At 37.2% G+C, this 72,089-nt stretch overlaps 3 protein-coding genes across 13 annotated transcripts; 1 reads left to right on the forward strand and 2 right to left on the reverse strand.

The window, feature by feature from the left end:
• The first annotated feature begins 1,246 nt into the window (after positions 1 to 1,246).
• Positions 1,247 to 3,782, forward strand: LOC113708303 (uncharacterized). Its single transcript, XM_027230767.2, has 2 exons — positions 1,247 to 1,482; positions 1,700 to 3,782. Exons 1-2 carry the CDS (start codon positions 1,247 to 1,249, stop codon positions 3,780 to 3,782), a joined length of 2,319 nt encoding a protein of 772 aa, XP_027086568.2.
• Positions 3,783 to 19,488: 15,706 nt separating this feature from the next.
• LOC113707768 (SNF2 domain-containing protein CLASSY 3) lies at positions 19,489 to 32,069 on the reverse strand. 11 transcript variants are annotated; one of them, XM_072064249.1, is made up of 9 exons: positions 31,793 to 32,069; positions 31,549 to 31,687; positions 31,328 to 31,425; positions 28,928 to 30,327; positions 27,294 to 27,446; positions 24,302 to 26,235; positions 23,863 to 23,985; positions 23,179 to 23,271; positions 19,489 to 23,068 (listed from the first exon to the last, which is right to left on the reverse strand). In XM_072064249.1, the coding sequence occupies exons 4-6, from the start codon at positions 30,320 to 30,322 to the stop codon at positions 24,385 to 24,387; spliced, it is 3,399 nt and encodes a 1,132-aa protein (XP_071920350.1). In that variant the 5' UTR covers positions 30,323 to 30,327; positions 31,328 to 31,425; positions 31,549 to 31,687; positions 31,793 to 32,069; the 3' UTR covers positions 19,489 to 23,068; positions 23,179 to 23,271; positions 23,863 to 23,985; positions 24,302 to 24,384. The 11 variants fall into 11 exon arrangements, with proteins under 11 accessions (XP_071920350.1, XP_071920348.1, XP_071920349.1 ...); XM_072064247.1 differs by having other exon boundaries at positions 19,489 to 23,077; XM_072064248.1 differs by having other exon boundaries at positions 19,489 to 23,094.
• On the reverse strand, positions 19,804 to 21,127 carry LOC113708304 (pentatricopeptide repeat-containing protein At3g16610-like). The gene is made up of 4 exons (XM_027230769.1): positions 21,106 to 21,127; positions 20,720 to 20,862; positions 20,066 to 20,633; positions 19,804 to 19,937 (listed from the first exon to the last, which is right to left on the reverse strand). The coding sequence occupies exons 1-4, from the start codon at positions 21,125 to 21,127 to the stop codon at positions 19,804 to 19,806; spliced, it is 867 nt and encodes a 288-aa protein (XP_027086570.1).
• Positions 32,070 to 72,089: the final 40,020 nt, after the last annotated feature.

Consider the following 72,089-nt stretch of genomic DNA (forward strand, 5'->3'; position numbering starts at 1 on the left):
TGATCAACGGGTCTCATTCCGAAAGTGTTGCATCATGTTAGGCCTACCCTTGGCACAAAAGGGCTCCCCCATAGGACATGATCCGAATTATTTAAATATCTACTAACTCATTTTTTTTCCTTTTTCTTGAATAAATTACAGCAATTTGACAGAAAATCCACTCCTAAATCAGTTTCTTTTCTCCATTATCAGGTATTTTCACAATAGCTACCCGAAGAAGCCCCATCATCACCAGGTCCCGAAGTAAAGCCTTGAGACAGTCTGTAAACATGAGTTCAGTACCAGAAACTTCGGAAAGATCTGCTATAGTAATATCGCCGGACTTCACAGCATTGGAAGCTCAATTAAGTGAGGTACTTGGTAAGTTCAATGAGTTAAGTGCTGAAATGGCCACACAAAGGCGTGTAATTGATCAGTTGGTTGCCAGCAACAATGGTGGTGGTGTCCCAAATGACCAAGAACCTATTGATAATCACCTACCTGCACAAGACTATCAACCACCTCACACATCCACTACCCAAACACCTTTCCCTCCTCCTTTCGCTAACCCTCTTGAAAATACCTTTACCCGAATAAATTCAGACTTTTCCTATATGCATCCGAATTATGTATTGATGAACCCAACCAGTAGTCAAATCCCTCAAATCCATCCACAAACCAATCTGAATGTCCCCCCCAACCCTCAGGGACCCCACCACCATACTGCAGAGCCTTTTGTACTGGATACTGCATCTCAAGGGAAGGCGGCGATAGAAGAACAACCTATACCCATTGACAAACATCTGTTAAGAAGGTTGGATCGATTCGATGATTTTATGAGAAAGAATCAAGGATTGAGCAGGCATGGTGGGTTAGATTACAATGAATTGTGTCTTTTCCCCGATATTCAGCTACCGTTGGGATTCAAAACCCCTAAATTCAGCAAGTATGATGGAACTAGAAATCCTAAGACGCATCTCAAGATGTTCGCCAACAAGTTAGGTAAACCCATAGACTATGAGAATTTGCCTATGCGTCTATTTCCGGAAAGTTTGGAGGGAGATGCTCTAGATTGGTATTCAAACTTGAAGTCTGAAGAGGTCAAAACCTGGTTGGATTTGTTAACAGCCTTTGTGAAGCAATATGAGTTTAATTGTGAATTGGCACCAACACGCACAACACTGGAAGGTACAAAAAGAAAGCCATCGGAAGATCACAAGACCTATGCATGCGGTGGAGAAAGTTAGCTGCCAAAGTAGAACCTCCTATGACGGAGGAGGAGATTGTTCGTACTTTCATCAAGGCTCACGATCCACCCTATTTTGAAGAGATCTTCCGCATGACTGGAAGTTCATTTGCTGCTATCATTAACAAATTGGAGGAGTATGATGAATTTGTCAAAGCAGGGAAGATTGTTAATGTGTCTGCATTAAAGTTACAATTGGATACTCTACAAAATCAAAGCAACAATGGGAAAAAAACCCCCATTCAAGAAGAAAGAAGGTGATATTGCTTTTATATGGGATCAAGGCCCGTCTTTCTGACCCAGAAACCATCCCACCTATTCTTTCCCTTACCCGTATTACACCAATCCTCAACCAGTCTACCACACTACTACCCAATTCCATCATTCCTGACCAAATCATTTGAATACCTCGCCCTTACCTCCAACTCCACAACCTATCTTTCAAAATCACTCTCGTTCCATTTACCATTCCAGACCAACCCTGCAAAACAATAACCCTTCTCAAAATCTTTTGCAAACCAGTGGAATTCAAACTCAGAAACAATTTCGAACCTTCACCAACTTGGGCCGACCTATTAATCAGTTATACGAGCAATTAAAAGGAACTGGAAAAATTGGCACTGTTCCTCCCAAAATCTATCCCAGAGGTCCTCCTGCCGGTTATGATCCTCATGCAATCTGTGCTTATCATTCTGGAAGTCCAGGTCATACCACTGGCAATTGTTGGGCTTTAAAACATAAGATTCAGGGCATGATTGACTCTGGAGACATCCTTCTCAAAAGAAAGGGAGAGCAGGGACCGAATGTTAGTAAGAATCCTTTACCTGAGCATAGGAACACTGTGGGAGTTATCATCGCTGATGAAGATTTTGTCGATCCCACTCAGTACATTTTAGATGAAACTAAAGTGTTTGGCGTGATGGAGGCTGACCACGCGAGAATGAGAAAACTGTCGCCTGTTGAAAAGTCCATGACTAAGGATAATGTCGAGGAAAATTTGAAATCTTTTGTATTTGGAAAAAAGGAGCCGTTTATAGTAGAAAGAGGGCCTTCCGAGATTGACAATTCTAAAGCTCCTTTTATTCTGGATTTACCATCTTTTGAATGGGATGTACCAGAGCCTGCCATTCTCGAATTTCCAGAACAAATGCCTGTCAATAACTTGCAAGAGGTACCATGGAACTACGAGGAGCCCAGTCTGTTAATTGGGGGTAAAGATTGCTTGAAGGAAGATATATCTACTATTACTAGGTCTAGGAAAATTGTGAGAAATCCTGAAATCGATGTCCAATCTAGGGCCAAGTTTAAATCCCTGACACCCAAGTCTCTAGTGTCTGAAAAGGAAGCTGTGGATTTTCTAAAGATGCTGAAGAGAAGCGAGTACAAAACAGTGGAGCAGTTGGGTAGGATGCCTGCTCAGATCTCTTTTTTGAATCTTCTCTTGACCTCCGAATTACACAGAGAAGCATTGCTCAAAATCTTGAACGAAACCCAAGTCCCTAAAGATATTCCTGTGGATAAGTTTTCTAACATTGTGGGTAATGTACTTGCCGCTAATCATATCGCCTTCTCCGATGATGATCTGACTGCAGAAGGAATTGGACATAACATAGCCTTATATATATCAGTCCACTGCAATGGAAAGCTGCTGTCGAGGGTTTTGGTGGATAATGGGTCGGCGCTGAATATCTGTCCATGGAACACTCTCACTAAACTTGGATTTCTTGATGTTAAACTCCGTCCGTCTGCAACGGTGGTTAGGGGGTTCGATGGTTCAAGAAGGGAATCTATGGGTGAAACAGAGTTGATATTGGAGATAGGCCCTGCTCAATTTCAAGTTACTTGCCAAGTAATGGACTTCTCCAGTGTTTACAACATTTTACTTGGAATACCTTGGATACATGCTTCCAATTCAGTGCCATCTTCTCTGCATCAAATGTTGAGATTTATTGTGAATGATCAGCTCATTACTGTATTTGCTGAGGATGACTGTACTATGATCATTGATGCAAAATTCAAAGGTGAAGACAAAAAAGGGACTCCAATTTCATCTCATCATGTTGCTGACGTAGTCTCTGTGGAATGGGCATCTAGGGATAAGTCGTTGACTCAATCAGATTTGCCAGAGGCCAGTACTATGATGGCGAGAGAGATGATCCAAGGCGGATATGAAATAGGAAGAGGTCTTGGGCGAGAATTGCAAGGAATTTTGGAGCCAATAGAGATCCCGACTCAAAAGGATACATTTGGATTGGGATTTCATCCGAATGCTAAGGACAGAAGGGAAATGCAAGCTCGAAAACAAGCTGAAAAGAAGGGCAAGCAAACTGCCTTAAATATCCCACCGCTATATCACACTTTTCCTCGTCCCTCAGAGGTGATTATGCCAGAAATGAAGAATCCTGTGGAGGAGATTGAAGTGGACCTGTCTCAGCTATTTGTCGGGACCACCTGTGAGGACAAGCCATCAGAGAATGCAAAATTTTTGCCAATTACCGAAGGAGCTATTCAGAATTGGACTGCTGATTATCTTCCCTCTCGAAGGGAATTTCGATAAATTTAAGGGGATTGTCTTTTGTCTAGATCATATCCAGATATGACAGTAGTTTGGATCTTTTGTTAAAAAAAATTGCTTTCATCTTTTAAACCTTTATTCTTGTTTCAGTTAATATAGCTTGCTTTGTTCAAGAAAATTCCTGAAACGAAATAAAGATTTGGGTTAAATATGTCTTTAAATAGCAATCATGTGTGTATATTTATCTTTTGTGAAGTCTCGATGCATTTTGAATTTAATGAAATGAAAGACTTCTCCAGTATTTGCTATTTATTTATTACTTATGTTCTATTCTATTTTCAGATGGCCACAAATAAAATCCTTTGATCCTTTGGATGTCACCATTTTGGAATTCGATGGCTGCAATCTCGATATCTCTTATGAACTTGAAATCATGCAATCTGAAATTCAAAGCGAGAGCGATACTGAGGAAGAATTTGAATCTATTGCAAGGGATTTAAAACAGTATGATGAGAAACCCAAACCCAACTTAGAAGAAACAGAAATCATCAATATTGGCACTAAGACAGAGGTTAAAGAAGTTAAAGTCAGCATTCATTTGAATAAGAAACGAAAGGAGGAAATGATTGAATTCTTAATGCTTTTTCAAGATGTGTTTGCATGGTCATACGATAATATGCCAGGAATCTCTACAGACATAGTGGTTCACAGGTTGCCAACTGATCCAAATTTTTTACCTGTCAAGCAGAAGCCACGTAAATTCAAACCAGAAATGAGTCTCAAGATAAAGAAACAAATTGTGAAACAGCTCAATGCTAAGATAATCATGGTGTCTCATTATCCCATCTGGCTATCTAATCCTGTGCCAGTGCCTAAGAAATCTGGAGAGGTGCGAGTATGTGTTGATTCCAGAGATCTGAATAAGGCCAGTCCGAAAGACGATTTTCCTTTGCCAAACATTCATATTCTTTTGGACAATACTGCTGGACACGAAATTGAATCTTTTGGTGATTGTTTTGCTGGGTATCATCAAATTTTAATGGCAGAAGAAGACAAAGAGAAAACCTCTTTTATCACCCCATGGGGAACCTTTTGTTATCGAGTGATGCCTTTCGAGTTGAAGAATGCTGGAGCCACTTATCAGAGGACCATGACTACCCTGTTCCATGACATGATTCACAAAGAGATGGAGGTCTATGTGGATGATATCATAATTAAATCCAAGAAGGTTGAGGACCATTTGGTTGATTTAAAGAAGCTGTTTGAAAGATTGAGGAAGTATAATTGGAAGTTGAACCCTGCGAAATGTGCTTTTGGAGCTCCGGCTGGTAAGTTATTGGGTTTTATTGTCAACAAAAAGGGTATAGAGATAGATCTTGCGAAAATAAAAGCAATTCGAGATATGCCGATTCCAAAAAGTCAAAAAGATGTGAAGAGTTTTCTTGGAAAGATCAATTTCATTGGCCGATTCATTGCACAGTTAACCTCTACCTGTGAGCCTCTGTTCAAACTGTTGAAAAAAAATGCGCCGAAGGATTGGAATGAAAATTGTCAGCAAGATTTCGATAAGATCAAAAATTATTTGTTAAATCCTCCGGTCTTAGTGCCACCTCAGCCAGGGAGACCTCTGATTATATACTTGTCTGTTCTTGATGAGGCTGTCGGATGCGTTTTGGGACAGCATGACGAGTCTGGGAGAAAGGAACAGGCCATCTACTATTTGAGTAAGAAATTTACAGTATATGAGGCCAATTATTCTTTCCTTGAGAGAAGTTGTTATGCTTTAGCATGGGCAGCTCAGAAGTTGAGACATTATTTGCTCGGTTATACCACTTACTTGATTTTTCGTTCTGATCCTCTAAAATACTTGTTGGAAAAGTCGATGCCCACGGGACGTATGGCTAAGTGGCAAATGATCCTTTCTAAGTTCGACATTGTCTTTACCACACAAAAGGCAGTCAAGAGTCAAGTCATAGCAGATCATTTGGCTGAAAATCCAAGAGATGATTACCAGCCATTGCATACCTACTTTCCTGATGAAGAAATTCTGTTCGTTGGAGCAGTTGAGGACATGAGTGAGCAGTATCCTGGATGGAGGTTATTTTTCGACGGTGCGTCAAATTCTTTCGGAGCTGGAATTTGAGCAGTTTTAGTGTCACCTGAAGGGAAGCACTATCCCACTACTGCCAAATTACGATTTCCTTGTACCAACAACATGGCCGAGTATGAAGCTTGTATTTTTGGATTGAAAATGGCATTGGACATGCCGATCAAGGACCTGATAGCATTCAGTGATTCGGATTTACTTGTGCACCAGACGCTTAAACAGTGGGTAACTCGGGATTCAAAAATTATGTTGTATCATTGTAACTTGCTTAGTTTGGCCAGCAAATTCAGGAATTTGGAACTCAGGCATATTCCCCGCACTCGTAATGCCTTTGCTGATGCTTTAGCTACTCTGTCTTCGATGATCCAACATCCAGATGAGCTGGTGATTGAACCTATACAGATCCAACTTCAGAATAGGCCAGCGCACTGTCTGGTTACGGAAAGGGTCATTGATGGTCGCTCCTGGTACAATGATATTAAGAAATTCATGAAAACGGGATCCTACCCTCCTGATGCCGATGCTGTTGCAAAGAATTTTTTACGCAGAATGGCAGCAAGGTTTTTCTTGAATGGAGAAGTGCTATACAAGAAAACGTCTGATTTGGGCCTTCTGAGATGCATCAATGAAGAGGAAGCCGATTATATGATGAAAGAAGTGCATAGTGGGGTTTGTGGGCCACACATGAATGGGCATCTACTGGCTAAGAAAATCATGAGAACAAAATATTTTTGGCTTACCATGGAGCATGACTGTGTAGATTTTGTTAGAAAATGTGTTAAGTGTCAAATGCATGGTGATGTTATACGTACTCCTCCTACAGAATTACATAGTATGACTGCTCCATGGCCATGTTCGATCTGGGGAATGGATGTGATCGGAACTATTGATCCCCCTGCTTCAAATGGGCATCGATTCATTTTAGTGGCGATTGAATATTTCACCAAGTGGGTTGAGGCCGCGTCCTATAAGCATGTGACTAAGAAAGTGGTGTCGGATTTCTTGACAAATAATATTATCTGTCGTTTTGGGGTACCAAAGACGTTGATCACTGATAATGCCAAAAACCTCAACAATGATATGGTGGATGGATTATGTGAACAGGTCAAGATCAGACATCGAAATTCTGCCATTTATAGGTCTCAGATGAATGGAGCCGTCGAAACCGCAAATAAAAACTTGAAGAAAATCATTCGTAAGATGACTGAAGCCCACCAGGATTGGCATGAGAAGTTGCCTTACTCATTGATGGCCTACAGAACTACTATCAGAACTTCTACCGGTGCAACTCCTTACTCTCTTATGTATGGAATGGAAACAGTACTGCCTGCAGAAATTGAAATTCCTTCCTTACGCATTTTGATGGAAGCTCAGATAGAAGAAACTGAATGGGTCCGAGAACATCAGGAGCAGTTGTCTCTCATTGATGAAAAGAGGTTGAATGTTGTCTGCCATGGACAATGTTATCAGCAACGAATGGCTCGGGCTTACAACAAAAAAGTCAAGCCCCGTTTGTTTGACGTTGGAGATAAGGTTTTGAAACAGATTCTTCCAATGCAAGATGAGGCTAAAGGGAAGTTTGCTCCCAATTGGCAAGGACCATTCATTGTTAAGAAAGTGCTATCCGGAGGAACGCTTATTCTTATGGAAATGAAAGGTCAAGTTTTTCCCCAACCAATCAATGCAGACATGTGCAAAAAGTTTTTCATTTGATTATAAAAAAAAAATTTTAAATACTGCAAGAGACAGATTTCAGGCATACTTTCTCTTATTTTTCCATTTAGATATTCTATCCCTAAATTTTCTTCTTTCCTTTTGACTTTTCATAACCATTTTCCTTTTTGCTTAGCTGTCCCTTAAGATCATTAACCCCATACTGGGGCAATTTGTTTTAAAAAAAATAAAAGAAGAAAAGAAAATAGAGAAAAAAAAAGAAAATAGAGATTCTGTTAGAATTAAATTGGGGCAAATTTTATCTCTTTCTCACCCTAGATCGGGGTAAGTTTTGAAAGAATGCTATCTCAAATGATTGCAAACCCATCATATGATCCGCTGTCAAGCCTTTCAAGCCTTAACCTTTCCTTTGCCGAATTTCATCTTCTGCAGTATTTTGGAAAAATTTTTTCTTAATCAACTAGCAAATGATGTAAATACAAACTTGTCTGAAACATGTCAGAGAAGATTATCTCACTGATGCTACTCATTATCAGAGCATGACTGCAGTGATACAGTTGGGGTTAAAATTGTCTTGTCTATGTCTCTAGGTGAAAACCTAAAAGGGCACCTTCTAAAAAAAAAAGTCAAAAAAAAAGAAAAACGAAAAACGCAAAACGCAAAAAAAAAAGAAAAAGAAAAAGAAAAGAAAAGAAAAAAGGGAAAAACAATACAAAAACAAAACAAGAAGAAAAAGAAAAATAAAAAAGGGGTGGGGTAACCTTAGTGAAAACCCGAAAGGGCGCTGAGGTAAGGTTTTGGAGTACAAGAAAATCAGCAACAGAGAAGAAGATGTTGAGGTCTGAAAGCTGGTGACTATGTTGATTTGGGTCTCTTTCACACTGTTGTTCTTTTGCCGACAATGAATTCCAAAATGGATGACTACAAAAGGGTCAGATGGAGCATTTTTCCTCATCAAAGGCCATCCTCTAAATGCGAATCCAAATTTTGATCCTTGGGCCTATATTCAAAATTCAACAATTTTGTTTTACTATTCTATTTGCTATTTCATTTATTTATTGTGTATCATTGTTTATTTCATATTAGCATTATTGCATGATGAATACTACTTTTTTTTAATTGTTTATATTTTTCATTTTTTGGGTCTCATTCAAAAGACAATTCCCTATAATTTATCTCTAAAGAGTCATGAAATTTAAGGTCCTATGATACTAAAGTACGGACAATTGACATTTGACAGTTGCAAAGATTCTGAAGGGTTGTCGGCTGAACCTAAGGGAGTGATTGGTTGATATTGAAACTCATGTTTACATGGTTCTCAAGGCAAAGGGATCACGTGGTGGTGGCGGTCTTTTCATCATAGTTGCTTCTTTTCCTTTTATCCTTTTTACAGGAAAGATTATGTGACACACTACTGGCTTAGTTGAGCATGATTCACACTGGGGCAAATGGCAAGTTTCGTTGTACATTCCCAAAGAAAGAAACAAAAATCATTATTTCCTTTCTTTTAAAGTTAAAAAAAATCAATCAAGAAAGTTGTAAATCCACCAAGTAAGTTTGTCTTGATTTATTACTACTTGAGCAACATGCATTTTAATCTTTCAGTTTGATGGTATTGAACTTGCATTTTCATTTCTTTCAGTGTTTAATTGGGCTCGGGTCAATCCCACCAATCTGTTTAAAAAAAAAAGAGAGAAAAAAAATCAATCAAGAAGATCAAATTAAATTCCTGTTGGTGAGTCTCAGCGTCCACCGCGCACCCTTCTACCTCCCCTTCTTGACAATTTAAATTCCTGTTGGTGAGTTTCAGCGTCCACCGCGCACCCTTCTATCTCCCCTTCTTGACAGATCAGAAGATCAAATTTAAATTCCTGTTGGTGAGTCTCAGCGTCCACCGCACACCTTTCTATCTCCCCTTCTTGACAGATCAGAAGATCAAATTTAATTTTCTGTTGGTGAGTCTCAGCGTCCACCGCGCACCTTTCTATCTCCCCTTCTTGACAGATCAAAAGATCAAATTTAATTTTTTGTTGGTGAGTCACAGCGTCCACCGCGTACCCTTCTATCTCTCCTTCTTGACAATTTAAATTCCTGTTGGTGAATCTCAGAGTCCACCGCGCACCCTTCTACCTCCCCTTCTTGACAATTTAAATTCCTGTTTGTGAGTCTCAGCGTCCACCGCGCACCCTTCTATCTCCCTTTCTTGACAGATCAGAAGATCAAATTTAAATTCCTGTTGGTGAGTCTCAGCGTCCACCGCGCACCCTTCTATCTCCCCTTCTTAACAATTTAAATTTCTGTTGGTGAGTCTCAGCATCCACCGCGTACCCTTCTATCTCCCCTTCTTGACAATTTAATTTCCTGTTGGAGCGTAACCGCGTCCCTCCGCGCATCTTTTTCTAGTTATGACAAGTTATTTTTCTTGACTATTTTGATTAATAATTGTGCTTTCTCATTCATTTTGTGAAGTTCTAAGAGCTCAGACTTTTTCAACTTTGCAAAGATCACAGTTGGTCAATGCACTTGTTTCATTGTGGTTCACTTGCATTCGAACTACGTTTGACCTGATTCCCATACTGGGATACGTAGGCAACTCTACATGGGTTCGGTCACATTTTCTGCAATATTATTGCATCATTTTGTCCAATAATTTCAGCCAAGTGTTGGCTTGTTTATTTTGGCTCAAGTACAGCTAGGAGAGACAGGTAAACAATTTGGTGTCTACGTCTTTGTCTAGAGTTTCAAAAGTTCGACCTGATTCCCATACTGGGATACGTAGGCAACTCTACATGGGTTCGGTCACATTTTCTGCAATATTATTGCATCATTTTGTCCAATAATTTCAGCCAAGTGTTGGCTTGTTTATTTTGGCTCAAGTACAGCTAGGAGAGACAGGTAAACAATTTGGTGTCTACGTCTTTGTCTAGAGTTTCAACCAACTACGTCTTTGTCTAGAGTTTCTTTGAAACTCTAGACAAAGAGCGGCAAGCTGTAGACACCAAATTTTTGTCAATTTTTAATATTTTCCTGAATTTTTATCTATTTAATAAGTTATCTATTATTATTATTATTATTATTATTATTATTGTTAATGTGTAATTTTCTCATTTTTGCAGGTTTATTTTAGAAAAAAAAAAGAGAAAAAAAAAACAAACAACAAAACAAAAAAAAAAAGAGAAAAGTTAAAAAACAAAAAAAAAATCAAAAATCAAATCAAAATCAAATTATTACAAAACTTACACATATTCATCATTTTCCCTACCAAAAAACACTTAACCCATTCCTACACTCAACTTCCTTGATCTTTCTTGTCACCAGGTAAAAATAATCATTTTTGACCAAACAAACACACAAAGCTCTACGTTGGCTACAAATTCACTCTTCACTCGGCTCTCTCTCAGAGAGAAGACAAGCCACAAAAAGAAAAAAAGCACTCCAATCCCTCTGGGCTTACTTGGCAGAGGCAGAAAAAAAACAAGAGGAGGAAACGCACGAGAGAAGAGGAAGGGAAGCTCTCGGAATTTTGCAGCCTGGCCCCTCACTCTCCCTCTCTCGGACTTGGGCGGAGGAAAGAAACAGAGAAGAAAAAAAAATCTTCCCCAACTCCTCTCGGTTCCATCTCAACCTCACACACACCTACATTGAGGTAATTTTTAGTTTTTGTCTAGCACATTAAATCAATGCTTCATTGTTTAGTTTTCTTTCGTTTCTGCTGGCTGCCTTGCATTGTTGTTGTTGCATTGCTGAAAATTGGGAAATGGCATGAACTAGATGAAGGAAAAGGAAATGTTTCTCATGCATGCATATTAATCGTTTGAAAAAATGCCAAAATGACAGACGAATTAAAAAGCTTAACATTGTACATGTTTTCTTGTCAAATAGGTGACCGTTTGCTGGTGTAGGTCTGAAAAGGTGTGGCTATTCAAAAATTTTTGGAGTTTTGAGTGTTAAAAGTTTTGAAGGATTTTTATTATTTTTTGGACTATTTTGGTTTAATTTTTGTCATATCTGTTGTTACTTTCATTGATGTTAGTTGATAGTTAGGTTGTAAAAATCACAAGGAGTGTTGTAGTATAAATTTTATATTTTTTGGTGAAGATTTGGGTGTTTTAAAGAAATAAAAACTGGAATGTATTTTGATATTTTGGCCACTTTCGGATCGTCTTTTGTAAAAACTAAATCCGGAAATGGAATCTACGTGAAAAATGGAGTGGGGAAGTGTATTTTGAGAAATTTTGACGACCGGAGAAGTCGTCCGCGACCGTCGCCGGAGGCGGTGACGGCACCGGCGGCCACCATGGCCGCCAACTGGAGTGAGCTTCGGATGGCCAGAGGAGAAGAAGAAACGAATGGGGAAGAAAGAAAAGAAAGAAAAAAAAAGAAGAAAAAAATAGGGGAAAAGAATTGGGCTAATATTTTACTAGGCTTGTGGTTATTTTGGTTGGGTTTTGATTTATTTCTCTTGGGTTTAGGTTGGGCTACAAGGTCAGAGTCCGTTCATTTTTTGTTGGGTTTGAGCGGAAAAAAAAGGGGGCCGGCCTGTGTATTTTAGCCTGGACTGTTGGTTCGGCCGGGTGGCCTTTGGCCCGAAAAAATAAAGAATGGCCCAGTGACCTGATTTGTTAAGGAATAAGAAAAGTTCTTGCATATCAGTCCCTATACTTTTAAGTATTTTCACTATGGCCCATAACATTTTAATTTTCTTTCATATAGGTCCTTAAATTAATTGCAGTTTGGTCCTTGAACTTTATCTCTCAATTGATTTTGACCTCTGAACTTTGGAAAAATATAATTTTTGTCCCCAAAAATTTTTCAATTTTTGCAATTCAGTCCTTGGTAAATTTTGGCTCTCTTTATTATAATTGTTTCTTTTCTTTAATAACTAATTATATTACTTTTGAACATATTCAACTTGTAATTTTTAGATGTTTTAAATTTCTTTATGTTTGACATATTAGTGTGAATTTAGTACTTTTATTATTATTGTTTTTCAATTAAATTGGTGCCATGATTCTTTTGTTCATTGTGAGTATAAATAGGACAATTTGACTCCATTTAGTCACCACTTCAAACGGGAGGTACCCCTATTTTTATTATGTCAATGTCAATTACGTGCTCTTATGTGCTCCTATGTGTTCCTATATGTTTATATATTTTTATATGCTTTATTTATTGGATTTAAATGTTCATTTAAATTTTCTTATATTATATTTGTTTCGTTAATTTTTATAATCATTCGAGAGGCATTTAAATACCTCCAAAAAAAATGTAATAGATAGGATAACTAAGTTTATTTTCTTTTCTTTTTCCATTTTAGATTGTAGTTAGATTCCCCGATGTAATAGATAGGTTGTGTGTTTGTGTGGCTTATGTGTTACGTGTTTTACTCGCTTTCCTTAGGATTTTTTGCATCTAGATATTATTCTTATGTGTTACGTGCTACGTGCTCTTATGTGTTTATTTGTTTTAATTTATGCTTTATTTGTTTCACTATAAATTGTTAATGCACGACGTCACCACACTAGTCCAACGCTAGTTGTGGCTTCCCTCTCCGTTTACTTGCTAGTCCAACGCTAGTAAGGATTTTTAGAAATGGGTTAGTCCAACGCTAGACCCTTTAGGTCGTCTTGTGCTAGATTCATCTTTGTGTGCTATTCACTACATTCTCATGCATATTTTCACTTTTAAGATCTTTTTCATTTGTATGATATTCCCTATTATATTATCCCCTACCCGCTATAGGTGCTAATCATGTCATTTAGAATTGCATCTCATTTAAGCTAGTTCATTCGCTTGTTCATGTTAGGATAATTATTTTTCAAACATGGGAAATGGGTGATTATAACTTTTTAGTTTAAATACCCTATTAATCCATGTATAAGAAAATTATATCATGAGTTTTTGCCTCCCGTACCCTTTATGTTGCATTCCCTTTTTCTTTGATCACTTATATATATGTATATAATTTAATTTCTTTTCTTTATTTTAATTTCATCATTCGCATACTCGTGACACTTTCAAGGAATCATTTTAGCCTTCGCAAATTAATGCGATTGGTTCGATTAAATCCTTGAATGGATATTTTGACCCTTTCGATATTTTATAAATTTAGATTTGCATCCATGTAGGAAACTGTGACGGCCCCACCTCCCCCTAAGGCGAACCAGAGGGTTCGGCGGACCGCCTGCCCAGCTCTCGCCGGGACTCAGTCGTTCACTACAGTTCTCAAATAAATACAAGATAAATCTCAAATATAACTCAAATGTTCCAACATTTACATATCAAAAGCGAAGCGTCCACGCTTCCACTGCGCCACTCTGATCCATGATTCCAATTCTTATACAAGAGGAATTCCACAACAATAAAATCACAACAAGCCTTCCTTCGCCACGAGCCCTATGGAAGGGAATAAAATATTTTTGGGGTGAGCTAGAAGCTCAACGAGTAACCATTAAAATCAGTAATCAAATATATCTCACAATAATGCATTTCGATCATTTCGATGATGTCATGATTCAGAGATCAAATGTACGTTTATTGCTCTCATGAGCCGGTGAAATCATTGCACTTGAACACCCAACGCTCAAATAGATCATTTAACATTAACATTAACATTAAGAGGGAGCCCCTTTTTGAGCTCCGGAGCCATTTGCTCCAAGTAAACAGAGGTGGAGACGTTGGTGTCCAGCACAAGACTCCCCAAGAACTCATTGAAGCCAAAATCATATCATGAATTCACATGCAAGCACGCATGAGATGCAGTCGAGTAAATAATGCAAGAAACATTTCATAAGAAGCTTTAACAATAGTTTGGGGTCACTCACCTCCATGGCTCAGAAATCATCCATCATATAACATTGCCTTGCTCAAATCCAAGTCTTAGATCACAAACTCAATGCAAACAAGCCCTTTAAAACTTCGGACAGCACTTCCCCTAAATTTGCTAACTTTCCAGCCATCATGGCTTCATTATTTCCTCATTCAAATCCAAAGGTACACACACAACCACAAGTTCATCCAATAGCCATTCAGCAATCTCCAAGTTGTACTAGTACAAGTCAAGCTAGGGAAAAGTTCGAAAATGAAAGTTAAGCTCAAAACCAGAAAAACAAGTTTTGACGTCATTTTGCGGTGATGGTACCAAAGGCGCTACGATTGTCGGATGAAGGTTCAAGACCCACCGTTTCGAAGCTAAGAGACAGGGCTACAATATTGCAGAAGGTCATTCAACCCAGTTTTGAGTGTAACCAGGTCAAAAATGCAAGAAACTATACCAGAATGACAAAAACAGATTCACAGAACGCATTCTAGCGGAAACATCATAAATCAGGCTATCCAAGTCCAAATCCAGAAATTCCAAAACCAACTGAAAGCTAAGAAACAGGGTTACATTTCATCAGAAGACCTCAACAACCAATTCAGAAGCATTCCTGACCAAAACAACCAATTACAGAAGCAATTCTTACATTCGGGTAAAACCAGAACAGCAATAGTAATTTCGACTTATCTCATTCTACACTACTCCGATTGACCTGAAATTTTGTAGGCACCTCTAAAATGTCATTCCCTATAACTTTTATGTTTTAAGCCAAGGCCAATTCGGCCTCTAATTAGGAGCTAAAAATTCGGGCAGAATGTTCCTTCACAAAACCTAGTTTTCTGAAATTTCTTCCAAAACAGAAATTGATTGCAATTGACCACTTTTTCCACCTCATAGAGTCCTTAAACATCATTTCCAATCATCATAGATGACCACATACTCATATTCATATGAAAACAGAAAAATCCCCAATAATTATAAAATTTCACCAATTCAACCAAAATCAAGATATCTTTCACCCAATCACACATTTAATCAACACAACTCATTATTTTGACATTATCAAGACCAAAGGAAGCATTCCCTAGTTACTCACCTTGGAACCAAAGAAAAGAGACCACTTAGCACCATAAGTTTCCAAATAACTTCACCAATCACCTCAAGACCACTTAGCAAAGAGATTTTATGGAATGATTTGGAGTTTTATTGGTTGGATTTAAAGATTGAGCAAGAAATAGAAGGAAGAAATTGATAGCTTTTCTTTCTTTTCCTTTGAGAGAGAGCCGGCTATGAAGCTTTAGAAATAAGGATGATTTTTGGCAATTTTTTGATTTATTTGGTAAAGTAGGGAATAGTGTAGTCAAAGTCCAAGACTTAATCTTATGGTGACACTTGTCATCTTTTGGTTCAAAACTTATCTTTTTGTCTCTCCAATACAAATATCTTAACACTTTGCAAAATAATATCACTTAATACAAAATTTCAACAAGTTGTCAAAAATATAATGCATTTACCGCACTTGCGGGTCCCACGTTCAAAATACGCTCTTAATTTCTCAAAAACTAACCGATACTAGAAAAATCATTTTAAAACTATCTTTGCTCATAAACTTTATCTGGGAAATTTTTCTAATCAAGAAAATGTAGAAAAGGCGGGCGATAAAAAAAATACACCCTAGAAAATTTGAAAATTTTCGGATTCTCACTCTCATTCTTTTCGGGGCGTCACAGAAACATCCAAACGTGATAAAATTAAGGGTTAGATTAGGCAAATTTTGACTAAACCTCGCAACTAGCTTAGATTAGGTTGAAATGGTGCCTTAGATTTGAGTTAATCGAACCTTTACCTTCCCTTTCTTCAATCGTGACTCCCGAATCCATTTTCTCTTGTTTTCAAAGACTTGGAGTTGTCAAAAAGGGTTTTATTTTATTTTACTTTATTTTTTGGGTAACTTGGTAGACCAAAACTCTATACCAAGTGGCGACTCCTATTTTTTTTTTAAAACCCTTTTAGACTAAATTTTGGACCCCAATTGTCGCATTCTTTTTAAGTCCCATTCTAGATCATTTTTCATTTATTATTAATAAATCACATCTTTTATAAACCCCTTTCTTTTTTATTGCGAAAAATGGGGCGCGACACCATTTAGGTAACCTCTAATTATCTCCTAACACCTAGTATTTAAATCCCTTTATGCAAAACTTAATCTAATTGGATGAATTTCTCTCACTTAACGCACTAGCTGATCCCACGTCCAACATACACACCTAATTTCTCATGAACTAACTTATACTAGAAAAATGATTTTAAAACTATATTTACTGATAAAAATATCTATAAAGTTAATATAATGAAGAAAATATAAATGTGCACAGGAATAAAATAATGCCTAAAATAATAAAAAAATATTTTTTCCCCATTCTCACACTGCAACCTTTGTTTCTTTCAATTGCGTTTGATTTTTGAATCTGATTTGCTTCATAACTGAAAGTATATCTTGAAGAGATATTAGTATCATCCATTTGTTTTGTAAATATCAAAAGATAGGGACTAATATCAATAGGATAATACCCTAAATCTCCAAGACAAACTTGCAATCTTTGATCATACAATAGAAGTTGAAGACACTGAAGGAAATATTCAAGCCCAATCAGATGCAGCAAAATTTTAAATAGTAAAGTAATCAATTAATGTAATAAGAATAATTAATTAATTAATTAATGATCATTAAATTAATTAATTAATTCAATGATCAAGTAATCACTAAAATAAATAGAAATCATTGATTAATTGATTTAATAAATAATTAATTAAATATTATAACTTGAAAATAATAATTAACTAATTAAACTAAGAAGTTAATTATTAAAGTAGTACTAATGATTAGAACTAATTAATTAATCATCATGATAAAAATAAAAATAATTAATTGATTAATTTAAAAATTAATTAAATTAAATTTAAATTAATCAATTAATTATGGAAATAAAATAGAATAATGACTAATTAATTAAGCATCAAAATAGTGACAATTGACAAAAACAAAATAACAATAATTAGTAGTAAGTAAAGACGAGATCATGAATAATTACTTTAGGGAAACTCACATACACTAAAAATTCTCTAAATTAGGAAACCTACTCAAAGGAAAAAGGAACTTTTCAAATAAGGAAACTTTACCAATCTAGAAACTTTTAATTTAGGAAAGTTTTCAAAATTTTACATAAAAGATCCAGACATGAATCCCAAGGTTACATGGGATATCAACTGATTAGAATGCCCATGCACTAGATATAGGTATAGAACAAGTCTAAACAGGCTAAATCTATTTCACCGAGCAGTTAATCAATGGTAGGTAGCAATTTCCCTTCTGTGATTTCAAAAGTTCGAAGTAAAATTTTTATTGCCAATTCTATTCTGATGTATCAATTTGGAATTTACTTGATTAAATGATTTACTTAGGGAGTTATGCAAGTTCTATTTTTGCTATATAAAGATGGACCATATGAATTATTTGAAATATTTTGATATGTTATTATATACGAAATGAGTGGTATCTTTTGTGAAATAAAAAAACTATATATGTGATGTGTGAAATAAATTTATGTCAAGTAAAACTCAAAACAGTCATGGAATAAACAGTAGGGGTTATAGTCCTATCTAATAGTCATGATAGCCTGGTATAGAGTCCGACCGATTGACAAGGTCAAGGTAGTTTGATATAAAGTCCAACCAATTAACAGTCATGGTAGTTCGGTATAGAGCCCGATCAATTGACTATCATGGTAGTTCGGTATAGAGTTCGGTCAATTGACCTATGCATATAATGAAACTAATGGATAGTCATGAAACCTATTCATCGCTCATCCAGAAGAGGTTAAATCTCTAGGTTGAGTACTCAAAAACCGATCATTACATGTACTTGTTATGAATTGATATGAAATGATTTATGACTATATGGCTTTCATGTACGGTTATGTACAGGATGTTTATAAGTTACTGTGTCACTCATTATTATTGATTGTCGTATGAACAACGTATTTTCAATAATTATGCATGTGAATTGTGTGCAAATAATTTGATATATATATATATATATGTGTGTGTGTGTGTGTGTGTGTGTGTGTGTGTGTGTGTGCATATATATGTAAGCTATGGTTGCATGATCTAACAAAAGGGTAGACACTACTTATTGAGTAATTTATCGCTCAACCCATTTTTACCACTTTTGCAAATTATGAAGAGTATGAATTGATTTGCATTGAAGACCCTAAAGATGATTTTTATTAGCTCTAAGTGGATAGAAATTAGTAGTCTAACTGCTTTTGGCAATTAGTTTTATTTAATGCTTTTCACATTGTTTTGTCTAGAAAATAAATGTACGAACTAATTGGATACTCGTGGACTACCTTTCATTTGAGATTTGTAATGCATTATATTTAATTATTTTATTCAGTACTTTCTAAATTTTATTCTAGTTGAATGTTGCTTTGTATTCTAGTTGAGTCTTGAGCTCACTCGAGCTCATTAAGCTCTGCTCAATTTTCAAACTCGAGTTCGAACTTGAAACTAAGTTTGACGAGTTGATCTCGAATAGATTTTGAAGCTCGAACTACTAATTGAGAGAGTTTGAGCTAGCTCGATAAATGTTCAAGTTGAGTTCGATTATCAGGTGCTCGACCTCGACTCACCTCAATTGATAGCACTAGACTAGAGTCCAGCCTTGTAACTTTTGATACTTGTCCTCAAGAACTTACTTTTTGTCTATGATGTGGACTTGAAAGGGATTTGTCTCCCTTGCAATATTTCTTTTGCTCTATAATAGATAGTGCAGAACTCTGGTTAATTAATACATTATTCCCTATTTCTACCCAAAAAAAAAAGAAGAAGAAAATATCCCATAGTTGTCGCAGATAAGGTGTTCAATAAAATAAACTTCTCTGTTTTAGAGGTTTTTGTGTCCGATAAAATGAAACTCACTACTTTTCATTCAGCCTTGTTGGTGGTTTTTAATCAGACTTTGCGTCCTCTTGAAAGTATACATTGTTGACAAATGAGCTCCTTGTTTTACATATTTTGTGAACAAATGAAATCATCCTTTTGATAGATCAATATTTGTTGACTTTGTATCCAATGATAAGAATGGATTGCAAAAATGCAAGAGTCAAATATCCACATTTATAGAGCAATTGTCACAATACAAAGTGTAACCTTGTTCCAGCCCGATAACGGACTACAAGTCTAGACGGCTGACTTAGATTCTTCAATAGTCAAGGTAATCCCCAAAAAAAAAATTCCAACCAAAAGTTCACAAAGTTTTGTAAACGGCTGCATCAATATTATAAAAAATGATAGTCCAACAGCTGGCCAAGCAAATCACTTTCTTCTCGGTCCGCTTCCTCTTTCACTGCTTTTTCCTCTGCCACTCCAACCATATAGTGGTGTATTCTCTCCTAACCAAGCTAATGAAAATCTCCTAACCAACCATATAGTGCTTTTTCCTCTGCACTTCCATTTTGAATACATCCAGAGATAAGAGCACTGTAAGAAACAGAGTCCTTGAAACTCATTTCCTCAAAGAACTTTGTCGCATCATCTGGAATACCACATTTTGCATACATTGAAAGAAGCATATTAGCAACCATCAAAACCAAATTGGACCCTAACTTAACAGTGTAACCATGTATCTGTTTTCCTCCCTTCAGATCAATCAAGTTAGCCGACCTTGGAAAACAGTTGCAAGTGTAACAGGTGGAAGGCTTCCAACATCCTCCACCCTCATTTGCTCAAACAATTCCAAGCTTTCTTGAGTGCAATCACAAGCAATACAATCTCCAATCATCGCACTCCAAGTCACCTCATTTCTGAAAGTCATTGCATGAAATATCCTCCTTGCATAAACTAACCACCCACATTTTCCATTCATATCCAAACGCCCTGTTCCCATCATGACATCACTATCAATTCCCCTCCTCACAGACAACCTCTGAACAGCCTTTCCAGCAATCACCTCATTCACCTCCCCGATCACCAGCAAAATGGTCACAAGAGTTGAAGAATTAGGACTTACTCCCATTTCTTGCATTTCCAAAGCAAAATGAATCAGATCCCCATGCATTCCATGAATCAAGAACCCTGAAATCATTGCATTCCATGCAACATCTCTCTCAGGCATTTCATTAAACACCTGCCTCGCCTCAAGCAAACACCCACATTTAACATAAAAATCAACCAAAGCAGTAGAAATATAAACATCTGAGGCAAGCCAATCTCTTTTTACATCATCATGAATCTTCACACCATTATCTATATGCTCCAATGCAGCACAAGCTTTAAGGACGGGTACGTAAATTTTGTGGGTTTGGCTCCAATAACCACCATCGCATAGTACAAATCAATGGCATTCTCAAAGGGTCCTTCCCAAGCATAGGACCTAATCAGTTGATTCCATAAAATTCCTTTCTTTTGCCTTTCTGGGCTTGGGATTGAGTTGAAGATTTTATAAGCTAACTCTGAGTTTGCTGCATGTAATAAAGAGTTTAGAGAGCTTATCCAGTAACGTAATGCAAGATTTGTTTTTCATGTTAAAAGTTTGGGTTTTTGAGGAGATTTTGATGGATTAGTTTGCCTGGTGTTAATGATTTTGAAGCTATGCAATCTTCTAGGAGATGAGATAATCATTGAAATGATACAAGGGGACTTGTTTATAACTCTGGACAGCATTAACTGATTTCTTTGGGATTAGGCATGACATCTCCGCCTACCTTCCACTGATCTGGTGCGCATGATCACATACTCAAATTTTCAATTCTAGTGACTCAGAGAGAAAGAGTGGTGTGTGTTTCATGGTTGAGATTGTCAAGAATGGAGATATAATCATAAACTAGTTCCTACATGCATAGGAGTGTAACAAGTGTGTGGAGGACCAAACAAGGTTCAACAAAAGGTAAACAAGATAATCCAACTGTTTTATATCCACAATAGATTGACTGGGGAAAAGAATTACTAAATTATTAGGAAGGAGAAACTGCACTATTGTCCTTGCAAATTGCAACAATGAATGCAATCTAGCAATCTACAAGGAGAAAACTTCGCCAACAGGGCTTTATAGTATAATTAAAGTGGAGTTAGTCAAATTGATAATTACCTCTTCCATTGATAAGAGAGAGGAAAATACTCCTAAAACCACCTCTAGGGAATCATATAATAAGAGAGAAAACAGAACTCACTTGAACTTTATACTGTGTAACATAGGCAGATAAGCTGACAAACAATGCTAGCAATACCTGAAAATCCTGATGTAGAACCATTTTTTTTTTTTTATTTTGGCACAATGGCAGAATGAGAACTGATAGCTGCTCCAGTCCCCCAAAATTTCCCACCTTGTTCAGTAGTCTTTTTATAACTAACAAAGCTAATGCAAGTTACTGATATTATATAATTGCTCAAACATCCAATAAAGTACATGAATCATTCATGATGATGCATAGACAGCTCAAAAACATACTCCATCCTAACCCATGTACCCCTCTTCTAGCAGTCAATGTAAATCAAGTCAAAGAAAAATAACTCAACCATAAATAGCTATAAAGGAAAAAGAGAAGAAAAGCGTGCTAATACATCATGTTGCATACCATACTAATAAGCCATTCTTCCCCTGTATGATTCTTTACGGATCAGGATTTGGAATTAAAATCTGGCAGGGATCAAATCTTACCCATTCCCTCGTGAAAAAAGTTTCAAAACTTCACCAATAGAAAAATACAGAAACATCCATGGCTGACTATCTGAAGTGATTATAACTTACAAACATACTTATCCAGCATCAAGATTTATGAAAAGCAAACTTTAAATAGAACATGAAACTAACTAGGATTACTATGGAATAATTTTGTTCCTATATATACAAGTATGTATGCAATTTTGTCCATAGAACTGTAATAAGATCATAGTATGGTGTAGTAAACAATTCCGAAATATCAAATATAGTATAGTGTAGAGTGAAAGATGAACCAACTTAATCTTCCACTATCAAGCTCATCCTAGATTGGTTCATCAACTAATCAAAGTAAACCCTGCATAAGATCTAGATCTTGTTAGGCTTTTAAGTCGAAGAGAAAACTGGGTTTATAAGCAAAAAATTAAAATTTCTGTATACATTAATCGAGCTACTTGAGCTCTGTCTCAACTGAAAAAAATAATCAAAAGACAAATTCGAATACACATTGGAACCCTATAGCTGATACATAGCTCGCTTAGCCTCACGTAGCTGTATAAAACAGATGCATGGCATAATTAAACTCATCTACACCCCAGAATTCATGCATTTACAATTATATACATAAAGCATTGAATTTTTCATACTACAACTTCCCATTCAACTATTAAAATAGAGCAGAACTAAACCCTCTAAGCAAGGCTTGCCCCTATAACTAGAGAAAGCAGGATTGTTTTCAAAATTTTACAATAAAAAAAACAAGGAAAGCATGTATGCATGCATGTAGAACATGGCATAAGTAATTAAAATATTACGACGTTGTTGGAGCAATTGGTGAGGATGGGCAAGGAGGAGGTGGGAGGCCCACACTGTCACTACCACCACGGCCCGCAACCCTGAACCAAAGAGATCCACTGGTGAATGTGACTCGGCAGCCAAGCTGGGATGACCACGTCCACTGGATCTTCTAGGGGGTTGTTATATATTTGCAATTGATTCTCTTCAACTTCCTATATTGCCTTTGGGACATAAGTCCCTGTTATTTCATTTATCCCTTCCTCAAATATTCCAAAATTTAGGGAAAAATAGTTGAATGAAAAATGTAAATTGCAGAACATACCATGGAATTATGGGATCACTGGCGGTTAGAATGTGCTCCAAGAGTGAGAGGGAAAAAAAAGCATGAGTAGAGGGCAGGAAGATGCAGGTGAAACTTGAAAGTAGGTGAAAGAAAAAAGATCAATTACAATTTGCACCCATCAACCATCATAAATTTGCACTTAGCACTCTTAAGCTATCAATTTTAACAATTGCTATGATATGCAGTTAATACTGAAAAGAAAAAGAGAATAGATACTAAATATATGGATGAGCTCCTATTGTTTGCAATTTTAAAATGCTTAATATTATGGTACTGTGATAAATTCTACAAAATTTCTTGAGAATTGCTTGAAAAAAGCAGCTAGAACATTGGGTCAAAAAAGCATCACCAATCTCCTCCATCCATACCATGAAACCAAATGCTTAAGGTTGCAATTTTAAAATGCTCAAGGATTGGGTAAAAACAGCATCAGTAATCTCCTCCATCCATACCATGAAACTAAATGCTTAAGGTTGCAATTTTAAAATGCAATTGTTTGCAAATATACGGATGAGCTCCTATTGTTTGCAATTTTAAAATGCTCAAGGTTATGGTACTGTGACAAATTCTACAAAATTCCTTGAGAACATGAGGTATTTTGCTTGAAAAAAAGCAGATAGAACATTGGGTAAAAACAGCATCAGCAATCTCCTCCATCCATACCATGAAACCAATCTGAAGTTAAACAGTTAAACCAACATATAAAAACAGCTGTAAGCAAAACCAAGCTGTCTTTTCAGTTTTCACTAGATGAACCATTGGCCTGTAGCACAGCGTAGTTATTCCCTGCAAACACAGTGATAACATTGAATTAAAAACAAAACAATTACTTGATCAATCATAGAACAAGTACTTTCTCAGGCAGCAAAACATGTGGCTGGAAGAACTACCAAATCATGCTGGCGGTTTTGAAAACTTGAAAAAAGAACCACGACAACAAAAATCTATTCTGTAAAACAGTGCTGATTAAAAATAGAACAGAAAAACCTTTGAAGAAGGTTTTAAAACTTATCACTGTTCAGCAAGTCTAAAACACAGAACAAGTTTCATATCACTACCAGAGTATACTCAATGACAAAGTGCAGCAAGTTTCAAAAGCTACCAGAAGAAAGGTCACTGGAGCTCCCAAACAATAGGATACAGTATCAACAACCAATGAGAGATACAGCAGCAAAGGTCTTTTGGCTAATGCTTGTGCTCAACATAATTGAAGTTTGCAAATACATTAGATCCCTTTGGCTGGTGAATAACATTCTCAAAGATATCATTCAGCATTTTGTTGTCAAGCATTCCTTCCAAGATTTTATCTTCGAAAACAGATGAGATTCTAGACTTGTTACTTTGCCCAACTCGAGAAGAAAATACCAACTCAGACAAGCGATCTTTGTTAGCTTGTTGAGCATACTTTTCAACCTCCAAGGTCCCAGAAGTTATCAAATGATAAACATACACAAACTTCTTTTGGCCAAGCCTATATGCTCTGCTTATTGCTTGCCTTTCAACTGAAGGATTCCAAACGACATCTAACAAAACAACTCTTGAAGCCCCAATTAGATTTATTCCTTCAGAACAAGCTTTTGTGGATGCAAAAAGAACTTTCACCTTACTAGAGGCATCATTCAGAGAACTAATTGATGACTGACGATTCTTCTCGTCACATTTTCCATCCATATACAGCACTTCTATGCCTTCCCTCCACTTTAACTGATCCATCAGCTGCTGCATTATGAATCTCAAAGGGTGAATAAATTCACTGAATACTAAAACCTTCTCATGTGATGCATCACATAAACGGATGAGCTCAATGGCAAATTTCGTCTTTACTCCAGCATAAGGACTGCATCCAAGTACCCCTAGTCTGTCTTTGTGGGCAGAGAAGCGTTTACTGAAAGCAGCTAATGAGGGGTGGACAGAAATGAGTGACACCAAATGTACTTGGTCAAACCTGCTCCAATCATCCAATATAAGCTGAAGAATTTCCTTCTGCTCATCAGTTGGCCGCAAAATAACAAGTGTGTCCTTCAGACCAGGGAGACTCTCTTCTAGTATAGAACCTTTGTGTACATGTACAAAGGGATCTATCAGAGCTTTGAGCTCCTCTACAGCATTGTCAGAGTTCTTGTCAATGGCATTGGTCAAGGAAACCCATCTCTCTTTCTCCACATTGCTCTTCCGCTGCCATCTTCTGCTGCAACTCTCAAAGGTCACTGATCCAGAAAGCTTTGGGTTTACCAGGCAAAGGGTATTATACAACTCGTCAAAGTTATTCTGAAAAGGAGTTCCAGAGAGAATTATCTTTCTTTTTGTCTTAACTCCTGTCAAAACCTTCCAGACAAGACTCTGTTGATTGCGAGGTGTGTGCCCTTCGTCAAGAACCACAAATCCAGGCAGTTGAAGAAAGATTTCCCCAAGCCTTTCACCACTTCCTTTTCCCTTCCGTCCACTAGCAATCTGCTCAAACAACTTGTAGCTGATTCCTAGAACACTTTTCTCCTTTGTCCACGAGTAGAGCTTTGTCATTCGACTTCCTACTCTCCGAAGAAATTCTGCATCAGTTTTGAGTTCATTTCCCGACAAATCCTTGCTATTAAAGTTATGAAAAGGAATTCTATGTCCCCATTTTCGGAACTCATTTTCCCAGGTAAGCAGCATGCTTGTAGGGGCTATAATCACGGGTCGGCACATTGGATACATTTTCAACAATGACAGAATAAAAACAATTGTCAGGCAGGTCTTCCCGGTGCCAGGGGCATGTGATATTATGGCTCCTCTTCCATCATCAGACAGTTCAGTTTTCAGCTTCTCAATACAGGTTTCTCCTACTATGTTTTTCCACAAGAAGACAAATCCATCCAGCTGATGACTATACATTGACATCCTAATATGTTCTGGAATAAGATCCAGGACAGAGCCTTCAGCGTCAATGGAGGTATAATAGTTTCCAAAGCTTGAGTCATCAAAATGAAGCTCATGCATACCAAAGCAATCACCTCTGCGAAGGTCAACCCAATCCCGTCTTCGTGGAGTTTCCATTTTCTGCAGGCAATAGCAATTTAGATAAAATTTAGAAAAATATCTGGGAATGCAAATAACAACATGAAGTTCCGATAACATCGTAAAGGTATCATTTTGCGACACAACTCAGCCCAGATTATTCAGCTCTTTGCTAGTAAAAATAATGCTAAGGTGGCCACTACCATTAAGAATGGTGCTTTTTTTTGGTTCTCTGACAGGAAATTAAGAGGTGCTGCTGCTTTAAAACATGATACTCCATATTTTTTACCTATTGTAGATTTTGACAATTAGGTAGATTGGAAACCTAATTCTTCAGGGATCTACACTACCAGATCAGCCATGAAAAAATTTCAATCTCAGTCTAATAGTTATCCAGTTATATAGTTGTCTGTGGAAAGAAATATATGCCTAAACATTCCTATAGCTTAAGGTTCGCATGTGAGTGGAGATTAAGTACTAAAGACAGGCTACTCTCTCGGGGTATGCCTGTTGAACATGGTTGTGCTCCTAATGAATCTCTGAGCATATATTCTCATCTGCACTCCCTAAGAACTGGCTAGATATACAGTTGCTAAGACTTGGTATATTGAATTGTTATGGGCTGAACAACACTGTGCTGGAAAGTCATTTGGTAGAAATGTGTGCAGGGTGAGATTTGTTATTGCAGTTTATCAGCTCAGGGGAAGTGGAAACCGTAAAGTTATCTAAAAGTCTGCTGTACCCAGTTTACTATGTTTGCAAGCAAATTTTGCAGGACCTTTGTGGTAAAGTTAGTGGTTGGCTAGGTTCTTCGGTCTAATGAAATTTGAGCCTGTGCCTATTTCTCCTAAAGTTTCAGAGTGAATTCTAGAATAGCAGTTTCTGTCATGTGCTTAGAACAGAAATTCTTGTTTCTTTGTCTTTTGTCAGTGTGTTCCCCCGTCTTACATGCTTTCGCTTATGTTTCGAGCCAATAAAGCAAGGAACTTAGTGAAAAAAAGAATTAGGAATATGAAGTTCAGTCAAGTTCATCTATAAGGAGCACAAAAGAAGGGTATTCAAGTAAGAATATAAATACAAATGACAAGTTGAATACATACCAGAGTAGGAAAAATCTCCTTCATCTCCTTATGGACAATTTGACAACATTTGCATATGATTCCAATTGGTTCTTCAAGAATCAGCTGATGTTTCCCTGACCGACATAATTCTGCTTGGCACTTGGCCGTTGCAGTGACATGATGAGTGCCATCCTGATGATCAACAACACAAGAACACAAAAACTTCTCACATGAGTTTCAATTTGGACAATCGGATAATTAAAAATAGTAAAACAGGCATGATAAGCAGAAAACTCAATCAATGTTCTTGTGCTCGGAATGAAACCCAGATATTAAAATTCCAAAAGGTGTGGAAACTAGAAACATCATTGGAAATTAATGGCAAAGCCAGCAAAAAATCAATGACATTATTTGGACAATGCAAATCAAAGCCAAATGGCAAATTTCACCAGAAGGGTGCAAAACTTGGGAGGTTTCTTATGACACGAATAGCACACTGAAAATACTTATATATGTTTCTGTCTAATGACTGAGATCTCGCAAAAAACTAGACAGGAGTATCTATATGTGACTGAATATTTTCTAGAACAAATTTATGTAATACAACGATGACAAAAAACAAATCAAACAATCCAAAATATTGTAAAGTTTGGAAATTGAAAACATGTCTTACAATCCAAATATTGTAAAATTATCATACAAGAGCAGAGAAAATTGCATACTACCACATTATCAAAATTTTCATGCACAGACAAGTTAAAATATCAACTAAAACCAATATCTTAAATTTTATTAATTCCTTTTCTAACAGCAGGACAGGGATGAGAAAACTTTTTCTGTCATTAAAATTGATATCTAGCTTAAATATTTTCTAAAAGTGGTTCAAAAGGAGAACAGCAAGCTTTTCCCATGTGTTGCATAAGTAACTTAAAATGAATAATAGAATCTTCCCAACACCATCAATAGCAAAAACAAACATACAAAGTAAGGACCAACTAAATAGCATGCACAGTGGATCATTAAACAGCAACTTGTATTGTATTCTTAAAACTACATAAGAAAACATACAATCAGAAAAACTATAACAATTTGAAAAACTACATGATCTTGTTAACCATAGATTATTAGATAATAACTGAGGAAGAAACAAATATTACATGACCAACATGAGATGATACCTACTGCATGTTTCTACATCTTTTCAAAGTTCTAAGGCATCAACTTCAGTATTCCAGGGGAGAAGTCAAAACATTAGCAGATTGACTAAAATCTCCAAACTCAGCTGACAGCAAAGAATGGATATAACCAAAAGAATACGGCAGTAGTATAATAATGAGCTATCTTTCAAATCATTGAGTGTGTTTGGATTGCATAGTTTTGAAATAAAATAATTTACTTCACAAATTCCAATCACCTTTTTATCTCACATACATCACATCACAAAAAGTGCTACAGTAATTATCTCAAATAAATCATCCAAATAAACTCCTATCCAAACAAACCCAAATCAGCAATAATTTATTGAAGAAACAATCTTTTGTTTCTCTAGGATTAGTTAAACTATTCAACCTGTCATGGAAACTATGTACATACTTACGTAACTCCAAATCCAGAAATCACACTGTAGTGATCAGAGAATGTCAAATCTCTCAAAATTAACAAAGTACAATTACCTTGGATGATTCAGTAAAGTCAGAAGCAGGTAATGTGAGGCACATTTCCATCTCAGTAAAAAGATCATCAATTTCTTTCTGCCAGTCTTCTTTCTCGGGTGGGGCAGGATCCTCATCATCAAATCTGAATTTTAACGGCAGTGTATGAGTAGGACCATTGTCTTCAAAACCAAATGGATTTTCCTTTGTCTGCTCATCATCCTTCACCATGGACCCCAGAAGAATATTCATGTAATCCACATCTCTTTCTCTTCTCTTCGAGGGCTTAGTTATCCTACTACCTTCCTTTTTCTTCTTTGGCACCTGATCTGATGAATCAGAATCCTCACTTGAAGAATCAAAACTTTCGCTGTCAAAAACATGAAGGTGGCACTTTCTTAATGTTCCAAGTCCCGGTTCCTGTTTTCTGGACTTTGGACTTGGGAGTTGAATGAAGCCATCATCTTTGCCTATCCCTCCTTCAAGTTTATCCTCACTACAATAACCCCAATGGTGTGATTGCGTACTAGAGCTCCTTGATTCTTCCTCGCTATAGTCTCTATCAGAATCATCAGCATCCTCTTCAGAGCTAGAGGATTTAGAGTCGAGTGTATTAAGATTGTCAATCAGAAGACCCTTTCCCTTGTCCTGAGCTCCATTCCCTAAAGGTTCACTCTCCATGTTCACCCTTTCACTTCTTGTATTTCCATCACTACTACCCCTCTTTCCTCTAGATGAAAACTGCTTCCTACCCTTTACATAATTACATCTCAAGTTTGGAGGGACATCTTCTTCAGTCACAAACACGACATCGCTTCCACTTCCCCCATCACCATCATCACAGTCATTCTTACCCTTAGCAACAGTTTTCCTCCTTTTGTTCATTTTATTTGCAATCACTTCTTCACCCTTTCCCTGTTCCTGCGAAATCTTAACACTACTTCCAGTTTCCCCATCATAATTCTTACCCTTGTAAACAGTGTCTCTCCTCCTCCTCCTCCTCCTCCTCCTCCTCATCCTATTAAATTCCTTCCAGTTCACTTCTTCCACCACTTCCTCTTCCCCCAAAATCTTAACATCACTTCCACTACTCTCATCATCATAGAAGATCTTTTTAACAGTTCGCTTCCTCTTTCTATTGAACATCTTCCGGTTCACATTTTCCCCCTCTTGCTCTTCATCATTGCTACTGCTGCTAATTCTAACCATTTCTTCGAAATTTCTTGTGACTATACCTGACTCCAATTCTTCCCTCTTTTTCCCCTCAGTAGCGTTCATTTCATGAGAGTCATGGGCTCTCTCACTTTTCCCTTTCTTCTCCTGCTTCTTCTCATAGTATTCATCAATCATTTCCTTCAATTGATGCTTTGTTTGAGCCCTTGTCCTCTTCGCTACAGTGCTTCTCTTTTCTTCCATATTACCTGAAAATAAGAAAGCAAAGATTATAAATCCAAATAGCAGCACATAGAAAACCAGAAACTACCATTGCTTGGTAAAAGCGACAATGATCAGTTAAACCAATGAGAGACCTGCAGACCCTCCAAGAAAAAGAAACAAATAATGCAGAAACTTAGCTCTAGCTGTACTATAACCTTCAACTCTAGCTAAATAGCCCTTACCATCAAGGTCTAGGAACACTATTCTAAAAGGTGCAAGGGACGAGTCATCCGCACAAACTACAAAAATAAGAGAAATTCTTTGCCCTAGTTCTAGCTCAGCAAACCTCATCCTGACTCCAGCTTATACCAGAAAACTTTGATTGTCAACCATGAAACCAAATTTTCACTCCACAAAGCATTGAATTCCACACGAACACACAGTCATACACAAAATACTTTAAAGGTCAAAGATACTATTTTGGAGAAAAGAAAAACAAAGCTTAAATGCCTCCCTAAATTAAAGGAGGTTGTCCACTTTTAACGATCCTCTTCATAAACTTACTGTTACACCCATAAATAACTGGTTGGTCCAATCATCTACTAGCTCATAAATCTTAGACCAAATTTGCCAACAGATAAAGATAAAAATATCTTAATCCCAAAGGAGAAACATGCTGTCAAAATTCAGTACAGCTTCACAGTGACTTGTGTGTTATGGAAGTAACTATTGTGGAAATCAATCATTCTGGGGAACCAAATGTCTGTTTTAGAACCTTAGTATTTCACAAGCATTTGATCTGAAAGCAAAACCCCAGAGACTAAAATGTTAACCAAGATCTACATTCCTCTTTTCTATGATAGCCCACTAGATCTTGACAAGATCAATGACTTTCCAATGCAGATGAAGCCAATAACACACTAGCATTTGGAAGCAATACATGGCCCTTTTGCATCTATTAGCTCAACAATCTTAGACCAGATATCTCAATAAACAGAGATGAAAAATGACAAACATATCCTACACTTCTGAGTATTGACGTACCTTATTTCTGATAAGACGGGAAAGAAGCCTGAACGCAAGCTTTCTGAGCACTGGGAAATTAAGCACCGTCCTGCAAGTTAACCAAGTAGCTATGGTACCTGCCCCAAGAGCCAAGAAAACATTCAGCAATTTTTAATGCATGTGTTTTAATGGTTTTAGTAAAAAAAAAAAAAAAACATCGAAGTATATACTGATTCACCAACTCAGTCATTAAAACTCACCTTCGCCCCTCTTAGCTAAACATGAATCCGCAACAGCACTCGTACCCGCTCAAACTCCTTGGGTTGTACAAGAAAGAGTTTTAAGTAATTACACCCACAACTTAAACACCTGCAGAAGGAGACATGATTGCATCCATAACTGAAACAAAATCCAAAAAATTGGGCTGAAAATTTTGACAACAAATATAGGGCAAGAAGAAATTGGGGAAAATTAGAGAGAAAAAAGGTTCATAAGATAACCCACCCTTTGTTGCTGCAGAGCGTTGGTGAAGAACTTTTCCCTCAGCATTGGAGAAGGATGATCGATCGTTAGAGAGTTGGGGGAGAAGTGTGTTTGATTTTCTTTCAGTGGGAGATGGAGAGTGCAATTTCTTGGGGATGGACAGTGGAGTAAGAGAAGAGCTTCTCAATTTTCAACAAAAATGGGTTTTTCTACTTTGACCAACGTCTAGTTTCTTTAAGACTTCTAAACGTTTTGTTCCTTTAACTTGAACGAATTGGTTCGACAATTCCCCTTTTCGTCTTCGTGTACCAAAATTGCAATCAAATTTTAGTTGCAATTCTATTTGAAGCATAATTTTGCTAATAAATTATTAATTACTATTTTTTAAACATTTTTCAAAAAAAAAAATCACTACGGGTGACCCAAATTTGTTAAATTCATATAAGTGGTAAATGTACTTTTGTTCACCTACTAAGGACGTCCACAATAGATTACACTCAAATGCTACAGGCCTACAACAACATTCCACTATCTCCACACAGTATAATAGTATGGATCAACAATCAAATTAAATATTTATTTTAATAATACACAACTCATATCCCGTAAATAAATAAAGTAATTTTTTTAAAAATAATTTTGTTATTTTTAAAAAATAAATTATTAACTTTCATTAAATTTTTTACCTTTTGGATTTTTTATTTTCTAAAAAATAATATTATTAATTTCTGAGTTTGAACAATATATCTTTTTCTATCTCTCAAAAAATAATATATTTTTATTTTTTGAAAAATAATTATGTAATTATTAAGCAAATATATGATAACTCAAATGTGAAAATATCATAATAATCCATACTTAATTAATAATTATTTGTGTAATTAATTGAACTACATAACATAATATTACATAATTTAATTCAAATAAAATACAAATAATAACATAATAAATACTAGCTTTCATTAAGTGTGTTTGGATTGCAAATTATTTGAAATAATTTTGTAAAAAAGTACTGTAGTAGTACTTTTTTGATATAATGTATATGACATAAAAAGGTGATTGGAAAATATGTTGATGATGCAAGTAAATCAGTATGTGTAAATAAAGTGAAATAATTGACAATCAAAATACACTCATTGTTATTGCCTCCAAACTGTTCCCAAATGTGCTCGATCAAGTCTGATCGAAATTGAGGATGTACTTCTCGATCACGTAATTCCGCGTTCCTCTGAAGGTAATATTTTTTTTTAAAAAAAGGTATCTTATTTGTTTATATAGAGAGAACAAAAAAATAACCATTGAAAAAAAAAAATTTGAATGTTAACTCACACAATGAAATTTTGGCCATTGTCTGTGTTTAACCAGATTTATCCATTCCAAAAAACAGGACCCACTATCTTTTCTTTTTCAATAGCATTTATACGCATCTTTCTGATGCGTTCCCGGCTGTCCTGCCGCATGGTGACAAGTGCACTATGGGGACCAAAAAAGTTCGTGAATTCAAATGTATGGGCCCCCCACATGGTTGAACATGTCGGAAAGCCAATCGGCAATGCAATGGCTACTGTTGGATGGGCGTATAATGAGTCCATGACACGGCATTGGAGTTGATCTAACATTTTTTCACAAGGGTTAAGACTTTACATCAGTTTTTGAAATTACAATACTAAACTACTACATCCTATGTGTCTTTGATACCTGATTAATTTGGATAAGGGAAAATTCTATTATTTTGACCTAATAGACCATTGATTTTTGTTATTTTATATTGACAACCCATTTATGTTAATTGTTAAGTTTGAAGTTATAGTAGTAGTACTAATTTTCAAGAGAATTTTGGGTTTCCATGGATTTGTAAGGCCCGAAAACAACTTAAGAGGGGGGTGAATTAGGTTGATTAGAAAATTAATCAAGTTATGGGCATTTTTTCCTTAATATGAAATTTACCATCTTTTCTAAGTGATCACACAATAAATCAATTAATGAACGAACAATATCACTTGAGAGAAGTAGGAGAGATAAACAATTTAAAAATCACAACATAACAATAAGTAAATAAGAAGGGAAGAATTGCAAACCAATTGACTACCAAGCTCCTCTTGAACTTGTAAACCAATTCAAACAAACTTCTTCAAATTGATGAAATAAAACCAATCTTGTGTACAAAGGAAGGTTTACTTCCTCCTTGCCCCAGTCTCCACTTGGTCAAGTTAGGAAGTTTTATTATCTCTCAGAATAACCCTCATAGAGTTATACTATTGAAGTATATTCACTCACAAATAAAAAGTTTACAGCGAACTTCACACTATCAAGACTACAAATCTTTCTTAAAGAGTATTTTCTCATTAGAAACACTCTAGATCTTTTGTATCTTCAGTGTGCAAAAGTTATTTGAAATTTCTGATCATGCACTATTTATACAAGACCAAGAAAGTACTTCATTAATGCTTCCAACGGATAGAAAGCAGTTGAACAGTCAACTAGCCGTTGGGGTATCGGACGTCCGGTAGTCTGCTTTTTTGCGTTCGATAACAGGCACTGAGTTTAAGAGATTTTCTTCAATTCTATCAGACGTCCGGTGATTGCGTCCAAAAGTAGACAATGAGTTAGAAAGAATATCTCAATTCTATCGGACGTCCGGTACTGTCTTTGTGAGTGTCCGACGTCTTTCGTCGAGTTTGAAGGATCCTATCGGACGTCCGATACTTGTGTCCGATCGAGGTCAGTGAGTTAGAGAGAATATCTTATTTCCTTCGGACGTCCGGTGATGGAATTCTTCATGCGTCCGAAGTTACGTAATGATTATCGGACGTCCGATCTTGTCTTCACAAGCGTCCGATAGCTTTTAGCAACCTTTGTTTCTTTCAATTGCATTTGATTTTTGAATATGATTTGCTTCATAAATGAAAGTATATCTTGAAGAGATATTAGTATCATCGATTTGTTTTATAAACATCAAAAAATAGGGACTAAGATCAACAATCTCCCCCTTTTTTATGATGACAAAATAATGGATGGAAGAAAAAAAAGTTGAGCATAAGCTCCCCCTTACTCATTGCATCCAAAATTTCAAATTTATAATAACTTCCCCTTACACATAGCATCCATTTCTCCCCTTTTTTGTCATCATAAGATGCGAGTAAAAATTAGCAACCATAATCCAACAGCAATAACAGAGAATCCAATATTTCAAACAAAAATAGAAAAATGATACTAGAATTAAGTAATTATCAACATACCAACATTCAGCAATCATCAGCCAAAAAATAGAAAATTGATACCAAATGGAGAAATAACAGTGAAAGTAATTATCAAAACAAACCATCATTAGATCAGCATTATTCTTTTTTTCCTTTTTTTTGTTATCGTAAAAATTCAGGATGTAACGTCCCCACTTCTCCCTAAGGCGAACAAAAGGGTATCCACGGGACGCCTGCCCAACTCTTGCTAGGATTGGGTACAATTTCCGTTCAATTTTAATACAATACTAGCTATCACGACAAGATAAAGTAAGAAAGAGAAGTCACTTCCACAATTAACATTCAAACTTACAGCACAAGTTCCAAAATACATCAAGTACCCAATTCTTACATCAGGATCCCAAAAGATACATCGAATTCCAAAATATACAATAGCCAAAAGGTCTAGTCACTTACATTTGAAACCCTAATACAAACGTAAATCCAACGGGTTCCACCAAGTTTCACTCCCCCATTCCTGTTAAGGAAAACAAATCTACGGGGTAAACAATTGCTCGTGAGGCCAAGAACACACATGCAAGCACATTGTCCAAGTAACAATCCCAATTAACGAGTAAACCATAATATTCAAATAATTAACAATTCGAGCCAGAAATTAAACAGAAACAATTCAAGAATATGGTAGTTTTCAGGAACTAATTTTCACTTGCTTTGCTAGTATTATTCGTATACCTTCTTGTGATGAGACTCCGTCAACCGGGTTGATATTTCAAATCCGTAGAACTCCACTTATTTCTCATGTCCGTCCACCTTACAACTCCCCACCGGACCTGAACGACGATAAAGGCGCTACTGCACGAGTAGGCCAAGTAAGATTTCTTCAATAGATCAAGCTTATCATGTTATTTTTATGGTTCACTGAGATCCCCGACCAAGCCCATGCCGGTTCGAATCCCAAGATCGGCCTATGAGTTTAGGCGTCCCCCATATAATATTTGTGAGTCGAGGAGATTCATTCCAATGACGTATGCAGCCATAGTATACCATTTCATTTCATTTAATCATCAATATCATTCAATCCTTCATTTCATTCAATATATTTAATTCCATTCATTTCAAATGAGAACGAGTGCGGTAAAGTACACATTCGACCCCATTTTTAAAATCTCCAATCATTTATAACAGTTACACATGTATCAAGTACTCATATGTTTGACACCCACCAAGTAAACAAAGAATTAATACCCTCTTGAGGGTTTAAGCGTCCACCGTAGTGATGTGAAACCCCGATCTAGACAACCAAAACACCATGGCTTAGGCAGCGGAAATTTGACCCAACTAATCCCTAGAAGTCACGAACAATATTGATACTATCTCAACCCGCAACCAATCGAATTAATGAACCAAATTGTAAGGTAGAGGAACGCCACAATCAAGGAGACTACTTGATTGATAAGTTCATTTGAATAACTTGAGAAAGATTCTCAAATATTCAAAGAGGCTCTCTTGGAAAGAGAAAAGTGAAAACTCACAATTTTATTGATCTTCAAAAACTGCCCATGAAGGTCTCTTGTCTTGGCTATATATAGCCATACAACTTGAAAACCTAAAGTAACTTGGGAAAACCCTAACTCAGTTAGGCTAGGCCTTTGGGCCAATTCTACTACTCAAATCCACTATCTAATGGTCAGCTTATAATCGATCCAATGAAGGCTTTTAAGCTGGCCCAACATAACCCAATAAAAGCTAACTAACCAACTTAAGTAATGGTGAGCCTAGACTCTATAATTCGGATCCAACTCAACATGAGGTCTTGGACCGAATTTATTCCTCGCAAATAAAATAGAAATCTGGAAAATAAACTACTAACTATTACTAAAAGATTCAATCTCTTGCAGCCCAAAACATGGCCCATAAGCGGCCCATATTTCGTATCATTCCCCTCCTCTTGAAAAAGATTTGTCCTCAAATCGTGTTTGGAAATGAATAGTACTACAAGAATTGGCAGTATGAAACTTCAAATCTCCACATATTGGCTCTCTTAGAATGAATGATACTTGCATACGTCATGATTATTGTAATTCGGTGCACATGTCTCTTGGTCAGCTTGAAAATGCTCACAATCTGCCATGGGAAACTCAAGGCTTGACTCCAACCATTCCAAAGCTCTCTAATCAGTCCTGTGTCATGAATGGTCGAATTTGGCCCTACACAATAAATCACACGATTAGCATTTGTAGATATAAAATCACTTGACAGCTTACCAGTCACATTCACAAGATAAGGATCTTCATAGTAATGCTCAATCAGGTTAGAAAAGTCTCGGACATGATTGTGCAAAGTTATAAAATTCATTAAAAGTTGTTGTGGGTATGGCCTATCTTGCACAAATGGAACAAGATCGAGATAGGTAGCTTTTGAACCCTCAAATTGAAGAATAAAACCAGGTTGTAAGGAATCAGAATTTGGACCAATGAGGAAAGGATTGTCACCAACAAAATAAGAAGGAAATTTATAACAAGTTTCAAGTGTAGAAACTCCCTTTGAAACTTCATTATTCCTCCCAACAAGCAAATCAGGCTCATGGTTGACGTTGAACATCAGTGGATGACAAAGAGAGACAACACTTAAGGTGCAAACTCCATGAAAAGTTTGATATTCACCAATGGATTTAGGCATAGAACATGCCAAGATCAACTCAATTTTTCCTTGCTTAACCTGCATAAAAGTAGAAACACTAAACAAAGTAGAGTCAAGATCGTCAGAAAAAACATATGATCTCACATCCTTTCTCACAATCAGCTTACTCTTAGAATTTTTAATCTCTTTTTCATGCTCAGTAGCTGACTTTTTCCCCTCATTATTCTCAACCTCGTTCTCCTTTTCAACCCCCTCGAATGTTACCTCTTCAGTCATAATTCTCTCCTCCAACTCTTTCTTCATACTATAACGCTCATGCTCACTCTTCATGTATGCTAGATCAATACAAAGTTGCTTAGAGTTAAGCGACACAAGCCTGGTACGATGGCCATTAAATGTGAAGGAATACTTATTAGTATATCCATCATATTTGACTTCTCGATTAAACATCCACCATTGTCCCAACAGTACATGCGTCACTTGAATGGGAACCACATCACACAACACCTCATCCACGTATTGACCAATACGAAAAGGAACAAGTGTGTGCTTAGTAATCCAAATATCACCACTATCACTTTGCAACTTGTAAGGTCGAAGATGATCAATGGTTGGAAGATTCAATTTCTCAACAAAGACAGTACTTGCGAGATTAACTTCACAACCCTTATCAATGGCTAAGCTGCAAACTTTATCCTTGATATGGCAACGTGTATAAAACCAATCATTTTTTTGAGCTTTGATGATTTCCAATTGCTTAGTTATCTCACGCAAGGCCACAGTATTTACTCCTTTAGGCACAAGATGGTGAAGCTCCAGTTGAACATTCGTTTGTCTCATACTTTTATTACCTGCAAAACTCAACAAAAATTAGTAGAACAGTCCTCACTCGCTCCCTTACGTGTTTCCACTCGCACTCGTGTATATGGATGTCACTCTAATGGACTTACCAAATACCTTTACCTATTGGGTTAGGTAGTTGAGAAATGCTGCTCAAGTCCAACAACCGTTACCAACCTTTCCACAAGTGTAATCACAAGAATGTAGGAGAAAATGTAGGAAAGTGTTCCTAGAATCTAGGAAGAATATAGGAGAGTTTCCTAAAGTGAATGAGAGAATATAGGAAAGGTCCTAAAAATGGATGAGAGAATTTTAGGAGAGTTTCCTAAAAAATGGATGAGAGAATTTTAGGAAAGTTTCCAAAAAAAAAAAAATGGATGAGAGAGTTTAGGAAAGTTTCCTAAAAAGGTAGGAGAGAGAGTGTCCAAGTGAGTACAAAGAGTTATCCAAGTGCTTTACTTAGTTTCCTAATTGATTTTGGAAACAAGTTAGTTTTTGGAAACCCTTTGAAAACCTTTTCCTCTTGAACAACTTTTGGTAACCTTCTTGAAACAACTTTTGGTAATCTTCTTGAAACAACTTTTGGTAACCTTCTTGAAACAACCTTTGGTAATCTTCTTGAAACAACTTTTGGTAACTTCCAAATTTTACTCCAAGAAAGATTGCACAAATCAGATTTGGTTTCCTATTCAAAACAATTCGGTTGCCACTTTCTTTCCTTTCCTTTTTTTTTTCTTGCCAACCGATTCCTCTTTTCTTTCTTTTTCTTTTCGTTTTACTACAACTATCGACCACGACACAAAACAAGGAAGTCCACAAATAATAACTACCAAGAACTCCAAGATCTTTCAAGAACTTTCAAGGAAGTTGTCAGGAACTTCAGAAATTTCAAGATTGTGATCAAGAATGCAAGAAGCTCAAGATTATTGTAAGTTCTCTTTAAGATTCACAAAATTCCAACAAGTTTTGCCAAAATCCAGATTTGAAAACCAAATAAACAAGTTGGATAACACAAACAACAAGGCTGGACAGATTTGTATTCGGTGAACAGTAACGATGAACAGTGTCGGTGAACAGTACGATGAACAATGTACGGGTGAACAGTACCGCTACAGTAGCGGTGAACAGTACGATGCTACAGTATTTTTTTTTTTTGAATTGACACAGAAACTGATTTGAAACAAGAGTATGTGACTCGAAACACAAAAGAAAAGAAGGATATAACCTGGTGGTTGTCGACTAGCTCTGATTACCAACTGATGTGAAACCCCGATCTAGACAACCAAAACACCATGGCTTAGGCAGCGGAAATTTGACCCAACTAATCCCTAGAAGTCACGAACAATATTGATACTATCTCAACCCGCAACCAATCGAATTAATGAACCAAATTGTAAGGTAGAGGAACGCCACAATCAAGGAGACTACTTGATTGATAAGTTCATTTGAATAACTTGAGAAAAATTCTCAAATATTCAAAGAGGCTCTCTTGGAAAGAGAAAAGTGAAAACTCACAATTTTATTGATCTTCAAAAACTGCCCATGAAGGTCTCTTGCCTTGGCTATATATAGCCATACAACTTGAAAACCTAAAGTAACTTGGGAAAACCCTAACTCAGTTAGGCTAGGCCTTTGGGCCAATTCTACTACTCAAATCCACTATCTAATGGTCAGCTTATAATCGATCCAATGAAGGCTTTTAAGCTGGCTCAACATAACCCAATAAAAGCTAACTAACCAACTTAAGTAATGGTGAGCCTAGACTCTATAATTCGGATCCAACTCAACATGAGGTCTTGGACCGAATTTATTCCTCGCAAATAAAATAGAAATCTGGAAAATAAACTACTAACTATTACTAAAAGATTCAATCTCTTGCAGCCCAAAACATGGCCCATAAGCGGCCCATATTTCGTATCACGTAGGATCCTCTTGGAGGTCCTCTTGTGTGCCTGAACAATAAATAATGAACTATCACTTATAAATCTCAATTATCACAAAAGATCATATGCTTGTACAATCTAGAAGATATCGCGAAAATGAATCTAGATTTTTCTTGTAAATCGACACTCAAAAGTGGGGTTCAAAACTCAAGTAAAAATCTGATTTTTAACCTTAAAATCATTGAACGGAAACAAGTAGGTATGAAATCATGGAAATAAATTTTCAGACAAACGATTGAAGTCGGACATGAAGGTGCCACATCACAATCCGACCAAGAACTGGCCGGATTCGAGGCAGTGAAGAATTAAATATTTTTTTCAAATCTTACTATCAATCCAGCCAACTATCCGGCCAAGAACTATTTAGATATACGGCCGGATTCTTTGAAATTGGTTCCCGCACGAAAATTTTTCAAAAGGTTAGGAATTATCGAATTTAGGGGCATTCTTAGAAAAATCATAACTCGCTCTCTGAAAGTCAAAATTGGAAAATTTAGTACCGCTGGAAACTACTTCCAAAGTATTAAAAGTTCCTAGAAGACACATTTCCATGATTCCAAATAGAAGATATTCAAAATTTGGTTCAAAGTGGTTGTTTTGGAATAGCAAGACAGATTTGGGTTGATTTTTGGCAAAGTTTGAAAATTCGGCAAAATTCACAAAATACGAACTAGCCTCTGAAATTTGGAACTTAATTAGAGTTACAATCAAAGTTTTCAACACAACAGCAGAACAAGAATTGGAATTTCGAGCACCAAGATATAACGGCTCAAAGTGGCTGAATTTCCTCACTGAACAAAGATTTTCCAGCTTTAAACTTAAGCTTTGGTACTTTAGTTGAGCATCTAAATGAACTTGGAATGGCACCAAAATTAGTAGTATTACACTACCATATAAGAGCTATTCCTCTATAAAGTTTCATGCAAAAACTCGCACGGGAAGTCAATTAACAAAACCATTGAAGTTCCAAGAATTTCCAAGGCAAATCTGCCTTGTACTTTAGTTTTCTTTTTCTCAAACATTTGGCCAATGAACATTCCTCAAACACAATTTATTTATGAGGACAATGTCTAAGAAACATCCAAGACATATTTGGTAGGTAATCAATACCAAGAATTTCAAAACAATAAGTCCTAATCAAGATTTAAGCATTTACTTGTCAAAAAGAGGGTTTTCAACCACTGAATCAGTTTCGAACATCAGTCACAACTCACTCAATTCAACTTGGAATTGAGCACGGTTAGTGGCGTTGGAAACTACATTCATAAGAATAAAAGTTCACAGAAGGAATTGTTTTAAAAAGCTGTCCACAACTAGTCCATATTTGAGCATCAATTTGCAGCTCAAGACCTGCACTCCAGTGAATCAGTGAAACAGGGCAGTCATGTTTAAACGATTGGTATGGTTCACTCAAGTAGAATCAGAGCATACATTTTATACCATTGGAAAACTGGAAGTGTCTAATTTCTAATGCCACTGATGACACTTGATTTCGATATCGGAGTAAAAAGTTATGACCGAAACAAAAACACTGCCAGAGTAATATGGAACAAAATTTCAGTTTTGGTAGAATTTCGAAATCTCAACATTTAATCATCCAAATCACATAATTTTTTGTGAAAATCTTCCACACAATCCACACAACTTGTATACATCATGAACAAGTTAATTGAACCACAAAAAAATGCACTAAGGGTCACGGCAAAAACAAGGGCAGATTTGTCACTTTTGCTCAACTCTCTTCTTTTGAGTTTTTCTTCACAACCCAACGTATTTCCACTAGATTAAGCACTAATCCAACATAAATAGCATAATATATCATCAAATCAATCCACCAAGCATTGTGGGATTTCATAGAGCTCACACACCAAATTTTCAACATAAATAAAGTTACCCACATGAATATATGAGCTTATAAATGCAATATAACTTTCATAAGTCAAGATTTGAGAGGTTGATCATCACTCACTTTCTTATATGATCAAGGCAGAAATTTTGGTCCTTTTAGCTCAAGAAAAATCATGAGAGCAAGTCCCTTTTACCTAGCTTGAGGTGATCTCCAAGTGGTTAGCAAAGCGTATGTGAATTTTGAGGTGATTTGATGAAGATTTGAAGCAAGGATTGATGAAGAAAAATGAAGAACTTTGGTTGTTTTTCTCCTTGGATGGGCGGCTGCTTAGAGCAAGAGAGAGAGAGAGAGGTTTTGGCTGCAAATGAAACTTTCAAGAGAAGCTAAATGTGTGGCTCTAAATTGGTTCAAAAGTCAACTCTCTCTCCCGCGCGTACACGCACGATTCGTGCTCGATTCCTCTCGAGTTTGTTTCACTTATGCACTTGCATTCCTACTATGGTCTAAAAATAAGGGTCTAAAGTCCTCAATTAAATCGTGCGTATAAAAACGCGTACTTCCGATTTATGCGCGATAAAGTGGAATTTTCAAGAAATTCTTATAACGATAGTATCACTAACTAATATTGAACATTTAAATATAAGAACACCTATTTCAAGACTAATGTGCAAGTTTCCAAATTTTCAAACTTATTGTATCCTTAAATCGAATATTACTTCCAAACACGAATTCACTATTCTCACTAAAAGAACTTTCTAAAAATAAATTTTTGTAACAAGTCATTTTAAAAATACATGTAAGCCATAGTTTCATGTAATTGGGTCTAAAAAGGTTGGAATAAAATATTCAGAGCAAACAGCCAATTAAATATTTAAATAAACCAGTAATAGGAGTTTAAAATAAGTAAATTCGCGGGTCTTCACATGAGTCTAGTATTACTTCCTCAAATCTCCAATAAATTTGTATCAGCGCGTCTTTCGGAAAACTAACAACGTGCAAGCGGTATACACTTAATTAGAACTCATTCACCTTTAATTCCTCAATTAGTTTTTCTTAATCTACTATTGATCATTCTTAATTTTTTCAAGATAATTACACTCTCGAATAGAACATCACCTCAAAACCCATGTATTCATTATTTCTCACTTAAACAAATCTCCGAAAATTAAATTTGCTAATGGGACGTTTAAAAAACACAAGGAAGACATTGTTCCATATGAATGGGTTTAGAATGGTTGAAATAAATTATTTGGAGAAAACAAGTGAATAAATATTTAAATAAACCAATAATATTTGATAAAAATAAGAAATTTTTCAGGTCCTCACATCCTCCCTTCCTTAAAAAGAATTTCGCCCTCGAAATTCACTTACAGATCAATCCTTTCATGGTTAAGCCTATTAGATCAATCACTAACTTACGTTTTCCAACTTATACTTCACAATTTTCTATTCATACAACTAGTAATCAAAACTTGATTTTCCCCAATAGGCATTTTAACTTTCGAGTCATAGGGCAACTTAATCAGTCTCATGTCTACCTCATATAGGTAATGTTTTCACTTCTTTAATGCAAATATTGTAGCCACTAATTCCCAATCATGAGTTGGCCACTTTCTCTCGTGGTAATTTAACTTTCTAGAGGCATATACAATCACCTCATCATACATTATTAATATACATTCTAAACCATCATTTGAAACATCTGTATAAATTATAAAGTTACCTCATCCGCTCGGTAAGGCTAACACATGTGCATCGGTTAAACATTTTTCATTTTCAAAATTCTTCCTCACATTTAGAATCCCAAATAACTTGCCAAGTCTTGCATTTTTAGAAAAATCCTTGATCAAGCCAACGGTAATATTCGGTTACCTCTAAGAACTCCAAAAATTCGGTAGGACTTCCTGGTCATTTTCCTCTAAAACAGCTTCCACTTTAGCTGAGTTAGTAACAATTCCTTCCTTAGATATTGTATAACCTAGAAAAGCTATTTCTCCCAATCGAACTCACAGTTATTGAACTTGACGAAAGCTGGCGCCCTCTCGAAATTTGTAAAACTATCATTAAGTGCTTTTCATGCTCTTCTCAAATATTAGAGTATACCAATATATCATCAATAAATGCCGCCATAGATTAATTCAAATACGGTTTAAACTCCAATGCATTAGGTCCATAAATGCTACTAGTGCATTAGTCAACCCGAAGGCGTACTAAAAATTTAAAGTGTCCATGTCTTAAATTGAAAGCAGTCTTAACCATATCAGTTTCTAGAATCCTTATCTGGTAATAGCTCTACTTTAAATCCAACTTGGATAGTATCATGGTTCTTAATGGTCACATTATTCTAGTCTCGATAGTCTATGTATAGTCTTAAACTCCCATCCCAATTATTAGATCCAGTCCCTTAATCGTTAGATTCATTAAATCTATTAAATGTTTTCTTTCACTAACCCAAATATTAAAATTTTAATATATCAAATTGGCAATCAAACATTGGATCCCAACTTCAACCCTAAGTTCTTGATTTTTGGTTCCGATCCCTGGTCACCTCCAAGGCCTCAGGGTTGCTTATATTCTCAAGTATGATCTCGATTACGTCTACTATCGTTCATGTTTCATTATAAATCTAAAAGTGTGGGGCAAGGTTTAAATATACATGTAAGTCATAAAATCAATTTTCATATGTCATAAAAATCATAATAATTACATCCAGTTGGAAGAGATTTATCACATCATTTCAAAAAGAAAAGGGGAGACAATAAGATTATAGCAAAACGTGCCAAGTTGCCAAGATGTAAAATAACAAAAGATTTTTCCTTACGCAAAAGATCCAGTCTCCAGAAGTGCCAGTCTAGTCTAGGGTAAAACTATAATCTCTTTCCCTCGTGTGAAGTCAAACCATCTCAACTTGTGAAACCTCCACTACTTGGGTCCTCTTCACAGCCATTAGTATTAATTACTCTCATCTGACATTCGATTGTTTTGAAGCGAACCTAATTGGCTGCTGAGTATTTCTTCCTTTTGTTAGGGGCACTGGGGCAACTTGAAATCTGATGTTTGGTGCTACCACAATACAAGCACTTTCCCGATTTCTTCCTATGAGGATTCACAAAAAGTTATTATTTTAAATTCCATTTCGATTTTATTTAAATATTTAATTGTCTATTTATTTCGAATATTATTTTCTAACCTCTTTAGACCTAATTACATTGATTTATAGCTTCATTATACTTTTAAAGTGATTTGTTTCAAAATTTAATTTTTGAAAGCTTGTTAAATGAAAATAGTGAATACGCGATTGGATATTTTAGCTGATTTGGAAATACCATAAGTTGGGAATGTCGCGCCCCATTTTTTAATAAAGAAAAATAAATGGTTTAAAAAAAAGTGAATTTTAATTCAATTTTTTGATTGAAAAAATGATTTTTGATTTAAAAGGAAATGAAGAACATGGGTCTAAATGGGACTGGAAAATGCGACGATTTTGGACCCAAAAATAATAGTTTAAAAAGGGTTTTTAATAAAAAATCGGAGTCGCCACTTGGTATTGAGTTGAGGTGTACCAAGTCACCTAAAAATGAATTTTTAAAGAAAAAGTAGAAAAACCCTTTTTAAACGACTCCAACTCTACGAAAATCAGAGAAAAAGATTCGGGAGTTACATTTGAAGAAAGGGAAGGCAAGGATAAGAATCCAAGACACCCTTTCAATCTAGCCAAGGCTAGTTGCGCGATTTAGTCAAAGATTTTCTTATTTTAACCTAAAAATTTATCACATTTGGATGTACTATATGAATGCAAAACCTAAACCTAAGAGGGTATCGAGGGGTCGGAATTTCTCTTCAAAACTTAATTAGTACCAATCACATTAATTGTGACGCCCAATAGGGACTCTTTGAAGAGGTCACAAATAATGTAAAAATATGAGCCTCTAAGAAAAGAAAAGGAAAATAATAATATACAAATATACATGACCTATAGGAATGCATCATGTCGGGTACGGGGAACTAATGTACGTGACTCCATTTCCCCTTTCATAGAGGGAATACGAGCGTGCTAAGGCTAAAAAACCAAACTCGTCCATATCCCATATTCAAGGGATGTTTCCCTATCTAATCAAGCAAATGCACTATTATAATTCTATTTCTTAAATGAAATGCAAGTCTAATGTTATGTTTTCATACAAAGGGGTAAGGAATATACATATAAGGAAAAATACGGGATAGGGGATATAAATAGAAAAGAATATGGGATAAAGGATAAGAAAGTGTCATGCAACACCCTAAAAGGTGAAAAATATGCATGAAATGTAGTGATTCACACAAACATGATCTAACGCGTAGACGGCCCCTAAAGATCTAGCATTAGACTAGCCCTTTACTAATGCTCTCTCACAAGCATTGGACTTGCAAGAGCTTGAGGGGAAGACCATGACTAGCATTGGATTAGCCACGATAACGTGTATTCCATCCACATAACCAGATATAATGATAAAAGCAAATAGACATGCAAAACACATAATTTCACCTAGCACGTAGCACATAAGCATGCTTATCTAGATGCAGAGGCCTAGGGAAAGCGATTAAACACATAGGCAGGCAAGCATGCAAGCAAACAAAGCAAACAAGCGAATGAGACCTATCTATTACATTTAGGGGGGCCCCTACTACAATCTAAAATGGGGAATAAAAATAAATAATTAATATAAATACCTAACTATTACAATTGCGGCATTTAAATGCCTTTTCAAATAATTACAAATTAAACTTATTTAAACAAAAATTAAAACAATTAAATTGCCTAAATAAATAAATCAATAAAATAAAAACATTTAATATGTATGCAATCACACACGTAGATTCACATAGAGCACGTAGGGTCAAATAAAGTCAAAATAAGAGATAGGGTGTACCTCTCTGGAGTTGGAGCCCTAATGGAGTGAAATTACTTATTTACCCTTCAAAATAATAAAAAGGGTCAAGGCATCACTTTAATTAACAATTAATTACATGAAACAAAAATTAAACACAAAAATGACACTTAAACACAAAAATGAAATTGAACACTAAAAAAAATCACTTAAAGTATTTTATAAAAGAAATTATCTATATTCAGGAAATTAGAGCGGAAAAGAACCTAATAATAATAAAAAAAACTGAGATTAGGTACTAAAATTAGTTACTTAAAGCGGAATTTACCAAATCAAATGCTAAACTTATAAAAAAAGGGTTGAAACCTATTTATTATATTTAAACAAACAAAATTTTCAAAATTCTACTAAAAAAAATCCAAATCGAAAATCATAAACCTATTAACAAAAATTAAGCCTTTAAAACATCACACAAGTTCACTAAAATCAATCTAAAGTCTACATTAAGTTACGCTAAGGGAAAAAGTAACATGTTAGGGGAACCAAATTGATTAAATCATTTAATTTTGTTGGGCTAACGTTGCATTAACCAAAAACCAAAGGGTTGAAATGCAGCTATTGAAATCTTTTTCATGCAAATGCCATGCAAAACTAATATGAAGCAAGCTTCTGCAACAAAACTTTCGGCAGCTAACATTATTCCTGCAACTAATCTTCATTTAGCCGAAACAAAATCCCAACTCATGCAAGCATTGAATGCGAGGACTTAATCAAAGGGGAGAGAAAAGGTCTAATGCACCTTTGAACACAACATGCAACCAAATAGTCTTGCTAAACTTCTACTCAAACTTTCCAAGAGAATCAGACAAAGAAAACTGATTAGTCTTTGTTCCTATGTTCCCAAACACACACATGGCATCCCAGTCGAATGGCAAGCAAATCAAACACTCCAAACAGACAAAACACCGGCAACCAAAAGGAAGGAAAGGCCATCCGCATTTCAGAATGAAACTACACCTAAGGCCACTGTCTAAGAACACAAAACTTCAACTAATGTGTCAAGATGCAGCGACAGGTAGGGAGCAAATGACATGTTGCGGTCTGCTGTCATGCCGCACCATATTGCTTCAAATTACAGCCAACAAATGCATGGGATTACCACCAAACAACCAGCAAACAAAAAGAAAAGTCAAGCCATTCCATGAACTTCAGCAAACCAAAAAAAAGAAAAAGGTTATTTGTTCCTCTGCTGCAACAAGCTAAGAACTTCAGGCTTTCATTTCTAAGTTCCTAATCTCGCGCATTGCATCTTAATCAAACAACAAACAAAACCCAACCCTTCCAGCAAGATAAGACTTTAGTTACCCAGTGAATCCAATTTATCAACATTATTCACAGACTGCAGAGCTTTCTTTTTTCTTACCTAGATAAAGTTCTGGCTTCTAGACATAAAAATTTCACATAAGAGCATAACAATGTAAGGAATCGATGCAGCTACTTTAGTTTTTCCCTTAGCATATCAGATTATCTGGACAAGAATTCCATATGTTATCATTATCCTGCCCTGAAAATGGCGAGGAAACAAACATTGTTTGACAGAAAATGATAAACATCAAAACCTGATTTCCTTCCCTTTCTCGTGCAAACATTAGACCATGGTTCCCTCTTTACATGAAACCCATGCAATCCAGATAAATATCATACCATGAAACCCATGTAAACATCATACCATAAATTGATTTCATTAACTTGAGCAATAACAAACTTAAGACTTACATCGGCCCAACAAATTTCGTTACCAAAACCAGAAATCATGCATGAACTTCAAGAAAGATAAAAACTTTTTTACTACCGACAAGGGAAAGACACGAACAGGTTACACGATTCTCATTTCAAAGGTTAAGGGTGAGAAAAGGGTAAGAATTCATTACGATGCTCTTCCGATGACGGTTATCGGCGATGCTGGTGGATTGTAGTGCGGTGATGGCGGTCGTTTGTCCCTCTACTCCTCAGCCTTGCCTTCTCCGAAGCTCGGTTTCCTCTCCTTCCTTTTGCTTCTCTTTAACCCTCACCTCAGTTGCCAAGCTATCTATGCTTTCTATTCATTCCGCTGTTTCTGAAACCCTCAGTTCTTCCCCTTGATTTTTCTTTTCCAGTCGCTCACCCTCTTTTCTTTCTATCTTTTCTCGGTTCTTTTTTTCTTTCCTAGCCGTCAACTAGCTTCTCTTTTCTCTCCAGATTTTCAGCCGTCCTCCTTCTCCCCTTGGCTGCGGCTGTTTTGGCCTCCTTTTATATGGAGCAACATCTCCTCAACCCTCCTCCCAATGGCTAGGATCGTAGCTGGGTTTCTTTCTCAAGTTTTTGGAGTCGTTAGATTTTATGAATGAAATCTTTGAGTAATGAGGTAGACTTTACCGAGAGTACTTGGAGGAAAAAGAAAAATGCAACGGAAATGAGTAAAATGGAAGAAATGGCCAGCTGCAAAATTTTGCCTCTGTACTGACCTCTTGCACTCTTTCTTTTTTTTTAAATGCTAAAAGTTAAGAATAATAATATTTCTAATCAATAAAAATGAAAATAATAACGAATAAAGCTAAATTAAAAAGATTTGGTATTTAAAATGCTAAAAAAAATCTAAAAATAAAACCATGAGGTTGATAAAATAAAATAGATAATAATTATTAAAAAAATAAAATAAAATAACAAATTTGGTGTCTACAGTTTGCCCCTCTTTGTCTGAGTTTCGAAGAAACTCGAGACAACGACGTAGACACCAAATACTCACCTGTGATTATTCTGCCTTGAACTAAAACCTGTAAACGTAAAAAAAAGTCAACGGGATAAGACTCGAACCTGCCATGACATGGCCAGTGGGATAAATACCCGAGCCTGCCGAAATTTGAAATCCAACATGACAAAACAGCTAGTGGGATGCTACCCAAACCTATCGACATTCCAAATTTGGTGCAATAAAACGGTCAGTGGGATACAACCCAAGCCTGCCGACATTGGTGGCATAAAATCCAAACTCAATGTGATGCTGGTGGCACAAAATTAAAGTCCAACGTGATGTGAATGATCAGTGGGATAAAACCCAATCCTGTCGTGATTGGGGGGATAAAACCCGATCCCAACGTGCCATTGGTCAGTGGATAATATCCGAACTGCCTTCAACTGGTCAGTAGGATCAATACCCGAGCCTGCCTTCAATTGATCAGTGGGATCCATACCTGAGCCTACCATCCATTGGTCAGTGGGATCAACACCCGAGCCTGCTTTCACTTGGTCAGTAAGATAATATCTGAACCAACCATACTATTGATCAGTGGGATAACAATCCGAGCCTGCCATAGCATCGGCCAGTGGATAATATCCGAACTGCCATTCCATTGGTCAGTGGGATCCATATCCAAGCCTACCATCCATTGGTCAGTGGGATCAACACCTGAGTCTACCTTCACTTGGTCAGTGAGAAAATATCTGAAGCAACCGTACTATTGATCAGTGGGATCACAACCCGAGCCTGCCATAACATCGGCCAGTGGATAATATCCGAACTGCCATTCCATTGGTCAGTGGGATCCATACCCGAGCCTACCATCTAATTTGTGAGGACCCGTAATTTTTTTATTTTTAGGGTTTTATTTTCTTTTAATTGCACGTTTTTCCACATTTTCTTATTCGGAAAATTTTAAACATAATTTTTATGAGTAAAGTTAGTTTTAAATGATTTTTCTAGTATCGGATAGTTTTTGAAAAATTAAGAGCATATATCGGACGTGGGACCCGCTAGCGCGAAAAGTTCGGAAAAATTCGGCCAGTTAGGTTAAGTTTTGGATATTGAGTTTAATTTACCAGGTGTTATGAGATATTTAGAGGTTGCCAAGTGGATTGTTGTAAGAGGACAAAAAAGTTAGGCAAGCAATTAATAAAAGTGACATGTGTCACTTAGAGATTAATTCCTACATTTGACTTACTATTCATCCTTTTACCATTTACTAAATAAAACCAAAAATTGACCAAAAATCTTCCAAAATCTCCAAGCTTGTGGCCGTCCCTTCTCAAGCACAAAGGAAAGAAAACTCTCTCAATTTTCAAGCTCCAATCTTGCCCAATCTCACAAACTAACCGTTTAATCTTGAATTCCTTCCATAAAACCTCTTAGTTTAGTGCTTGTAAGGTGATTGGTGAAGTTGTTTGGAAGGCTAAGGTGTTGAATTGCTTCCTTTCTTGTCTTATAAGGTGAGTTGTGAAAAACCACTCTCCTCCCTCTAATGATGCTTAAATCATGACTAGTGGTGGTATGAGATGCAATTTTATAGATTAAATCTTGATTTTTTGTTGAATTGACGAAGTTTTCTAATTATTGGGGAATTTTCTGTTTTCATATGAATATGATTGTGTGGCTATGTATGATGTTTGGAAATGGTATTGAAGGCATCTAGGAGGCGGAAAAAGTGGATAATTGCAAGCAATTTCTGTTTGGAAGAAAAATTGGAAAGTTAGGGTTTCAATGTTCTTCATTCTGCCCGGTTTTATAGCTCCTAGTTAGAGGCCGAATTGGCCCTGGCTTAAAGCATGAAAGTTGTAGGGAATGATACTTTAGAGGTGTCTACAAAATTTCAGGTCAATCAGAGTAGCGTAGAAGGAGAAAAGTCTAAATTACCCTTGCTGTCCTGGTTTTACCCGAATGTAAGAATTGCGCCTGTAATTGGTTGTTTTGGCTGGAATTGCTTTGGAATTGGTTGTTGAGGTCTTCTGATGAAATGTATCCCTGTTTCTAAGCTTTCGGATGGCTTTGGAATTTCTGGATTTTGACTTAAGTAGGCTGAGTTATGCTGTTTACACCAGAATTCATTTTGTGAATCTATTTTTCCGGTTCTGATGTAGTATCTTGCATTTTGACCTTGTTACACTCGAAACTGGATAGAGTTGCCTTCTGGAACATTGTAACCCTATCTCTTAGCTTCGAAACGGTGGGTCTTTCACCTTCATCCGATAATCGTAGTGCCTTTGGTGCCATTACCGCAAAATGAGGTCAAAAACTGTTTTTTTTCATGGCTAAAGCTAATTCCATTTCCGGATTTTCCTGGTTTACTCTGGTGTTTATATCTTCTTGTGGAACCTTCTTTTGGTGGTATGTGGACTTGGTTATGATATGTACTCGAGTCTTATTGTGCTTGTTTGAATATTTTAGGGCTTGACGGTGATTAAAGACGCTCTTTGGGCGAAAGTTTATGAAATTTCACTTGCTTGTCTGGTGAGTGTTCCTTGTTTGTTATGTTACATGATTACATGGCTGGTATGAATGATTGATAACATGTTAAATGCATTCAATGATTGTTAAAATGAGTTTTCTAGGCAAGTGTGTACTTTATCGCACTTGGCCTAAATGATTGTGAAGTTTTCAATGATTGAACGATTGGAATGTTATTTGTGCATGAATGTAAGCCTTTTGGCTGAACTGGCCACTGCCCCTTGTTACCGATCGTCTCGAGCCAGAAGCGGACTCGGTCGGGCGATTAGGGACCTGGGTGAACGTTTTGGTATACTCGAGTATTACCTTGAAATCTGGTGGAGCCTGGCCAACGGTCAGAGAAGGGGGTGAATGAATGAATGAACGAATGAATGAATGAGGGTTTTACTTATATAAAATACATTTTCAAATGATTGAAGGTATAAGAAAACGAAAGGAGAATGAATGAACGAACGAATGAACGAATGGCTCCCTGTGAGCACGTATCCTTTTAATGAATGTGTTTATCGCTTTATCTTATCTTTGTATCTTGAATTATTTGTTACGTGTAATGAATGCAATGAACTTCTTGTTTGCCTATGTGTTCGGAACCTCACTGAGCTTTCCAGCTCATCCCTTTAGTTTTGTTTTCCTTAACAGGGGAAGGCGTGCAAGGACGAGAGCCTGTATAGACTAGCTGGGTCTAACTCTTGGTTTTCTTTTGTTATGGTTCTCGCCCTAGCTTTTGGCAAGGGTCGGATGTATGATGACTCGAGAACTTTTGTACCTTTGATTTTGTAATTCCTTTGAGATAGGAATGTATATAAGTTCCGCTTTATGTTTTGGATTCGTGTACTATGTATTTCTGTGGTTGAATTCTAGTTTTGATTGAGGATTGTAATGAATTGGATCCTAGTTTGCTCTTTCTTGAGGTTTTATTTCTGATTTGTTTGAGTGAACGACTGAGTCCCGGCGAGAGCTGGCTAGGCGGTCCGCCGAACCCTTTGGTTCGCCTTAGGGGGAGGTGGGGCTGTCACAGTTGGTATCAGAGCCTGTTTCACGTGGTCTCTGCGCGGAGTGAGCCTGGACTGAGTGGTGAATGGGTATGAAGGATTAAGTGCTCGTTCGAGCATAAGCTATGAGTTGTGAACGTTATAGGCCTTAAATTTTCCTGTGGAATCTGAGGACCATAGATAGGTACGTCTGGGAGGAATTCCGATTGTAGATGGTTTACTCTTGGGACTGGCCAGCTCGAGAGGTGAATTATCCTATTTCGGATTCTCGTACCCGAGGACTTCAGAGTTGAGGTAGTGCTAAGTATTTGAGACTTGTATTGTGGGAATACGAACAGGCTTTGTTCGACTGGAGTGAGTACGAGAGGTTAAGGGATATCTGGTTTGAATAGTAAGTGACGTGAGGGACCGGACGAGGTTACCTTAGCTGAGACTAGGACGACACATCACCTCCTCGTTTGATTTGCCCGTATCTTTTTAGTACATGACGTCCATTGATGTAAATGTGTATATGAATAGTTGCCTGACTTGATCCGTACTTGTGTAATTGATCCTCTATTCTCTTGATATGTGGAGTGTTATTTGCACATATGTTTATTTGTATTCTTGGCATCTCGATTTTTGTTACTCTAGTTATTTTATCGCCTTTATTCATTAAATTACCTTTGGAAAAGAAAAGAGAGAAGGAAAAAAAAAAATATGGAAGGGAGGCGTAGTCAGGGACGTGGTCGAGGCCGTAGAACTAAACGGACCCCAGAACCAAGAGCGGAAAGGGAAACGCCAGTCGAGCAAGAACAAGGACCGAGAGTTGCAACCGGAGACCAAATGGCGACGGCAATGCAACAAATGACGGATATCATAGCAAGATTAGTGGATCAACAAGGCCAAATACCCGTAAACCAAACCCAGAACCCTGAGACGGGCGAGGATAAAGCTCTTGAGAGGTTCCAGAAGTTTGCACCTCCAAAATTCGCTGGAGATCCTGATCCGGACATAGCTGAACAATGGATAGAAACCATGGTTAATATCTTCACAGCCCTAAACTACACTGAGCAAAGGCAAGTGAACTTTGCAGTGTTTCAATTTGAGGGACCGGCTCGATCATGGTGGAACGTAATTAGAGCAAAGTGGGAAAGAGAACAGACTATCTGGACATGTGCGAACTTCATAAGAGAATTTCACAAGAAGTACCTCCCACTTTTAGTTCAAGAAAGGAGGGAGGAGGAGTTTATTGGGCTACGCTAGGGAACATTAAGTGTGGCCGAATATGAGACAAAATTTACCAGGTTATCCAAGTTTGCTTCTGAACTGGTAGCCACTGAACGGCGAAGAGTGAGACGGTTTATACAGGGACTAAATTTGGACATCCAGGAGGCATTGGCAGCAGCACAAGTGAATACATTTACGGAGGCCCTTGAGAAGGCCCAACGAATTGAGAACGCAAAGGCACAAGTAAAAGCCTCCCAAGCTCGGAAAAGAGGTGCAGCTGGTAGTATGAGTGAGGCACTTAGTGAAACAATAGCACCTCCGAAAGTGCAGAAAGTGACTCCTTTATTCCGGCCACCATGGACATTAGGGGCGGTAGGTGAAAGGTCTGCTAAAGGAAGTCAAATCGGACCTGAGGAGATTTCGCAAGATAGCCAAAAGATGACTTCCCACTTGACTTGTGGCAATTGTGGAAAGGCCAACCACACCGAGGATGCTTGTTGGCGGAAAGGGCGGAAGTGTTTAATCTGCGGAAGTGGTGAGCATCAAATTAGCAACTGTCCGAGGAGACAGTCACGTGAAAGTAGTACTCCACAACGGGATGGGGCCAAATCAAAACAAGCAAATGAAAAGAGAAACCGAACAAGTGTACCGGCAAAGGTGTATGCGTTGGATAACCAACCAGTTCCGGACTCGTCTGAGGCTAATGAAGGCAAAAATTTCGAGGACGAAATTTTTTTAAGGGGGAGAGAGTGTGAGGACCCGTAATTTTTTTTATTTTTAGGGTTTTATTTTCTTTTAATTGCACGTTTTTCCACATTTTCTTATTCGGAAAATTTTAAACATAATTTTTATGAGTAAAGTTAGCTTTAAATGATTTTTCTAGTATCGGATTGTTTTTGAAAAATTAAGAGCATATATCGGACGTGGGACCCGCTAGCGCGAAAAGTTCGGAAAAATTCGGCCAGTTAGGTTAAGTTTTGGATACTGAGTTTAATTTACCAGGTGTTATGAGATATTTAGAGGTTGCCAAGTGGATTGTTGTGACATGTGTCACTTAGAGATTAATTCCTACATTTGACTTACTATTCATCCTTTTACCATTTACTAAATAAAACCAAAAATTGACCAAAAATCTTCCAAAATCTCCAAGCTTGTGGCCGGCCCTTCTCAAGCACAAAGGAAAGAAAACTCTCTCAATTTTCAAGCTCCAATCTTGCCCAATCTCACAAACTAACCGTTTAATCTTGAATTCCTTCCATAAAACCTCTTAGTTTAGTGCTTGTAAGGTGATTGGTGAAGTTGTTTGGAAGGCTAAGGTGTTGAATTTCTTCCTTTCTTGTCTTATAAGGTGAGTTGTGAAAAAACCACTCTCCTCCCTCTAATGATGCTTAAATCATGACTAGTGGTGGTATGAGATGCAATTTTATAGATTAAATCTTGATTTTTTGTTGAATTGACGAAGTTTTCTAATTATTGGGGATTTTTCTGTTTTCATTTGAATATGATTGTGTGGCTATGTATGATGTTTGGAAATGGTATTGAAGGCATCTAGGAGGTGGAAAAAGTGGATAATTGCAAGCAATTTCTGTTTGGAAGAAAAATTGGAAAGTTAGGGTTTCAATGTTCTTCATTCTGCCCGGTTTTATAGCTCCTAGTTAGAGGCCGAATTGGCCCTAGCTTAAAGCATGAAAGTTGTAGGGAATGATACTTTAGAGGTGTCTACAAAATTTCAGGTCAATCAGAGTAGCGTAGAAGGAGAAAAGTCTAAATTACCCTTGCTGTCCTGGTTTTACCCGAATGTAAGAATTGCGCCTGTAATTGGTTGTTTTGGCTGGAATTGCTTCGGAATTGGTTGTTGAGGTCTTCTGATGAAATGTATCCCTGTTTCTAAGCTTTCGGATGGCTTTGGAATTTCTGGATTTTGACTTAAGTAGGCTGAGTTATGCTGTTTACACCAGAATTCATTTTGTGAATCTATTTTTCCGGTTCTGATGTAGTATCTTGCATTTTGACCTTGTTACACTCGAAACTGGATAGAGTTGCCTTCTGGAACATTGTAGCCCTATCTCTTAGCTTCGAAACGGTGGGTCTTTCACCTTCATCCGATAATCGTAGTGCCTTTGGTGCCATTACCGCAAAATGAGGTCAAAAACTGTTTTTTTTAGGGCTAAAGCTAATTCCATTTCCGGATTTTCCTGGTTTACTCTGGTGTTTATATCTTCTTGTGGAACCTTCTTTTGGTGGTATGTGGACTTGGTTATGATATGTAATCGAGTCTTATTGTGCTTGTTTGAATATTTTAGGGCTTGACGGTGATTAAAGACGCTCTTTGGGCGAAAGTTTATGAAATTTCACTTGCTTGTCTGGTGAGTGTTCCTTGTTTGTTATATTACATGATTACATGGCCGGTATGAATGATTGATAACATGTTAAATGCATTCAATGATTGTTAAAATGAGTTTTCTAGACAAGTGTGTGTAGACACCAAATTTTTGGTGTAATTTCTTTTACTTTTTATTCTCATTTGTCGTGGTTGCTTTTAGTTTTTTTAGTTTCTAGTTTCTATTTTAATTTTTAAGTTTTAACGTAGAAAAATCATGGAAAAAGAGAAAAAAAGGAAAAACATTCAAAAATTATGCTTTAGTTGTTTTGATTTAAATTCAATGTTTTCTTGGAAAAAATATGAAAAATGAAAAAAGGGGGAACCCCGATTGCGGGTTTTGGGCTATTTAAGAAAAAAAAGAAAAAAAGAAGGAAAAAGAAAGAAAAATTAGCATTTCATTTTTATCTTTTTATGCCTAGTTCCGCTCATTTTATTCAATCTGTCTTCATTAGTTATTTTTCTTAATTAGTTAATTATATTGTGTTAAATTATTATTTAAAAAAAAGAAAAAAATCAAATCAAAAATCACAATTCCATTTCTGCCGGACTGCATTCCCTTTTATCCTCTCAAACACTCTACCTCCCGGATCCGCCACGCATTTTTCCATTCCACTACCTCAGCTCACAACAACACCCTCTACCTTGGAATCATCGAAGTGAGGAAACCAGCGAGGGGGAGGGAGCTGCCATTCCATTTTTCACCCTCAACTAGCCGTGATCAATTCAGTCACAACCACTACAGCTGCAACCATTGAATTCAGACTAACCATCCTCGCGTGCGTGAGCTGCCGAGAGGAAAAATTGCAGCTGCTGTCCGTGTGAGCTTTTCATCCATTTCCTTTCGTCTGTAAACTAGAAAGAGATTGGGAGCCATATTGTCTTCACACTAGTCGCAAGCTAGAGCAAAGGAGAAGGAGAGTTGCAGACTGAAATTCTGGACAGCCGAGAGTAGAGGATTTTTGCAGCTGCTAGTTGCGTGATTTGAGCCTTAAGCTGAGGTAATTTCTGGACTTAAGCTAGTTGATTATGGCTTGATGAAGTTGTTTATAAGCATGCATGTGGAGTTGTGCGGTTGGATGACAAAATTAAGTTACAAGAAAACTGATTTGGAAAGAATTAAAGCTGCCGAGAGCTTGAGTTGGAAATTTCAGCTTCAGCTTGCTAATTTGTGATGATCTGAGCTTAGTTTTGGATCCAAATTGATAGACAGCTCTTTATTTGGTACTGCATGTGAACTTTATGGGCAGGATTTCGGTTGCATGGCTGGATTTTTTTTATTGGAAGTATTGGACTGCTAAACCAATTTTCCAGCTTTGCCGAGAAGCTGAAATGGAAATGCAATTTTAATTTCGTTTCCCTGAGGCAGGCTGAGCTTATAAATGTGATTAACTAGCTAAGAAGTAGGTGATTAAGCTTTGCATGAAGTTCATTAGTTCGGCTAAGCAAGGAAAAAAAAAAATACGAAACAGAAAACTGCTACATGCAAGTTCATCCGAGGGTGGTGAACAGAATTTCTGGAATTGTGGATGATTATAGTTGCTGACCGAACTTGATTTGAACTAGTTATGATAGTAATTTCATTAAGTAGCCTTGCATGTTAGTTTTGGGTACTTAACACAATGATTCAACCGAGGTAAATTCGGATTTAAGACCAACCAAGTGCTGGAAAATTTATGTGATTTATTCGAGGGAGTTATCAGGGCTGATTTTGGTCATCTTTTGTTTGTTTCATTTGGTGTTGAAGGGATGATAGGGAAGGTTTGGAGTTGATGTTGGTGTGTTTGTTTAAGGAAAAGTTTGAAAACAGGCTTAAACGTTGCAGGAAGAATAATTCTAGATTGCCGAGTAGATTTTTTTCGGTCTTGCCTCTTGAGTTTAGTCTTTCCTCTTTCGGACTTTCAGCTATGGTTTTTGTTTAGATAATGATTCCCTCCCATTTCTTTTTGGTTTGTTTGCCTAAACACTCTTAAACTGAATAAGGAAATGGCACGAATGTGGTTGCGAGAAAAGCCGAAGTTTATGGAGAAATTGCAGCAGTGTTCATTCCTTCAAAGGAAAAAAAACTGTGTTTGAGTGTTGTTCCAGAAATTTTGCATCAGCTTTTTCTATTTTTGAACTCCTTCTTACGTCTTTGTTTGTTTGATTGTCGATGTCTTGTTTGTTTAGTTCAGAGTTCAGGTGTTAGATCAAGGAAACTTTGGTTAAGATAGAGGTTTGAATCTGAATTTGATCTTGATAGGTGAAACTAAGAAAAATTGCAGCCGTTTCGTTCTTCCAATGTTTGAATACTTGCCCAGAATTTTGTATGGAATTTTTCTAAGTTTTCTACCTGCTTGGATGATGGTAATGATATAGTTGTTGCTTAGTTTAAAGTTGGGTTTTGGATTTAAAACCTGTTTCCGAAAACAAGCTATGTGTTTGAGTGTGGTCTCGATTGGTGAAAGCATAGCAGAAATATTGCAGAGACAATTTTTTTTTCCGTGAGATTGCATGAGTTTGCATGAAATTTTTCTGAAAATTGCGCTTTGGCCCCCAAGTCCCCCCTTGCCTCACTATGGCCCAAGTAATTGGAACATTTAATCAATTTGACCCCTCAAAATTCCTCTTTACTTTCAATTAAGCCCCCAGCTTTGCAAACATGGATGTTTAAGTTGTTTAAATGCTTTGACACTTTTGTGATTATTTGTGATTACTTGACCTTCTTTGCTCTTAGACCCTTAAAATTCCTGAAATGTTTCAATTGGCCCTAAATTGATTGGTTAATGGTTGCTATTGGGTCCTTAGTCATTTTTCTATTTTAGAAATTTGGCCAATGTTCCACTTTCTTGGTAATTATGCACTATGTGATTTCATTTGAGTTGCAATTGGAGGAATTTTAATGATTTTCCTTATACTTTACTACTTAATTGGTGCATTGATTCCTTTATTGTTTTGAAGCCATTTCTCTTTTACTAAGCTTCACAAGTGGGGGAAGGTATAATTTTCTTTTATCTTTTTGCCTCTCCTTATGTGATCCTACGTGCTCCTATGTGTTATATGAATGTTGCATGTCTAAATTCGCTTTCCTTGTCTTTCTTTAGTGCCTTTATTTCATTTACTCTTGTTTTTTTTTTTAATTCATTCTCTTATGGGGTATGTGTACACCTCTTGGCTTGTAATAGATAGGGCTTGGAGGAGCATTTAATGAAGACCTATTGAAGACGTGTGCCTAGCTAGCAAATGTAATAGTTAGGGCTTTAATCGTCTTATGTGTCTTGCATGCTTAGTTGCTACGTGTTAATTTGCTTTGTTAGGGCCTTGCATCTAGTCGAGCATGCTAAGTGTTATGTGCTATATGTTTATGAGTGTTTTAGCATGTTTACTCGCTTTTCATAGCCTGAATGAATGGAATGGATGAAGGTACGTCACCACACTAGTCCAACGCTAGTTGTGGTTCTTTTTTTTCACTAATCTAATGATAGTAGAATGTCATAGAAAGGGCTAGTCCAATGCTAGACCCAATAGGTTTTTTTTTCTTTCCTTTTTCATTAAGTGCATGATCACCACATATCATGCATTTCCTTAGTTTATCATTTGGCATGTTCCTCAAACCCCTTCCCCTTCACTTTAGGACTTGCATCTCATGCTAGTTAGGGTTCATTTGCGTGAAAATCCCCTTCCGATAAGGGAAACGAGCGAGTGTGGCTACTCGATAGCCTTAGCACGCTAGTTTCACCTTCTAATCAAAGGGAAAATCGAAGTCGAAAAGTTAGAAGTCAACCCCCGTACCCGACTTGTTGCATTCCCCTAGGGTCATACTTTCATTTTTATCACTTCCATACTCTTTTAATCACATTTTTCTTACATTTCTCAATCCATATTTTTCACTACATCTTTATCATTTATTTACTTTACTTCACAAATGAAATTCAAGTTTCACTTATATATGTACTATTCTATCTTCATTCATTTGCACACACAAACACTTTGATTTTCATACGAATTCACACATGCACTTTCTTTACACATTCGCACACAAACACTTTGTTTTTTACATCATTTCATACATGAATCTTTTCATACACTTGCACACTTGCACTTGAGTCACCATTTGCATCAATCGACCTCTATGAGGTTTCCCTTTATTGGCCGCCACAATTCATGTGGTTTGGGACCAAAAACCTCACGAGAGACATCGTAGAATTTAGGATTGCATTTCTCATTCATTAGTCTTTGTCCAAATTGCGAATACATACTTTGGGTAGAAAAAAAAAATTAGGAAAATAAGGGTTAAATCACGCAACTAGCCTTGGCTAGGTCGAAGGGGTGCCTTGGATTTTTATCCTTGCCTTCCCCTTCGTCAAATGTGACTCCCGAACCTTTTTCTTTGTTTGCGTAGACTAGGAGTCGTTCAAAAGGGTTTCTTACTTTTTTCCTTAAAAAATTCACTTTTTGGGTGACTTGGTACACCCTAACTCTATACCAAGTGGCGACTCCATTTTTCATATAAAAACCCTTTTTGAACTATTTTTCTTGGGTCAAATCGTCGCATTTTCAAAAGTCCCATTTAGACCCATTTTTGTTTTTATCAACAAAATTCATTTTTCCCAAATCAATAAAATTCAACAAAAAAACAATTATTTTATTTTTTCCAAAAAAAGTGGGGCGCGACAATTGGCGACTCCACTGGGGATTTCCTAAGTGGGTCCAAGCATTCGATTTAGCTATTCTTTTCCTTTTTCTACCCTTTTTATGTATAGCATTTGGTTATTAGGGTTGCATTTTCCATTTTAGGGCCTTTTGTCTCGCGCGCGTATCAAACTATTCCCTCACTTGCTTTTGTATGATTGGTTGATTGGATGTATGTTGTACTTGTTTTATCTCGCGCTTTGCATTGCATTTGGGTGGGGATATACCCTAGAGCCTCGCATTGATTCTCGATCCCTCCCCTCCAAAACGTGCACTATCATACGCGCATACGCTTTATTATTCATCCCTCTTTATTTTCTTTTTAGTGGCTTGTCACGCCACTCCACCCTAGTAGGATTAGGAGACCCACTTGGACGTGTGATCGTGGCACGACGTGTGCGTAGCACGATCCAATGGGTCACTCGATCTTCCGCTTTAAACTTTGGGTTAATAGCCTTTAGTTTTTAGTCGAAGGTTGAGGATTTTTATAGATTCACTCAAACATGCAGCCGTAACACGACGTGTGCGTAACGGTGTTTGGGGAATCGCTCGAGCCACCGACAAAGGGCCTTGGGAGTGATGACCCTTGGCCACGAGTCTGAAGGCTTGGGGGCCTGAGCTTATTGAGTATAGATGCATTAGCGAACCCCAACCTCATGCATCCATATAGTTTCACCTAGGGTAGAGTCTGACTTACCCTATTAGGGACACCTTTCACGAGGGGAGGGATCCCACCCTTTTTCCTTATTTATGTTTCCTGCTTTTTATATCCTTTAATTGTCCAACGTGTTATGTGTTGAACTAACTTTCCTTGTCTTTTGCCTTTGCATTCACAAACGTTAGGAAATAGGAGGTCTGGCATGACTTCTTTTAGGGCCTACCCTTATAGATAGGATATCGCATGTTTAAAATTGTGACATATTTCATCAAATAATAATGCCATGCCATTTTAGGCCTACCCTGGCAGATAAAGGGTTCCTTAGGTCACGTTTCATTTCGAGTTGCATATTTTCCTGTTTTAATAAACTGGCATCATGCATCCACCTTAGAAGGGAATGCCATTTAGGGGATCCCGTGCTAGGTATAAACCGCCCTGTGTCTCGGATATATAATCCAATGAGACTTGCACGTTTACATTTCCTGTACCATCCAAAGGGGTAGTGCACGAGATAAGGTAGGATCCGATCTTTTCAAAGACGGCAGCAATTTTTTGCATATAAGCGTCTAAAAATCACTTTTTGGCCATTTTTAAACCTAATTGGTAAAATTTCCTTGCGTAAAAGGACATTAATTTGAAGAAAATTCACAAATGATTCCCCATTGATGAGACGATAAATATAGAGGCCAAATCTTGATTTTAGAAGGCTCATAGACTAAGGTATTGTAATTTTTTGAAACTACCCAATGGGTGGAGAACTCAATCGATTTTTGAACAAATCATCCATTTTATCCAATCCATTTTTGTCAATTCATTCAATTTTAGTTCAATCTAATCATTTTTGAATAAATTCATTTCATCCAATTCATTTGACCAATTTACCCTTTTTAGGGTCATCCGGTCAATTTTTGAATAAATCAATTCATTTGACCAATTTACCCTTTTTAGGGTCATCCGGTCGATTTTTGAATAAATCATCAATTCATTTGACCAATTTACCCTTTTAGGGTGATTTGGCCGATTTCATTAACTCCATTTCATTCATTTGGCCAATTTATCCATTTTTAGGGCGAAATCAAGTTGATTTTGAAGAGATCATCAATTTCATTCAATTCAGTTGACCAAGTCTATCTATTCGATCAATTTTGAATAAATCGTCAATGTTATCCGATACATTTGATCAGCTTACCTATTTTTGGGTAAATCGGTCGATTTTGAATAAATCACCAATTTTATCCATTTGACTCGCTTTTTCCCCTTTAGGGTTCATTGAATAAATTAATCGAGACATGGCAATCCCTTTCACAAATCATTTTATGTGTAGATCAAAGCAAGCAATCCGTTCCGACTTCGTCCTCATGTTTTAGGGCAAATGTCTCTTCTCACTTCAAGTGGCCAAATTTTTCAAATCATTCTTCACACGATCAGTCGATCGGATCCATCAGGTATTGTATAGTGCCTGCTCTGGAGGACTGCATTTTCATGCTAGGCCTACCCTTGGCACAAAAGGGTTCCCCCATAGGACATGCATCCGAATTTTCTGAATATCTACTAACTCTTGTTTTTTCTTTTCTTTTTCTTTGTTTTTATTGGAATAACTAAGCAAGGGTTAAATCTAAAGGCAATTCCTTTCAAAATTCTCAGGTAATATTTAAATATAGCTTCTCGTCGAAGCCCCATCATAACGCGATCCCGTAGTCAAGCCCAGAGGAGTCGTGTAAACATGAGTTCACAACCGGAACAGTCAGATAGGTCTGCTACTACCGCTCAACCCGAGACTGCAAGTTTGGGGATTCAGTTGACTGAGATGCTTACCAAGTTTGGAGAGATGGCGTCTGAGATGGCCGCCCAAAGGAAGTTGAATGATGAGCTAATTAGCAGCGGAGTTCAACCCGAACCTGTACCCGCCAGACAGCCTGAGCAAGAGCCATTTGTCCTACCTTCGGCCCATGCCACTGTTACTCCATCATTTCCTATTGCACCCGAAGAAACTTTCACCTATCCCACCACAAATTTGCCATACACTTACCCTCCTCATCCTTCATTTTTTCTTACTCACACGCGAGGTCCACCACCCCAAATCACTTCAAATATACCACCTGAGCCACATACCTTTTATCACCCTGTTGCTGAGCCATTCCTACCAGACCATATTGTTCAAACCAAGGCAGAAATGGGGGAACCTTCTGCTCCCGTTGATATAAAGCTGCTCAAATGCCTTGATCGTTTTGATGAGTTTATGAGGAAGAGTCAGGGGTTGAACAAGCAAGGAGTCCTGGACTACGATGAGCTTTGTCTCTTTCCCAATGTGCAATTGCTTGAGGGGTTCAAAACCCCTAAGTTTAACAAGTACGATGGGACGGGTAATCCCAAGACACACCTCCGACTATTTGCTAACAAGTTAGGAAAGCCTGTAGATGACGAGAACCTGCCTCTAAGGTTGTTCCCGGAAAGTCTGGAGGGGGATGCCCTCGACTGGTACTCAAATTTGAAGCCCGAAGAAGTAAAAACCTGGATTGACTTGTCCAATGCTTTTGTAAAGCAATACGAGTATAACTGCGAGCTGGCTCCGACACGAACCACGTTGGAAGGAACAAAAAGAAAACCCTCCGAGGATCACAAGACTTATGCCAAGAGGTGGAGGAAAATAGCTGCCAAAGTCGAGCCACCGATGACTGAGGACGAAATCATACGCACTTTCATTAAAGCACATGATCCCCCGTATTTTGAAGAAATTTTCCGCATGACTGGATGCTCGTTCGCCGCCATTGTCAATAAACTTGAGGAGTACGATGACTTCGTGAAAGCTGGGAAGATTGTTAATGTCTATGCCCTCAAATCCCAGTTGGATGCTTTGCAAGGACAGGGGACTAGTGAGAAGAACCCGCAATTTAAAAAGAAAGAGGGGGAAACTGCCTTCACCTGGAATCAAAACCCTGTCCCAAGACCCAGACCTCGACAATACCCTACCTACTCAAACCCTTACCCCTACTACTTAAATCCTCATCCTGTTTACCACACCAATATCACTCATCCTCGACCTCGCCCAAATTATGCCAACCTTCCTACAACCCCTTTCCAAATATCTCAACCAAGCTTTCAACAAGCTTGTCCTCGGCCTCCTTACCACCAAAGATTTCCCCCACCAAATAGACCCACCTACAACTATCCCCGACCCACTGAAACTTACAATCAAAGCCGTACCCGAACCTTCACCAACCTAGGCAGGCCTTTGGACCAATTGTATGAGCAATTGAAGGTTGCCAACAAAATAGGCGTGATTCCCCCTCCAACTTACCTTCATGGCATGCCTGCTGGGTACAATCCACATGCTATTTGTGCCTATCATTCGGGAGTACCTGGCCACTCAACCGCCGATTGCAGGGCACTTAAGCACAAAGTCCAAGACATGATCGAGGCAGGAGAAATAGTGCTAAGGAAAAGAGGTGAACAAGGGCCGATCATAAGTACAAATCCTTTTCCTGAACACCAGGACACCTTCGAGGCATCCACCTCCAACGACGAAATTTGAAAATCCTGAAGGAGCTTTGCACAATTTGGATGGCCGAGTATCTTCCCTCTCGAAGGGAATTTCGGTAAATCTAGGGGTTGTTATTTACTAAAGTTCACAAAAACCATTTCTTGCATATGTGAATAGCTTCATGAAAACATCTTTCGCAATTAAGTTTTTGTCTTGTTTCCGCTTTGATTAGTTTTTCCATTAAATGTACAATTTGTTTATTTGATTATTGTCCTGAATTTTAATTCTTTTAAATGGCCAAAGATGAAATTATTTGACCCTTTGAATATCACTGTTCTGGATTCCGATAATACCATTCATCCAAAAGTCCCTTCATTAAGAAATCCCTTCATTGAAAAATCCCTTCTTTGAGAAGGCCAAAAATCCTTTCGTTGAAAAATCCCTTCTTTGAGAAGGCCAAAAATCCCTTCATTAAAAATCCTTCATTGAAAAATCCCTTCATTAAGAAAGCTCTTCATTGAAAATCCTTTCGTTAAGAAAGCCTTTCATCAAGAAATCCCTCCTCTGCCAAGTTCTAAGCTGATTGGTTAAAGCAGCGTCACTGACGATTGATTTTGATGGATGAAAAGCAGTTGAATGTCGTATGGCCTGTGTTCATAACAAAAAGGTCCGCCACCGGTCCTTTAGAGAAGAAGGACAAAGAGTTAAAGTGAGATTTGCCAATGCAAGATGAAGTCAAAGACGAACTTGATCTAAACTGGTAAGGACATTTGTCATTCAAAAAGGTGCCACCGAGTGGAGCACTTATCCTTGAAGAGATGGATAGGCAAACATTCTCTCAACCTATCAAATCAGACATGTGTAAGAAGTCTTTATTTTTGATTATGCAAATTTCTTTTGGGAAATCATGCAAGGGACGAGGTAAAAGTCAGGCCATCTTCCTTTCCAATCAAAACATTTCATCCCTAGTTATTCCTTTTGAGCCATCAGAGTAGTAATTTTCGTTTGGCAGCCCCTGAGAGTTGCAAACCCCACTGGGGCAAATTTATTTTGAAAGAGAAAGAAAAAGCAGAAAACCCTACACTGGGGCAAAATTTTTGAAAAAGTTCAAAAGAAGGGCAAAAGGCCAAAAGACAAATCAGTCAAAAAAAAAATGAAAAGGAAAAGAGAACCCCATACTGGGGCAAATTTAGCTTTGAAGAAAAATGCAAAAAGTGAGGAAGATGCAATGGAAAAAGCAAAGAGAGAAAATTCAATCAAACTGGGGCAAATTTCCCTCAATTTCGTTCGAAATTGAAGATGATTTCAAATGATGTAATCTCAGGTTATTTCACCTCTCATAAGAACAAATTGCGTTCAAGCCTTAACTTTTCTTGAAACACCCCACCTGACCTCATTACAAAAGCCCAAAAGTCCTGGCTTTCGTTCTTTGCTGTATCTATATCAAGAAAATTTGCTAATCAACTGGCAGGTGATGTCCGTAATGTTTTCGCCTAATCTCATAAGGGAAGTACATTCTACTGATGCCAGAAATCTTCAAATCATGTTTCTAAGTCGATCATGGTCGAGATATTTCTTTGTTCTTTAAAAAAAAAAAAAAAAAAAAAAGGGTGAGGGCAACCTTGGTGAAAACCTGAAAGGGCGCCAAGGCAGGTTTTTGGCAGCATGCGAGCACGAGGAGGAACGGCTGGTGACCTGGTTCATTTGGATTTCTCCTCATTTTTTGTCATCCTTCTACCAATGTTGGATTCCAGAATAAAGATATCCATAGATTTGAACATGACATCTGTTGGCCAAAGCTGTGTCATTTTTTGTAAAATATTCTTTTGCAAATACATTCTGATGAAACTCATTTTTCCTCAATTGCTTGTATTCATGGCATTTTGTAGGATTAAGTACAATTGGTCGTGTTTTGCATTCTTTTTCATTCATGCATGACATGTGAAGCTACTTTGCATGCATCATTTTTGGGTCAATTGAATTTTGGTGAATAACAACCCCCGCGGTTTATTCAAAGCATACGTGGACGCAATCATTTCTTAAAAAGGGTTAAGGTTCAACAAAACTAGGTACGTAGGCTTTACAATATGGCAAAATGCATACCCGGTCAGTGTGGGAAAAGCAGTGACGTTTGGAAGCGACAAATCTAACTAAGTCAGATGCCGCGGCAAAAGTTGGCGAAGGCATCAAAAGACTCATGTTTACACGATTCTCAAGGGCAAACGACTCAAATGATAGTGGCATTTTTCTTTGTTTTTTTTTTGTTTTCTTTTGCAGGAAAAGTTTCGTGCATAAAAACAGTCTCCATTCGCACTGGGGCAAGTATCGGAAAAGAGTCTCCAGTGAACAAAGACGGATCGGAAATGTCACGAGCAAATTTGCTCAAAAGGTGCAACAACATGGCAATGTGGAATCAACTATAGGAGCAGATGCAAAGACTAAATCTCTACTGCGGCAAAAATTTTGGGCTATTTTCAGGTAAGTATACTGGAATTTTCCATGATTTCAAGAGCTTATTCGGGTCAGTCCCACGATCAAAAGCATTTTCGGGTCAGTCCCGCGATCAAAAGCATTTTCGGGTCAGTCCCACGATCAAAAGCATTTTCGGGTCAGTCCCACGATCAAAAGCATTTTCGGGTCAGTCCCGCGATCAAAAGCTTATTCGGGTCAGTCCCACGATCAAAAGCATTTTCGGGTCAGTCCCACGATCAAGAGCATTTTCGGGTCAGTCCCACGATCAAAAGCTTTTTCGGGTCAGTCCCACGATCAAAAGCTTTTTCGGGTCAGTCCCACGATCAAAAGCTTATTCGGGTCAGTCCCACGATCAAAAGCATTTTCGGGTCAGTCCCACGATCAAAAGCATTTTCGGGTCAGTCCCATGATCAAAAGCATTTTCGGGTCAGTCCCACAATCAAAAGCTTATTCGGGTCAGTCCCACGATCAAAAGTATTTTCGGGTCAGTCCCACGATCAAAAGCATTTTCGGGTCAGTCCCATGATCAAGAGCTTATTCGGGTCAGTCCCATGATCAAAAGCATTTTCGGGTCAGTCCCACGATCAAAAGCTTATTCGGGTCAGTCCCACGATCAAAAGTTTATTCGGGTCAGTCCCACGATCAAAAGTATTTTCGGGTCAGTCCCACGATCAAAAGTATTTTCGGGTCAGTCCCACGATCAAAAGCTTTTTCGGGTCAGTCCCATGATCAAAAGCATTTTCGGGTCAGTCCCACGATCAAAAGCATTTTCGGGTCAGTCCCGCGATTAAAGCTTGTTCGGGCCAGTCCCATGATTTGAATTTCCTTCTCTAGTCAGTCCCAATTTTTAAATTCCTGTTCGGGTCAGTCCCGCTTTAAGTTCCTGTTTGGGCCAGTCCCGTCTTTAAATTTCGTTCGGGTCAATCCCACTTTAAATCTCCTGTCTAAGTCAATTCCATTTTAAAAGTTTTGCCAAAAGGGGTCAGTCCTTATTTCTAAAACGTCCACCGTTCGTGACGTTTGCCATCGAATAAAGCAGGTAAGTATTTGGTGTCTACTTCTTTGTCTCAAGTTTTTCCAAAACTCAGACAAAGAGGGGCAAACTGTAGACACCAAATTTTTGGTGTAATTTCTTTTACTTTTTATTCTCATTTGTCGTGGTTGCTTTTAGTTTTTTTAGTTTCTAGTTTCTATTTTAATTTTTAAGTTTTAACGTAGAAAAATCATGGAAAAAGAGAAAAAAAGGAAAAGCATTCAAAAATTATGCTTTAGTTGTTTTGATTTAAATTCAATGTTTTCTTGGAAAAAATATGAAAAATGAAAAAAGGGGGAACCCCGATTGCGGGTTTTGGGCTATTTAAGAAAAAAAAGAAAAAAAGAAGGAAAAAGAAAGAAAAATTAGCATTTCATTTTTATCTTTTTATGCCTAGTTCCGCTCATTTTATTCAATCTGTCTTCATTAGTTATTTTTCTTAATTAGTTAATTATATTGTGTTAAATTATTATTTAAAAAAAAAGAAAAAAATCAAATCAAAAATCACAATTCCATTTCTGCCGGACTGCATTCCCTTTTATCCTCTCAAACACTCTACCTCCCGGATCCGCCACGCATTTTTCCATTCCACTACCTCAGCTCACAACAACACCCTCTACCTTGGAATCATCGAAGTGAGGAAACCAGCGAGGGGGAGGGAGCTGCCATTCCATTTTTCACCCTCAACTAGCCGTGATCAATTCAGTCACAACCACTACAGCTGCAACCATTGAATTCAGACTAACCATCCTCGCGTGCGTGAGCTGCCGAGAGGAAAAATTGCAGCTGCTGTCCGTGTGAGCTTTTCATCCATTTCCTTTCGTCTGTAAACTAGAAAGAGATTGGGAGCCATATTGTCTTCACACTAGTCGCAAGCTAGAGCAAAGGAGAAGGAGAGTTGCGGACTGAAATTCTGGACAGCCGAGAGTAGAGGATTTTTGCAGCTGCTAGTTGCGTGATTTGAGCCTTAAGCTGAGGTAATTTCTGGACTTAAGCTAGTTGATTATGGCTTGATGAAGTTGTTTATAAGCATGCATGTGGAGTTGTGCGGTTGGATGACAAAATTAAGTTACAAGAAAACTGATTTGGAAAGAATTAAAGCTGCCGAGAGCTTGAGTTGGAAATTTCAGCTTCAGCTTGCTAATTTGTGATGATCTGAGCTTAGTTTTGGATCCAAATTGATAGACAGCTCTTTATTTGGTACTGCATGTGAACTTTATGGGCAGGATTTCGGTTGCATGGCTGGATTTTTTTTATTGGAAGTATTGGACTGCTAAACCAATTTTCCAGCTTTGCCGAGAAGCTGAAATGGAAATGCAATTTTAATTTCGTTTCCCTGAGGCAGGCTGAGCTTATAAATGTGATTAACTAGCTAAGAAGTAGGTGATTAAGCTTTGCATGAAGTTCATTAGTTCGGCTAAGCAAGGGAAAAAAAATACGAAACAGAAAACTGCTACATGCAAGTTCATCCGAGGGTGGTGAACAGAATTTCTGGAATTGTGGATGATTATAGTTGCTGACCGAACTTGATTTGAACTAGTTATGATAGTAATTTCATTAAGTAGCCTTGCATGTTAGTTTTGGGTACTTAACACAATGATTCAACCGAGGTAAATTCGGATTTAAGACCAACCAAGTGCTGGAAAATTTATGTGATTTATTCGAGGGAGTTATCAGGGCTGATTTTGGTCATCTTTTGTTTGTTTCATTTGGTGTTGAAGGGATGATAGGGAAGGTTTGGAGTTGATGTTGGTGTGTTTGTTTAAGGAAAAGTTTGAAAACAGGCTTAAACGTTGCAGGAAGAATAATTCTAGATTGCCGAGTAGATTTTTTTCGGTCTTGCCTCTTGAGTTTAGTCTTTCCTCTTTCGGACTTTCAGCTATGGTTTTTGTTTAGATAATGATTCCCTCCCATTTCTTTTTGGTTTGTTTGCCTAAACACTCTTAAACTGAATAAGGAAATGGCACGAATGTGGTTGCGAGAAAAGCCGAAGTTTATGGAGAAATTGCAGCAGTGTTCATTCCTTCAAAGGAAAAAAAACTGTGTTTGAGTGTTGTTCCAGAAATTTTGCATCAGCTTTTTCTATTTTTGAACTCCTTCTTACGTCTTTGTTTGTTTGATTGTCGATGTCTTGTTTGTTTAGTTCAGAGTTCAGGTGTTAGATCAAGGAAACTTTGGTTAAGATAGAGGTTTGAATCTGAATTTGATCTTGATAGGTGAAACTAAGAAAAATTGCAGCCGTTTCGTTCTTCCAATGTTTGAATACTTGCCCAGAATTTTGTATGGAATTTTTCTAAGTTTTCTACCTGCTTGGATGATGGTAATGATATAGTTGTTGCTTAGTTTAAAGTTGGGTTTTGGATTTAAAACCTGTTTCCGAAAACAAGCTATGTGTTTGAGTGTGGTCTCGATTGGTGAAAGCATAGCAGAAATATTGCAGAGACAATTTTTTTTTCCGTGAGATTGCATGAGTTTGCATGAAATTTTTCTGAAAATTGCGCTTTGGCCCCCAAGTCCCCCCTTGCCTCACTATGGCCCAAGTAATTGGAACATTTAATCAATTTGACCCCTCAAAATTCCTCTTTACTTTCAATTAAGCCCCCAGCTTTGCAAACATGGATGTTTAAGTTGTTTAAATGCTTTGACACTTTTGTGATTATTTGTGATTACTTGACCTTCTTTGCTCTTAGACCCTTAAAATTCCTGAAATGTTTCAATTGGCCCTAAATTGATTGGTTAATGGTTGCTATTGGGTCCTTAGTCATTTTTCTATTTTAGAAATTTGGCCAATGTTCCACTTTCTTGGTAATTATGCACTATGTGAT

This window comes from Coffea arabica, chromosome 9c (genome assembly GCF_036785885.1).
Source record: "Coffea arabica cultivar ET-39 chromosome 9c, Coffea Arabica ET-39 HiFi, whole genome shotgun sequence".
Classification (NCBI taxonomy): Eukaryota; Viridiplantae; Streptophyta; class Magnoliopsida; order Gentianales; family Rubiaceae; genus Coffea; species Coffea arabica.

Excerpts from the sequence above, each read along its gene's own strand:
- LOC113708303 (XM_027230767.2), top strand. The coding sequence starts at position 1,247 with ATGACGGAGGAGGAGATTGTTCGTACTTTCATCAAGGCTCACGATCCA. Across the intron at positions 1,483-1,699 it reads CCCATTCAAGAAGAAAGAAG|ACCAACCCTGCAAAACAATA; the intron begins GTGATATTGCTT and ends TTACCATTCCAG.
- LOC113708304 (XM_027230769.1), bottom strand. The coding sequence starts at position 21,127 with ATGCGCACCAGATCAGTGGAAG. Across the intron at positions 20,863-21,105 it reads GCGCACCAGATCAGTGGAAG|CAAACTCAGAGTTAGCTTAT; the intron begins GTAGGCGGAGAT and ends TATTACATGCAG. Across the intron at positions 20,634-20,719 it reads TTGATTTGTACTATGCGATG|ATTCATGATGATGTAAAAAG; the intron begins GTGGTTATTGGA and ends AATGGTGTGAAG.
- LOC113707768 (XM_027230083.2), bottom strand. The coding sequence starts at position 30,322 with ATGGAAGAAAAGAGAAGCACTGTAGCGAAGAGGACAAGGGCTCAAACA. Across the intron at positions 27,447-28,927 it reads ACTTTACTGAATCATCCAAG|GATGGCACTCATCATGTCAC; the intron begins GTAATTGTACTT and ends GTTGATCATCAG. Across the intron at positions 26,236-27,293 it reads AGGAGATTTTTCCTACTCTG|AAAATGGAAACTCCACGAAG; the intron begins GTATGTATTCAA and ends TATTGCCTGCAG.